This window comes from Olea europaea, chromosome 5 (assembly GCF_002742605.1).
Source record: "Olea europaea var. sylvestris chromosome 5, O_europaea_v1, whole genome shotgun sequence".
NCBI classification, from domain to species: Eukaryota; Viridiplantae; Streptophyta; class Magnoliopsida; order Lamiales; family Oleaceae; genus Olea; species Olea europaea.
In genome coordinates this window covers 3,880,157-3,952,245 of record NC_036241.1, presented here as the reverse complement: position 1 = coordinate 3,952,245, position 72,089 = coordinate 3,880,157, and the positions used below count along the sequence as shown (strand labels likewise).

Genomic DNA, 72,089 nt, shown 5'->3' with positions numbered 1-72,089 from the left:
CTGGTAGAAATTAATACTTTTCTTTGCACAGAGCTGAGTTGTTCATCTTTGTCATTACTATATTGAATCATTCCATCTCAAAATTATGTGCATAACAGATAGCTTACCTCAAATGTTTATTTTTATAACTAATTGATTCACTTCTTTTTTAAATATTAAACTCATATCAACATTAAAAAAGCTAATATCATGTTCAAAATGATCATGCCCATGCAAGGGTGATAGGCTAGTAATTTGATAATTTTGGATAGGGGTGAATGCGGTTCGGTTTGGGTGGATTGTGCTATATTTTCAATTCAAACAATTTTATGCGGTTTGAAATTTTTTCAAACCAAACCAAATCATTTTATCTTTTAAACCAAACCATAATTTGTGGTTTGATTCGATTTTAATCCATGGTTTACCTATCGATATTATAATAATATATTTAATATAAGTTAAATATAAGTTTAAACAAGAACTAATAATGTTAAATGTTAAATTATATTCATATTTACCATGAAACATATGAATAAATTGTTTTCAAAATTGGTTGCTAAAAGATGTTAATAGAGCAAATACATTTTTCTTTCCCTTTTCTAATTTGACATTCATATTGTCATATATCGATTGATAAAGGTAGAGCTACATTCTACTATTATAATTTGATTAAAACTCATTTCGTCTTGTTAGTGAGATATTAAATAAGGATAGAACGGGATATGTTAGATGTACAATAATTAATAGAGTTTCGACTTATTGAAAGTTGATGAATTTCATCCTCTAATTGCTTTATGAAAGTAGAAGGTAGAAGTACTAGTTAGAAAACTTTAACATTTTCACAAAATCAATTCGCTCCGTCGTTCGTTCTTTCCAAATCACAAACAAGTTCATTAATCATCTAGACACACAAGCAGTCATTTTTCTATCCAAACTACAACTCACAAGTGTATAATAAGTTTAAAAAAAAAATAAAAGAAAAAATAATGAAAAAATGGCTTGAATATGAATTTGAAACTTATCGAAAGAGAAGAGAAAAAGAGGCGATTCGGGTATAAATTAGTAGTCTAACAGGCGAAGGCGACTGGTGATTCGTTCAGTAGTGGCAGACAAGCGTCAAATGTTAGGGAAATGAGAGTTTATATTAGAGCTTCTGAAATTTTAGACGTGATTTGCTAACATAGTCTTGTTGAATTATGATTTGGAGTGTTAAAAAAAAAATATATCTATATATATATATATGATTTTGTAATAATTTTAGTTTAGTTTAGATATCGGATGAGAACATGTGATGTGAACTTGTTAAATCATAGGTCCGTAATGATAAACCTATTTTACTTTCTATAATTATTTCAATAGGTTGGTTGTAATTTGTATTGTAAATATTTTTTTTTTTTGAAAAGTAAAAACTATAAAATTTTTAAGTTAATAAAATTAATGTTTTAATAAAAAATTTTGAAAACGGTTTGGTTCGATTTTGGGCGATTTTTGAAAATCAAGACCTAAATCAAACCATTTCGAAACGATTTGATTCAATTTGAGGAAAAAGAAACCACGGGTCTATGTGGATTTGAACCAACAATTTCAACTCAATAATTTCGATTCGATTTGCGATTTAACGATTTTTTTGTGTAGTCCTATTTTGAGATCAAAAGGATACACAGTCAGCGCGTGTATCATAAATTTCCATATAAAAAGGCGTCTCAACTTTTTGCTAAAGAAAATCTATCATATCCACTAACAGGTTATTTTCCCTGTTCCCAAATTATTCTCGCACGCACGAAACGATGTCGTCTTCAGGAGCGGAGATCGCTGGCAAGAAGGTAACTCTCCGGAGCTCCGACGGCGAGGTTTTCGAGGTGGAGGAGGTGGTGGCGCTGGAGTCTCAGACGATCAAGCATATGGTTGAGGACGACTGCGCCGACAACGTTATCCCCCTGCCGAACGTCACCGGCAAGATCTTGTCCAAAATCATTGAGTACTGCAAAAAGCACGTGGACGCTGCCTCCGCCAAAACCGATGACAAGGTTTCCACCAACGATGATGACGTCAAGGCCTTTGACGCTGATTTCGCAAAAGTCGACCAAGCTACCCTCTTCGACCTCATCCTGGTATACATATCATTATGGTTTTTGTTATTTGACTTTTGATGATTATTTTAATTATTTTGTATTTATTTATTGCTGTTGATATTGGCGTTGATGCTATTTTTCTAGGTTATTGTTAGATTTGGCAATAAGTTGTGCGTTTTAGACGTTAATTGTTACATTATATCTGGAGTAGTTGTAATTTTGTTACTATGGCTACAATTGTTCTTGCTAATTATGCAAATAACCTATAATAATTTTATGTTATGCAAATAATTTACTTTGTATTGATGTTATTTTCTGGAATTACTTATAGATTTGATTATAAATTCTGCTTTTTAAGTGTTAATAGTCGCATCATATCTATAATTATTGTCAGTTCGTTACTATTGCTGTTTGTGCAAATAACCTCGAATAATTTTTAGTTACATAATACTTGTACATTTTGTTGTTACTATTGTTCATGCTATTGTTTCTTTTGATTGTTTGATCATTTTGGTTGTAAATTGTGTATTAGGGGTTTGTTAGTCTTGACATTTTAGTATACTGAGCTGGTGTTTCAGGTTTATTAGTTTGGGTTGTTGTACCAATGCTTTTATGAGCATGATAACTGTGCTTGGAATGTTGTTAAAGCAGCTGCTAGTTTATACTGATATTATTATTCTTCTTGTTATGGTTGTGATTTTGTTTATAAATATTACTGTTGTTTGCTTTTGTCTGGTAGAATTGTTTCCCTATTTTTTTATGAACCGTTTTAAGTGGTTCTTTATATGTTAAGAAACTAGGATATTAAATGATGAGGCTCTGAGACCGTGCTTGCACTTTGCAGCTGGTATTTGGAACTATGATAGCGTTATTTAGTACTTTGTTCATTTTGGGTGGGAATATACATATTACGGGGTTCTGGATTTCTCTTACTATAGGAAGAATTAATGATAGATTGTTGATCTAGAATTTAGAAAGGATGATTGTGAATCTGGCTATGATCCTGTGGGTCTGTTTGGTCATTTGTTTTTATTTATTGGGTGTAAATTTTAGAAGCACTGACACGAGTATGAGTGTCCAACGTGATGTGTGTTGGACATGCAGACATGCGATTTTGGAAAAAGATTTGTCACAATACGTTGGTTAAAATTTTAATTTTTTTAACTTTTTAAATTCAATAGTCTAAAGTAATATTTTTTTATACTTATTGCATCACACACATGAGGGCACGCACATATTATAAATAGAAATCAAACTTGATATTAAATTCATACATGTTTCTTAATAACACAAGTTCAAAAGATAAAAACGAAATTAATTACATCATTCATCTTTAGAGACAAATTAGCAACTTCAAGTACACCAATATCTTCAAATGTACCAAATGCATCTCCACCGATATCCCATATTTTAATCTGCCCCCTTATGAATATTGTGCACTCTTCCTCGACGAGAGACGAAGATTGCTATGGGTGGAAGCTAATCTTCCCCTTGGTTTGGAGTTCTTATACCATTTAAAAGAATGCAAAAGGAAAAAGTACTCTAATTTCACTCACGACGAGATCAAGAAGATGGTTGCTTCAATAATTTCAATGTGTAACTTTGAAGCATAGGTGTGCAAATGCCATAAATAACCCACCAAGTCATCGGGGTCCAAACGGTAACAATCATGGGTAGATTCAAAATCACCAAAGTTGTCTTCCATAGTTGAGAATTTATAGTACACTCCTTATTCACCATATTGTGCTCTTCATTTGACAAGTACATCTTGAAGCACTATATTCTTTCTCTTGAAATCTCTACTCTTGATCCTCATTAAGCCATTCCTCACTATAGTATCTGAATAAGAGAGAAAATTGAAGAAATGACAATTCATTTAATAACTAACTAGAAACAATAAACATTATGAAAATGTAAATAAACGATAAATGTATGAATTATATTTAAAAAATTACCTTGAATTTAGAGATTGAGACAAGCAATGAATTGGAGTTCTATTTTTGTTCCAACGACCTACAAGTATCCAATGAACAACATTGTAGAATGATGATAGCTCCTCTTAAACATTTTTCTCATGCCTATAAATCGTTCCTCGCACTTTCTCAATCATTGTATCACAAAATTCGTAAACCAAATGAAGGCAAGCTTTATCCGTATCACAAAATCTAAGCAGGTCTTAAATGAGAGAAATGTACGAAAGAACATAACTTATAGAGTACCATTAAAAATCATCAAGCACTGTCTTTCACAAAACTTGCCTTCGTCTTATCATCTCTTGATAAAATGTTCATTCTTCACTAATAACCAAAGCTTGAACACTATGTTGGATAAGCTTGAATCTTTATAGAATGACAACGGTAGAAGCTAATTGTGTCTTCTCTACGATAAGCAACTTTAATGACACAAATTCATTAAACATTGCTAGTCTCATAGATTGGTTAATGGTAAAAGTTTTTACAATCATACATTATCATGAAGACTAGTAATTTAGTTGCTTTCCTCATTTGTGATCTTATAATTTTCAACGTTCGTTGTGGCACAAATGTTCTTCAAAGCAAGATTTAGTTTGTGTACTGCACATGGTGCCCAAAAATATGAATATATTCCAATTCAACTATTTGCCCGACACCTTTACAATTTATAGAGCATTTAGTGTTATTGGGCCCAACAATTTGAATTGAAAAATTGCATTGGTTTACTTCCTCAGACTCTTCATTTCTTTTCCTCCTCAGTGATCACTGTCTCTTCATTTATTCTTCACTGTCAGCCACATCCGAGCCTTTCTTTCGCACCCGTCTGTGCCCTTCTTCCAGCCATAATTGCATTTCTTCTGGCCATCTGTTTTTCTTACTGTTCTCTTCCAGCAGTCTGCATCCTTCGTCTCCGACACGCTGCAAGGACCTCCGATGCATCGAAGATGTGTCGGAGACTACTGGTGTTCGATATGTAGACGCTGGCAGCATGTTCGTTCTTCCCAGGTTTAAACTATACTAGCAAACTTGTTACTCAAACTGAAATTGTAATTGGAACGCTGTGTATAGTTTTGTACGAAAGGCTGAAATTGTAATTGATTTATATATGTGAGGAAAAAAACCGAAGATTACAAATTTATATTATTTGAATAAACATTTTAGTTTGAGTACTATTAACAATTTTTAGATTTGAAACTAATTTTTTGAATGGTAGTTATCAAGTATGAAGAGCGTACATGTTGATTGTACAGGAATTGGGGTTCGCTATATCATTTTCTTCACCTAGTGCTACATGAATTTCTTGACGTCTTCCCTTTTTGACGTTTGAAGCTGACTTTTGTTATGCAGTATGTTTCTATGAAAATAGCTCAACTGTTTGATTTGAAAGACATGGGCACTAATTCATTTAGCACCCTATTATTATAATTGTATAGAATCATTCTGATTATATGAGCAATATGATGTACAGGATAAGACCTCGATGATAGTTTATACGTCGTTGTTAATTGCAAGCTTGCTTATAATTGAACTATTAATTGCTGCACAGTTTATTTGAACAAATGAAGAATAAAAAAAAAAAAATTCAGTTGCATTCGCGTTAGCTCGTGATCTAGGATTTTGTCAACCTCTGTTCAGTTGTGGCTGAGTTATAAAATTGATATTATCTATCCTTTCTGTTCTAACTTTTCAGGCCGCTAACTATCTGAATATCAAGTCTCTCCTGGATTTGACTTGTCAAACTGTTGCTGACATGATCAAGGGAAAAACGCCCGAGGAGATACGGAAGACATTCAGCATCAAGAACGACTTTACACCTGAAGAGGAAGAGGACGTCCGAAGAGAGAACCAGTGGGCCTTTGAATAGACGATTTCAAAACAGTTTGTGTATTTGTTGGTCTATTAAGTTTCAAGGATTTCATGTGGAGCTAGTTTGTTTCTTTAATGCAAATTTGTGAGGATTGTTTCAATTAACATAGTTTTAAGTTTGTAAACTTTATATCTAAATATTATGCTTTTAAGACTATGTTCGTCTATCTTTTCTAGCAAATCTGGCTTGGCAGCCTCGATGTCGATCGTCCGTGTTAGTATGATGTGACTTTCTCAAGTTACCTTCATTGTCGTCTCGTTCCTTCCTCTGCTCCCTTGCCAATCTGGTCCTAGAATCACAGACTTTGCTGCGTTCGTTGGTTGGGAAAGCAGGAAAAGTTATAATAGATCTCCTATAAAATGTTTTCTTTATGGAGGGGAGTACTAAATTACACAAGATTTAACTCAGAAACATTGAATATTAGGAATGATTTTCTAAACATCAGTAGTTAGCTTATGTTAAATACCAATGATATGGTACATTATTTAATTGACAAATCATTAAAGTAGTGATTAACTTATGTTAAGCATAGGTTTAATGATTCACTAATTAAATGATATGTCATTTAATTGGTGAATCATTATACCGGTGTAAATCATTTTCACATTGAATATTTACCTATATAATTTATTAAATCTTCAAATAAATTACTATTAATGTTCTATTTATATGCACTCTCTCTCACACACATTAATTATATTATGATTTAAATATCTATGTGCACGATGAATGCTTGTATCTATTTTTCATGTTTTGGTATGAAGGAAGAATGAGAATGAGCACAAAACTAGTTACAAGGTCTTGCAAAAGCCACCTCGGCAATATCTGCAAGAAGTTGTTTCTAAATTGAACTACTTCGTTAACTTGCATGAGTTTTCTTCATTGAAGAATTTGCTATATGAAATTAAACTTAGCACTTCTTTGGAAGGTTTTTTTTCTATTTTTTAACCACATATTCTTCAAAAAAATCGTTTTGTTACAAAATCTATTCTCAAGAAATATCTACCAAACATGGATTTATTATCATTTTGTCATTATATTCCATCATTCAAATTAAACTTTTGTCATGTAGATATCTTTTCTCCATCAAACTGTTAGTGGACAAAAGTAAACTTCATTTATATGAATTTTTTTCATCATAAAAGTATTAGCGTGTGTTTGGCCCCCCATTTTTGTCAATTTTTTCTGCCAAAACTAATTTTTCTACAATATTTGACAGGAAACTGCCGTGCACACGCAAGACAGTGTCAGAAATGGACAGAGAGAATATCATCTGTTGAGATTTGAAGACTAATTTGCTTAATGAAAGAATAAAATTTCAAGTGAAGGACAGGAAATGAAAAGAATAAAATTTTGATTGAAGGACAAAAATGAAAAGACGAAAATGCTTAATTTCAAACAAAAGCTTGAAACAATTTCGACCTCAACTTTTGTCAAGGTGGCTATCTCATTTTCTGACGCGGGGCCCACAATTTTTGACAAAAGGTTAGAAATAATGGGGGCTAAACAGGCTGTAGACTAAATTTATTTGTATATCATTTTTATCATTGAAGTATTAATGCAAATAAATATATAAAATGAAAAAGGAAAGTTTCTTATTCTATTTTAATTTTCATATTCTCTATTTATTAATAATGTGTTTTCTACACATTTGGAATTTTATTCAATTATCTAGTGCCCACAGGATAGAAAATTCAATAATTCTATGGGTATTGGAAATACCCACAGAATTGTTGCAAGAATTTAAATATACTAACGTGGCAGAGGACGAGGAAATGCTTGCTTTAACATGTTTTTAAATTTACAAAAAATTGAAGCAAAAAATCGGGCTGTGAGTAAAACCGGTTTGACCTAAAGTATACCCGTCTTCAAAGTGAAACGAACCATTTTCTTTCCCGAGGAAACCAGTGATAATGGCCGGTTGATCCACCTTTATTTCCACTTTGGCCTTTGACCGATTTAAAGAAAAAAAGAAAAAGAAGAAAATCCAATTTAAAGACAATTTTTCAAAAATACCCCTCCATCATTCCTCACTCTCGACAGTCGGCCGTCCACTGGGAAACAAATTTCACCTTGGCTTTCACTTTCATTGATAGTCAGCCGTCCAGACATCCTTTCTTACTCTCGAACTTCTAGTTGCCGGCTATCTTCTATTGTAAAGATTAGTTTTTGTTGAGTTTTAATTAGATTATTGGTTGGAATATTATTTTTGTAGTGTGAAAGGTATTATTTAGGCTAGATTTGAGTATATATGAGGTGTATTGGCCTTTTTTGGTGTGTGGGGAGCTCCAGCTCGTCGAAAATGGTGAAATCTGACGAGATGGAGCTCCCCAATGTTGACAGCTGGTTGCTAATAGTTGGCCGGCTGTCAACAGCCGATTAACAGTCGTGGGCTGAGTGTTAAGTGGCTCACGACTGTTAAATTAGCCGACTGTTACAGTCGTGGGCCGAGTGTTAAGCGGTTCTCGACTGTTAAGTTGCAATCAGCCTAGTTTTTTTTTAATTAATTCAATCATTAAATGTTTGGAATTTTTAATTAAATAAATTTTTTCTTTATCAAATTTAAAGAAATTTGTTATTCTAAAATTCATTATCAAATTAATTTTTAAATTCTAATTTTAACTTTTTATTTTTATTTTAAATTTAAATTTAAATTTTCATTTTAATTATAATTTTAATTTAAAGAATTTTGTTATTTTAAAATTAATTTTTTAATTCTAATTTTAACTTTTATTTTAAATTTAATTTTAATTGTAATTTTAAATTCCATTTTATTTTTTAATTTTAATTATTAATTTTCGATAATATGGTAAAAAATTCATATTATTAATTTAATTTGAATAATTTTTTATTTTCATTTTTATTTTTATTTTTAATTTAATTAGTTAATTATAATTTTAACTTTTAATTATAATTATAATTATTACTTGTTGGTAATAGGGTAAATGAATAATTTTATATTTTCACCTTAATTTTAATTTTTTATTTTAACTATTATTTTAAATTTTAATTATTAATTTTTCGTAATAGGGTAAAAATTTCTTGAATATGCGACTTGCGTATAGTAGTTATGAGTCGGTTCGCTTAATTTTTGGTTATTATGCTTCATTCTATTATTTCTTGTACAATATTCTAATATTATATTTCAATTTTTGCAAGATGAATTATCATCTGGATGCAGAGTTAAGACAGATGTTAGGCAAAGTTACGTGGAACAGTAACTTTGAAAGTTTCACCCAGGTCCTGGAGCTGCTTTACGACCAGCATGTAGAGATTCTGCATCAGCCATTTCTGTGACCTCTAAACCCGTTGAGAGAGTTGCAGTATTAGGGTTAGATGATCGATGCTCTTCTATGTCTGTTGTCGAGTCCAATTGACGACGATACCCTCCACTTTGACCTCGGGGGCAAAGTCGCTAGCTTTTTCATGTTCGAGTTTGCCCCTACTCACTGGATTAAAGATTACGGGCGATGAGACAGCTAGCAGCGGGACTCAGAGAAGAATAGCTGCAGGACACTTATTTCTAGGGATAGGGAGCAGTGGTTCTGCCTCATTGATGGACGCAATTAGGAGGTGTGACGAGATTTTAGAAAGACTAAAGTTAGGTCTGATCTACATCATTGAGAGTGTGATGCGGTGTCACCACAAGAAGACTGAAATCGATCTCTTCCACTTGGAGATCGTCGACGACATAGATCGTTTCAATAACTATCCATGGGACCGTCGATATTTCGAGAGCGCTATACATATCTTCACCAGACGCACTTGAAGCCTAAGGAGCCCGTGCGTAAGTACGACACCTTCGGATTTTCCCTGGCATTGCAGATAAATAATTAACACAATCAATGTTAAAATATTTTTTCTATTGAATTTGTATGTACTAATTTGTGTTGCAGATCTGGGGTATGAGACTGTCCCCATATTGGGAGCCCTCTTTGCATGACGAGGGGAGACACGCTGCCCTCGGATGCACCATTGGCGAGCATCTCGAGCGGAGAGATGTTTCACTAGGAAACAATTATCGGCTCTCCTCGACGACTCTCATGTGAGTATTATAGATTTGTGATTTATATTGTACATAGTTTACAATCTCATTACATGATTGTTAATGATTTGAAATGTCAATATGTTAGTTTGAAGTAATAACTCATTTGACACCGTCAATAGAGGAGGAGGCCCAAGGTCCTATGCGTGAAGTAGCAGTTTTGGATACCCAAGACGACCAGATGTCCGATTCAATCCCCGACCGAGACTAGGTAAGTGAATTATTGATTAATATTTTGTATGAAATAGCAATTATTGAATAAGTTAATAATCTGTAAGTTTGTGCAGGACCACGAGCCAATTGATCGGGCATCACCTCCGCCCAGGGCATAACCTCCACCGCCGGGATCACCTACTCTTCCTTAGGGTCATTATTCTGATGATTTGTACTATTGATTGACTGTATTTATGGTGCAGGAGATCGACACGCTGTGTCGAGAGCTGATGGGAGTTATATTAGGGGGTCGGCGTGCTGCTTCAAGATATGGTGGAGCAAATCCAACATGCCGACAAGGAGTACACGGTGCTTGATTATATGCTTGAGTGGATCATAGAGATGTGGCCACATGTCGAGGGAAGTCATGGGAGGGTTGTATACATATGTACATACCAGTGATTGTGAATCATCACTGCATAGCTTTGGAGATTGTGTTCGCTGAGTCTAGTATATATGTGTAAGACCCCGATCATTCATGTCTGACATAGGTTAGCTCAAGTAAAATCTAGAGTCCATTGCTTTTTTCGTCCCTATGATAGCTAGACGGGTGAGATTGACTGTGAAGGATAGATTAGCCGTCGTGCAGGATACGACGACGGTCAAGCAGACAATATCGTAAGTGGTTCTAAATTTTTTTAAATTTAATATTTAATTTTTCTGCTACACAGTACTGATCTAATTCATTATTGTTCAATTGCAGGGGAAATTGCGACATGTTCGTAATGAAGTATATTGAATTTTTGAGTATCTGTTAAAATTTGGCTGTCCAGCAAAATAGCAATATAAACATACCAAACTTTTACTGATGAATTTTTTCGTACATGCAAATAATTTTTTTCTTGTCAAATGCTTAACTTTTTCACAAATCTATTAAAAAAATTATCTACATTAACATTATATACCTTGAAATAAATTTTATCTATTAAAAAGTACAATAATTTAATGAAAACAAAATTAAATGTACGTATTTTTACTTATCGATCTGATGAGATACATATCAAAGAATTTTCAGCTACCGTGTTTGATAAATTTTCTGATTTTGAGGTTGGAGCAGATGAATGATGAGAGTGTTTTTATTAGTGCAAATCCCAGAACAAGGTTCATTCTCTTACTTCATCTGTAAGATATATTTTCTACCTTCTAAGTTTATTGGCTGTAGATATAGTTTGAATGTTTTGGGATTTGCAAATGAGTTCAATGATTTTTCATGTGTGATTCCTTGGGATTAGGAATGAACGATTCGCAAGGATCATTCTCTTCATTTGTAACATATACTTCCTGCCTTCTAAGTTTCTTCATAGTAGATATTGTTTGAATGTTCTGGATTTGCAAATGAGTTCAATGATTTTTCATGTGTGATTCCTTGGGATTAGGAATGAACGATTCGCAAGGATCATTCTCTTCATTTGTAACATATACTTCCTGCCTTCTAAGTTTCTTCATAGTAGATATTGTTTGAATGTTCTGGATTTGCAAATGAGTTCAATGATTTTTTATGAATGATTCCTCGGGTTTAGGAATGAAGATTCTTGGTAGTAGATATAGTTCGAATGTTCTGGGATTTGCAAATGAGTTGAATGATTTTTCATCTGTGATCCCTTGGATTTAGGAATGAAGATTTCGCTTATGTGACTTAGCTGCTCTTTTCGAATTCTGAAAGGGAAAGATATGATTGGGAATGACGTTGAGATTTAGAATTTTAGAGTTCTACATGTGTTGCCTATAACTTCTGTCATTTTCGAACTTATTAATTAACAAAGGAAAATGCCTGTGATGGAGAACTTCCATGTTTTACCTCCTTATTTTCGAGGTTCGAAGTGAAGTTTTAAGTTTGAGTAGTTATTGTATCGCATTCATAGACTATAACGGTTATTATTTGTTCACTGTCTAGTTTTAAGTTTGAGTAGTTATCCATGACCATGCCATTATCTCTACTTGAACATAAGTTCCAACGTGGAATTTCATAATTCAGTTTCATTCATGAGGGTTTATTTGTTTCTCCAATAATTGTTGATTAGAATGAGAGGAAGGAGTTTCGGAGTTTGTCACGATTGTAGAAGTAGCACTTGCTACTTTGGACTTGCCAAACATAACGTGGACACCCTTCATGTAAACACGGTTTTCGAAAATGTTTTGAGGTGGAACTGGATACTGGAAACAAAGGGCGCTTGTTCTCATTTGTAATAAAAATGAAGATTTAAGTAGAGAATCAAGTACTGGTGAATCCTGAGCCCAACAAAGAATATGAAGACTTGGCAAGAATATTTGATAGTCTAGCTCGAATTACCGAGAAACGAGACGTCGACATATCATTGCACGTAACATGTAGCAATGGAAAAGGAATTTTCGAATGTGATAGGAAAGGAAAGGGATTGACTTGAATGGGAGATGTCAATTTGCATTTGATCTATGCCTCGTCGAAACGTATGAACTTCTTGGTCATAGTAAGCTTTAATGTTCGATCGTTAATTTTGTCAACGTTGTTCGATCATTGGACGTAAGTTTACCATTTTGCGAATCATTGTAATATATTAATGGTTAGGATATATGTTTCTTAGCATGGTTTATCTTCTTGTAGTTAACATCTACATCCATTATTCTTGTTTCCCCGTCTTCTATAATTCTGGTTGTCGTTCGTTGCTACACCACATTGTTTTCTCTCATCTGGAACTCGTTTTCTATTTATAGAAAGTTGAATAAATTGAAGAAAAATCGTATGCACCGTCTTAACAATTTTTGTGCAACTGCTACATGCTTTTTAAACTGGTTTTGATAATTAGCATTTTACGATCCGAGGTTCATATTCCATTTAGTAGAAAATTGTCCATCAGGTAAATTGCTGAGCACATGAAAACTTTGAATGCATTTTTCTGCTAAAAATGATCTTATGTTTCTCTACTTTTCGTTGTTATGCAATCTCAATTAATTCAGGATTCTTGATAGCAGTTTCATTTAAAAGCCATCGATGAATGTAAAGAACCTTATAGACAAAGGGTTACACAGAAATCGCACTTCAGTGTGAGCTATCCAGCGGCTTCAATTATGGTGGTGTCAACTGCACAGGGTCGGACGAGAGCTGCCTTACTGTCCACCCATTCATTTTGTACGACCCACAACTTATGAACATGCCCAAACATGAACTTGAATAAATTCTATTACTGACAATAGGAGGTTCACTAATAAAATATCAGCCAACAACAAACTGTTACAGACACGAATTAAAGAATGTCCTTGCTAATCAAATTACACCTTGTTAATTAAGATCCAACTATGAAAGCAAAAAGATTAAAAATAGAAAACAAAACGGCTCAACCACTCCTATGTGTGGCCAGGAACTTAGAGGTTAGTCTAAGGTGATTACATAGATAAAACATCCTAATTAGTAACAAATGCGAAACAGGTAGAAATGGAGCAGACATTTATCGAAGCTCAGAGAAGATTATGTCTTCATTGCTCCAAGTTTGAACATTTAAGCAACTCCAGCTGTAGCATGGATCGGCCCATTAGACGTGAATCCACGACCCCTGCCACGAATTCCCCTCCCACGGCCTCGTCCTGCTTTTTATATTTAAATTATAGAAGAATGTCAAACAAAATATATGAAGAAAGTACCTCGAACTGGTGGTTCTTGATTGAAGCCTTCATTGTCACGCTGAGCATCCGCCTGTGGACCGTTGTACCCTCCCCTCCCATTACCACGGAAATAGCGTCCTCTGCCTCGTCCCCTACCCCTGGGGTACCCGCGATTCCACCCATAACCTCCATCCTCATATTCAGCAGGTGCAAAACCATTCCCTGTAATGAAATGCAGGCATACATTAGAATATTGAAAACTCATGTCCACAAGGCATGTTCAAATCAGCAATAAATTTTCACATCCACATTGATCAGACATACAACCAACAAGCCTGAAAGAGTGAATATAAATGAACAGGCAGGATCATATCATGGCCTAAGTTGGCCCCCATTATCTCAAAAACTCATTTTCAACCACATTCTCCCATAAAATAATATCACACGTAAATCGAAAAAATTTCCTTTCTTTTTGACAACACATTCTCCAAAGAATCACTATTCTAAAATACATTTTTTTCCAAAATTACATTTTAATGGAGCCCAAACAAGGGCATGGTCGCAAGCTCAATCTGAATTAATTCCAAAAGGAAGGGAAAAGAAACAGTATATTACTGTACAGACCATATGGCTTTCATACAGACGAATTGACCGACCTCCCATGTCATATATGAAACAGAAATGATCACCCAGGAATACAAGGATGCTTGCTGCATCACAAAAGTAGCTACTTAAGGCAATTGCTCACTTCCAGTTGACCAATTGGCTTCAAGCGCAAATTTCTGTGCTTAGCTTGCACAAAAACAACATGCTGACACATAATTTTTCAAAGAAGAATGCGGATAGGTCAGGGTTTAAAAGAAAATAAATGAATTTTTTTTTTCCTCTCCCTCTCTCTCTCTCTCTCTCTCTCTCTCTCTCTCTTATCCATTGCTTCTTGGGGGAAAAAATAATTCTCAAATTTCTATAAATAGGAAACTAAACAAAATTTGGTTTATTCAGCCAACTTATTTCTATCAAAAAGTAAGCCAAATACAAACTATTGAAATAGGTCAATTAAGAAACTGGATCCAAACAACAACTTGAATTCGATGAAATTCTTATTAACTTGGTGCACATAATAAAACTATTTTTGAATTAGCCACATAGGTTGTACTGCTCTTTCAACCTCTCCCTCCCATCCAACCCAAATCTGTCATTTACACGTCCCAAAATTTCTCTCCCACCAAGAATATCTTTTGTCGTCTCCTGCTCCATCTTTCCCAAATCTCCCTCCAGTGGCTTCATCACTCCTCTATTTCACATATTGGAGAAAAAAATAGAGATTTACCGCTGGCACAAATCATCAGATTTTCACCCTGCAGAAGATTCAGATTAGTTCTACTATTCAATTGTGTCTTTATTTCCAATTTTAGCTTTTCATAATTTTTGTTTTCTGATTTGAGAATGTGTCCAAAAATGTGTGGGGTGTTGTATTCGATGACGTGCAGGTTCCCACTACCTTGTCGGGATGAAGAAAGAGGAGGAAATACACATGGTCAAACACATGGAATGAGTATCAGAAACTGACACTACAACAATGGCAGCATGTATGTGATTTGTCTTGTGCAAGTTTTCAGGCATTATATTTTTGTAATTGAGTTTATGCAGTTTTTTCCCCCTTTAATACTTTATCTATATCAGAGACAACTCTGACCAAGTCCGCCTAACAGTCACATTTAGTACTTTAATATTCCACCTCAATACGAAAGCCTAAATTGAATCTGAGATTGAGCTTCAAAATATTGAAGTTCCTATTTGTAAGTTTTTTTCTTAAATTCACCAGCTTCTATATCTTTCAATTTCAATTAAAGGGCTTTATTTCCACTGTTATCTAGCTCAGAATGTTTTCTGAATGCAGTGTCTTTGGTTCTGTTGAAAAAGCCATGGAAGGGGGAGTTACCAAAAAGTTCACAGGTGCGAAGATTCAAATAAATTTCCAGAGTCTTACAGAAATTTGCATACATTCAATTTTCCTGGTTCATAAAATTATCTCTATCTAAGATAATTACATTTTAATTTTTTTATATACTAAACATCTGTGGCTTTCTAGTATATTTTTAATTTGTTCATTCTTTTTAGATATTATTTCAATTATGAAAATATCTTCATGGAATGATAAACTATAAGTTTATATGCCTTGCCTTGACCCAAATCTGGCTATTAAATATTCTACTCCATGCCTTCTTCTTTTTAGAAAGCAACCTCCCACAATAACTCCAACACACCTATATGCAAGACTAGTAATGCATATAGCAGATGCTTCAGCAGAACAATGGTGCTCTAGATCAGAAAGGACACCATCGCATCCAAAAGTGTACTTGTAGCAAGAAAATCAGTGCATAGAATGACAGTAGCATAAAGTTGGTAGCTCAACGGAATGAAAGCAACTTAAAATACCTGGTTAAAGAAAAAGACTGTAAACCAAGAGAAAAAAAGGTTATTAAAATATAAAGAGAAGGATTCTTAGATTCAACTATACAGACCTTAAATGCATCGATCCCTCAGAATCCCAACATAATTAACTAGTTTTCTTTGTAAAACAGTGCATCACAGACTAATTAAGATTGATAACTCATCAAAAGAAATTGGGAGTAAAACCCAACCAGAAACCATACCAGATGTGGCTCTTGACCTCCCCCGTCCTCTGCCACCTCGACCTCTTCTTTGAGTAGCCAGAGATCCATCTACACAATCACAACATATTAGAATGGATAATTTTCTGGGGAATATTAACATAAGAACAAGGATTATAGATATTGACACCACCTCCTTCATACTCAAGCTCTGTCAACACCTTCACCTGATCAGCTGGTATGGGTAGTTGGTACCTACAGTGCATAGCAGCAAATGAGAAGGCAACAAAAATTGCATTTTAAGCTCACTTGCATACCAGATAGTGATTACAAGGAACATTCTTTAAAAAATGATAAAAGGATTATGGTTTTATTTCATTAAACTCAAAGCTTATGCCTCGAGTTACTTAGGCTTACATCTGGATATAGTTAGGATTATTAGAACTGATATTCACCTTATAGTTACTCAAAAACCCAAAAAGCAGTAATAACCAGGGTTATATGTAATCTTTATATCAGATGTGAACATACAAATGGAAGAAAGCCACAACAACTCACCCTAGATTTGTGGTGTCCAACACCTTTTTGGAGAGCTTAATTGTAATCATTGATACTTTTCTAGTGGTTTCCAGCCTGGATCAAAAGCAAACATGTTCACAACAGCCACCACTATGGTCATGCTCAAGTAATCTTGAGATATGAAATAATTCTAATTCAGGATGACACAGTGAAATTGAAATACTCTTACGTCTGGAGGCCTTCCTCTAAGGGTTCCCATGTGTCAGTTATGTCGGTGGATTGGATCGATGTAATTTGGTGAAGACCAACAATTCTCCTCTGAATTACAAAAGGAATGATGCCAATACATTAGCATAAGGAATGAATGGTAAAGTGAAAAAACTAGAACCATTGAAAAAGAAAACCTTAATTAACTCCACAATTGTAACGGATTTATTGATAGCTCTCCCCATTGCCTTGAACACAACTTCATCTGAACCCTTTTCCTACAATTCATTTGTACAAATCATCCCTTAAGATAAAATTAAGACATACAATAAGCCCATGAATTATGTGGGCAAAAAATTATTGTGCTAACAGCCATTCCAAGTCATTAGCATACAATGTTAAAACACATTCACAGACAGGGGGTTGAAAGAGTAATAGAAATATCAAGCAAGAAGTTGAAAAAAATATTAAATACTCAGAAATCATGTAAAGCTACTTCCTGCCTGAGAAAAAATTAATAAGCACAAAAAAAAATCTGACACAAGTTTACAATTAATTAAAGAAAAAAAGCTGAATAACTGCATTCTCTAACAAATTTTTCAATAAACAAGAAACATCAAACATTATCTAAAATGTCTTTGTATTGTCAATAACAGATATATCCCATGACCCTAGAGCTTCTCCATAATACGAATACAAATTTAAGATGTATAGAAAGGTTAGAACACTCTTGAGAATTATACAAACACATTGAAATTTTCAGAGTATTTCACATATTTCCCTTCTAATTGGAAAACAAATATTAAAAACATAACAGTAGTATTTACTATTTATATAGCAGATTCAATTTAGGTCAAGCATAGCACTAAGCCATGGTTCAAAATACTGCTACAGGATTGCACCTTCAAATTTAAGCACAATCATTTTGCTAAATAAGTTTAACCAAGTTCCTCAGTAAACTAAATCCTCAAAATAGCATGTCTATCGCTGATTGTAGAACACATTGGAAAAACTGCAGAGAAATTACTCATACACTGCACTCATATAATGAACCAATTAATTTAAGCATATGATAAATTTCCAAAGACTAACTGAGTAAAAATATTCACACGCATTTTTCTACCAGCAAACACTACGCGCCCATTCAACATTTACTTTCAACGCTCATTAAGAAAAAGGATGAAAATCAAGCACCTTCCCGCATTAAACAGAAAAAAAATTACTGAATTACAGACTTTTTTCAAACACACAAGTTATGCATAAATTATACATCTCTATACCTGAAGCAGAGTCATAGCATAAGTGATATAACTCCGCATCCTTCCCTGGCTTGTAATACGTATCTCATTCTCATCAATTGGAGTTTCCACCTTTGGTTTCTCCACCTTCTGGTACCGATCCATGCTCTGCAAAATAAAAATATTCAGAAAAAGAACACAAACTAAATTCAACACTGAAAGCGATAAACGGGATAATTACTATTTTGATGGTCAAAATAATCAAAACAGTTGAGTACTAGATCCGTAAATAATGTTTGAATATTAATTTACGAAGTGAAATAGGAATTTAACTTGGAGAGTATACGCTGAAAGGATAAGATTATGCTCCTCGAAGTAAAAGCCCTCTTCTCCGGCTTCGTTTCTTCGTTACGCCCTGACCGCGCACTGCGGACTGAGAATCTATTTATATTGCTGGTTTGGGCTGTGCCCTAGCACTATTTAGCCGGTCGAACCGGTTGACTAGTATAAAAGTTAATTTGCACTAGTGGTCCCTCGTCTATTTACTGAATTTCAAGTTGGTCCTGGATTTTTGAAAAAAAGCAACTGAGTCCTAAGTTGACAAGTTGGTGCTTAAAATGATTCCATCAAACTTTCTTACAACTTCACGTGTCCTAACTTGATCAATTAGTGTGAGTTTAAATCAATAATATCAATTTTATTAAATAAAAAACAAAAAAACGTCTTTCGATCTTATTTAGATTAGATGCCACAATTAATTTTGTCCCCACCATTGAGTTTGTCACCGTTGTCACTATCACCACTAGCATGTGCGTTTTCTACACGTTAAATTAATTGTCAAATCAAAAAATTCATGGGTCCAAAAAGCCAATCAATTATATTGAGGATGAAATAACAATTGAATGCTAATTTATTTAACGAAATTGCCTCTAAAACAATATTAATATTTTTATATCCTTGGAATTTCCTCTAAATTACCCAAATTCTAATGCTGACGGCATAATACGTATTCAAGTTTTCATATTCAGCTCACAATCATTATTTGAGAAAAAATTATTTGAACAATGATTTTTAAGAGAATGTTTGGTTAAAAAGTATGTAATTTTTTTTAATTTACTTACAGAATATTTTATTATGTGAATGCGTGGTAAAATATGAGTACGTAATAAGGAAGAGTTTCACTCTTTACTCGATTCTCATTATTTCTAAAATCTCTCTCTCTCCCTAATCGCATATTTTTCAATAAAATAATATTACGTGTGAACTTAAAATTTTTCCTTATTTTTAACTATACATTTTCCATTAATTTACTATATCAAAATACATTCCACAAAAAATTGGGGCTCAAACAGGTCATTAAAATAATGGTTGTCAAATAGGGGATCAGTTAGCTCAACAAAGCATTTTATTATTTTCAAATTTGCCAATAATTTTGATTTCATTCTCAAAAGCTCAAAATCTGGTCTGATTATTTCTTTTCTTTTAGTTTTATTTTCTTCAGTATTATTTATTTTAATTGAGGATAAAAGCATAAATGGCTTTCGAACAAAATTTTGACTTTTTAATTTCTAACAACAAATGTTTAGCCTCTATTTGTTTTTCATTCTTTCCTCATTAAAATAAAAAATATGACCATTATCAATGATATCAAGTCATCAAATTTGAACTTCTATTTCTTGTGTGGGACTCATAACGACTATATTTTTCATTATCATTTTTACAAAAATGAGAAATAAATGCCCTCTTAATAGGACATGGAATGCGATGCTTGTTTGGGAAGACTAATTTGAATTTGCTCATTTTTGTAAGTTGATTTTACATGCAATTCAGAGAGAGATGTTTATCGGGTTAAAAACACTTTCGATCATTAATTTTGACTCACTTCAATGCTTTCTTTAATGGGTCTTGAGTATTTATGGAGTTAGAAACTTGTTTGATCACCAAACTTAAGATTTAATTTCAACTCCATTGTCTATTCATGGAATCATCATGGAGAAGGGATGGTTTTGGACAGAGACTCTACTAGTACAACTATATGCTCGAGCATCGGCCTCGACCATCCTATATTCTGCCAACGACGAGGACGTCATATTTGACATTAAAGACTTGAAAGGGGCCATTACCTCGCATGATGCGATGGTAATATTAACGGTTATTACAAACTTCGAAGTCACAAGGATGGATACTAGTTGAAATGGGAATGCTGCTAACGCACTGACCTTGGAAGTTTTCAGAAAGATGAACCTATCCCAGATTGATTGAGTCCTATGCGTACACCCTTGAGAGGGTATAATCAATCTTCTTGTTACTGTGGGCACCGACCCAAAATGTGTTGAAAATTTACTTAGCATGCACTATGCAATTTAAACAATTTCAATTCTCATGAGGATCTTTTATGTGTCCAAATAAAAATTATGATAAAAATTATATCTTTAGTTAATTTTGCAAAATTCTTGACAATCTTGGTATACGTACAATCAAAATCTGTACACCACGGTTGTCAAAATCTAAATGGACTTAAACATGGCTGCAACTAGAAAGGTTTCATCAAAGTTAATTATTTGTCTTTATTTGTAACCTTTTGCTATTAGCTTTACTTTGTACATATGAATATTTCATCTATGTCGATATTTTTCTTATAAACTCATTTTACAACCTATGAGTTTTGTCACAACAATAGACGGGTCGAGCAAGATCCAAACCTTATTTGCATACAATGAATTCATTTCGGATTTCATGGTCATCTTCCATTTCTTCGAATCCACACTTGAGTTTATTTCTACGTAACTAGTGGTTCATCATCTTTGATTAATAATCAAGAATTCATACCTTCTAGGAGCTCAAATGATCCTATAAAATTTACATGGAGCCGATGTGTCCTCATAGTCTCAATTTCTTGATCAATAGTATAACACCTCGAATTTTAACTATATTTTCATATGGGCTAAATTTAATATTGGTCATTTAGTAGATAAAATAGTCTATGCTCAACCTTGTTGTCACACTAAAATCCAAAAGTTGAAGCAATAAATGTGACCCACTTATTTGTATAAATGATTCATTTTGCTTGTGTACTTTTTAAAATTTATAGAAAATTATTTGGGTCGAATATTTAAGTATTTTAGTAGTTGATAAAAATATATCGATATTATGCTCATTTTGTAGCTTATATTAAATAACGTAAAGAAAAAATAATTTTGGACTAATTATATTTGAGTTATTTTGATAGAAAGAAAAGTATTCTAAATCGTATATCCTACATATATAAAAGAGTGAAACTTCTGCTGAACAGATGTTGCAATTTCCTATCGTCCTTCAATTAATTTTTTTTTCATTACTTCACGCAACCAGCAGTTCAAACCCACTCTACAAACCCATACTTTTAAAATCTGATGCAGAAGGTCATCTGCACAAAATTGCAATGCTTATGATGAATTCCATCACCCACATTTTATACAACCCAAGAAGAATAGTTTCATGTTCACATATCTTCAGGAAACGTATTAAATCAAAATCTCTTTAATTTTTATGTAAGTATACGTTTATTGGATTTTGTTTATAGCAAGTCTGTTGTAAGCTTGCTATTTTTTTTTATTTTTTTCAGTATTTCTCCCTAGACGGAACGGAGCAGTAGCTCCCCTCACTTCTATTTTTATTTTTTAGTAGTGGGCTTTTGTTTTGGGCCCCTTATTTTTTTAATAGATAATATCCAAATACCCATTTTAATCAGATTTGGTTCAGAGGTAGATTTAAGTCGTTTAGGACAAATTCAATTTTCGCCCTATCTCTCTATGTCAGCCGCCATAGATCTAGAGAGTTGTAGTCTTTTTTGTGACCTCATTTCTCTCTCTATTATTTTTGCATTACACTCTCTTATTCTCTCTCTCTCTCTCTCTCTATATATATATATATATATATATATATATATCTTTACTTATATATGAAATTATTGGATGGAATCAAATCTTTTTGTAGGTGCTTCATTTTCAAAATTTTTATTTTTTTTAAATGGAATTTTGTTTACGGGAAGTCGAGAATTGGACTTTTTTTAATGTGAATAAATGGTTAGATTTTTTTCTGTTTAGCATTTTATGTATTATTTATATTTAGTATATTTTAGTGCTAAAAAATTAATCTTTCTTGAGTAATTATCTGGTTTCAAGATAATATTTCTTTTCTTTTCTTTTTATTTTTGCTTTGACTATGAATCAGCGTATTTGAGCGTATATTTCTCAACTTAGAAAGAATAAAATAAAAGTGCAGAACATGATTAAAGTACTTTATCATTGATGGAATGAATCAAGATATTTAGATTGTGAATTGTAGTTAAAAAAAAAATAGAAATATTGATGGGATCTTCTCTAACCTCATTTTCCTGTCTTGTAATTTATGTTCGTAAAATAGGATGATATTTTTGGAAGGTCATTTGTTATTAAGAATGAAAACAACATTGCTTGCTTACTGTTAAATAAAGATCTTGATTCATTCCACCAAAGATGTTTTTCAGTTATAATTCCAAAATTATGATGAGTAGATTAATGTAATAGAATTGTGTATTTGTATTAGTGATTAATGTTAAATTTTTATTTTAGGCTTTTGAATTGTAACGTTGTAATTCTCAAGGGTGTGATTCTATAATTTTCATCGAAATTCTACTTTTTAGGTAAACAATGGCTTGCTTTAACTTGTTATTAAATATATTGTGATATGATTGAGACATTTTGTAATTATTTTTTTGTTTAAGTTTCAAGTTAGCTATAGATTACATAATACACCCTTGGATTTTGTATTTATGTTGATCTTTGGGGGGCCCAATTTATTGTTGTAGGCGTTCAATTTTATATGAATGATAGAGGGTTATCTCATAGATGAAAAATAGGGAGTGGGTTATTGGTTTGATCATTGTTTCCCCTCTATGGAAAGCATCTTCTTGGACTGAATGGCTTTGCAACAAGGTTCAATACACATACCTTTTCATTTGTATATTAAAATTGTATTTTTAAAGGATAATCTTTATTATAAATTGAAATTTGTAGGTGATGTCAAATTTGTTCTATTTCTATTGTATATGTGGTCTGGTGAAGGAATGTTTACTTTGCCATACTTCACAATTTTTTTCTATTTCTATTGTATGTGTGGTCTGATGGTGGAATGTTTACTTTATCATACTTCAGCAAGGTATCTTGTTTTTCTTTTTGGTTGCAATTTTTCCTTGTTAACTCTTTCTATCCAGGTTTCCTTTTCCTTTTGCTTTTCTTTTCTTTTCCCCAGATACATAGCTATTTACTAAATTTGCTTCCAATTGTTTCAAGACGCTCGTGGTTGTGCTGAGATTCTAGAATCACTAAATAGTGGTGGAATGTTTAAACTTCGTATCTTTAATGTTTCTTTTTGCTCTATTTATGCTTATTCATTTGTGTTTTAGCTTTGTTTTCTTGATTTGATTTGTGGGTTATTCTTGTTTGGTGCTTGGACGTAGTAATAAGTCAGTGGTGGTGGGATATTTAAAGTCTACATCCCCTCCTTGATGTGTTTATTTTTTGTTCTATTATTGTGTATTCATTTTATTTGAGTTTTTTTTTTCTTTTAAAAATTTTGTAAGAGTTTATGTGTGTTGATTTAAAGTTCTTATCCAGGTGCGTCTGCTACTAATATATTATGGCAACTGGTCAATTTTGTGATGAATTACACAAGCATTATTTTATAATCACAAGCAACTGCCTATTCAACGGATGCTTGATTTGATTTCCTTTATGGTAAGTATGAGAGTAACATCTCATGCTCTTGTATTGCTTCTTAATATGTGGTAACCAATTGTTTGTTTGTTGATATCGTTAGTTCTTATCTAAATACTTTATTCTTTTTAAAGAAGATGTTCAATATATATATATTTTTTAATTTTTTAAAACTAGTTTCAAAATGTCTTTCACATTTACAAATGAATTTCTCAAAACTCACACACACTTATTTCTAACATTAATTAATCAACTAACGTGCAACGCATGTTCAACTATATATATATATAAAATAAAAACAAACTCTTTACTTCTGGGACGTTACCTTGGAAATTGAAAAGGTATTATTATGAATAAATTAATCAATTTTATTTAATTTTTTTTTATTTCACACTCAACCGTCAACAGTGATCGATGGGAATAAAGAATATTTTCATTTGCCAACTTAATTTGTAAAATTTTACTTTTGTATGCTTTGAATTTTTATGAATGTTTTGGCTGATTGATGAGCATACAAGATGTATTTATATATTATATATGTGCAAAGTTTTCTTTACACATGCAGAACGAAATTCACACACATTAACATACTCACCTGTTAAATAGGAGTATTATTTTATTTTACCAATTACTTCTAGAATTTCACAAGTTGGGCTCTTTCTCTCATACAAACATTCTACCCATTTTTAATTATTGTCTCAAAGAATATTTTCAGAATTTTTGGTATCAATTGAGGTAAGAATTAAGCAAGTGGTAATTTTTTTTTTTTTATTGGATTTTTATAGGTTTTGGCATGAAAAACTCTAAGACCTTTGGGTTGATTTCTATGTTAAATCTTACAAATGGACTATTAGGTCAAATATGTTAAATCCTACGGGATGAAAATTTGGTCAAATATGTAAATCCTACGGGATATAGAAATTCTTATGAAATTCCTTGAGTTATTGAATGTTACGACTAATTTCCTCTAAATCTAAGAAACGTCGATATGCTATGTCATTTTATATTTGTATCATGTTAATAAGAATATGCATGTAATTCTTATTGAGTGTTTTTTTTTTAAATACTCACCCTTACAATAACATTTCAGATTAGAACAGGTCGTGTGGATGCGTGGCAAATTGACCGAGTGATGCGTATATGGTCGCCAAGTAAAGTTTCCCGAAAATATAATTGTTAACTTTTATTTGAATAATATCTTTATGTTAATGCACGTTATTTAATATTTTTAGAGATCCAGTATTCGACATTTTATGTTGAATTTTAAATTAATAGTTTGGAATGGAGTATTTCAAGAATTATATTTAACATGAAAATTTTACTTAAGTTGTTATTTTATCGTTATTGAATTATCGATCATATGTTCAAATTTCAAGACTTAATAAAAGTGATATTTCTGTTTAAATTAGATAAAGAAGATTTTGGTAGCATTCCGAGCCTATTTTTATAAAGGAATAAAATAATGAAGATGAAAAAGATTACAGGACGCTACAAATAGTATGGCCCTCAGCAGGTGTTGAATCAGACTTGAGTTCTTTTACTTCGTCAACTATATTTGTCAAATCTTTAACTCTTTCAAGATCTATTCTACTTCCATTGTCCTCTGCTAGAATAAGCCATTTTTTTAGGGATATGACATGTTTTAAAATGAACACTTTCTTCTCAATGGGATTATGTATTGATATCATTTGTCTATTGAATATTCTACAAACATGCATTTATCGAATTTAGTTTCAAGTTTATCATATTCAGTACACTTTACATAAGTGTCATAGCTCCAAACTTTAATATGAGATGGGATGGTTCTTCTACCTTTCCATAACTCATATGAAATTTGGTCAACTGACTTAGATTGGACGACGCTCTGCAATCAATGTGTCATTTCAAAACGATTTTAGGAGGTTTTCATAGCTTGTTATTAAACCCACTATATCCAATAGTGTGTAATTCATCCTTTCAGATACATCGTAGTATTGTGGTGTACACAAGTGAGAATACATTTTCTTAATTGTTTTTCTTTTTCTAGTTTAAATTAGGGATGAACGGTTTGTGACAAGTTTTCAAACGAAACCACTTAAAGCGGTTTGAAATTTCTCCAAAACAATCCAAACCACTTCAAGTTTTAAACCAAATCAATTCAATCCACTTTTTTCAATCTGATTTGATTTTAAAACAATGATTTTACAAAGGAAAAAAAATAAAATATATCGAGTCAGATAAATAATAAATATTAGTAAAAAATTTCACATTAAAACATAAATAGTACCATTGAAAATATTACAAGCCAAAGTATAATTATAATAATTACAATGCAACAATATGATAGAAATAAGAATATAGTACATAATAATTACAATGCAACAATATGATAGAAATATTTTAACATCTTAATTGATACTAATTGACGCAATATCTACGATTGTAACATACAATTCATTCTCTTCATAAAAATAAGAATATAGTACATAAATTCATTATTTATAATTAAATTATATAAAACAATTAATAAAGGTAAATGAATATAAAGATTAAATAGAATAATATATATGTTTGATAACATTTTATAAAAAGGAATTTCTCCGTAAAAAATTTAAGGAAGTCCGATAAAAACTATAACAAAAAACCACTACAAAAAAAATTCAAATTTGTGACAAAAAAAAAAATATTGTCGCATAAATAGAGAGTTCATTGCAAAAATAATTTAGCGACAACAAGACATCTGTCGCGAGCATTGTTTCGCTATATGAGTCACTAAATGTATTTTGCAATAATTTTGAGTCATTCATCGTATAAACAAACTTGCAACATTATTTTTTTGATGCAGAAAGTACGATATAGCAACAAAATTTTTGTCGCCATAATGTCGTCACAATGTTTACATGTCATGCAAAAATAAAAGGGCAACAAGTCATTTTGTAGCCATAGTTTTTCCAAAAAAGTTCTAGTGAGAAAAATATTTGTTGCAACTAATATTTTAAAGATATAACACTTGTTACCTATTCTATTTTGCAACAAATCATGTTTGTCTTATAATTTGTTTTACTATGAGTTTGATGCGTTTCATAATATCTTTTAAGATAATCAATATTGTAGTACAATTTATTAGATAACATGTTGATAGTTTGATTTATTCTGCAACACAGAGAGCTTGTCACGTCATCATTTGTCCAATGATAAGTAGTTGTTGCTTAATTTATTTTGTAATTATATATATATATATATCACCTATTATATTTTACAACATATAAAATTGTTACGCAAACTATTTTGCAACAATAAATATTCACTTATGCAACAAATTATGTCTATAATTTACCTACAAATACAGAATTTCCAATGAATTGATTTAATGACAATATTTGCAAAATATTATCAACAAAATAAATCAAGTGATAATTTGAATTGCAAATTTAAAATATACCATTTAAACTCAAAAAATAAATAAATATTTTTTAATGTACAAAAACTAACTAATAATGTACTTCAAATTGCAAAACAAATCAATTCCTAAATTTAGAATCCAAAACAACATAAAATAAATTTAAATTACAAGAATAAATCCAAAATTTAAATTTAAAAAGTTATTAATTCCATTTTTAATAAACCCCCCCGGGGGGGGGGGGGGGGGATCAAATTAACCTAACAAAATTACATATCATTTTGGGGCATTCATTATGAACTCTCTTTAGACTTTTAAATTGGTACTTATCTAGAATAGAAAATAGATGATATACTAGTATTTAAAAAGGTCTACTGAGTTGTATATTGGAAGGCACAAAGCAAACTAATATATACTAAATGCAAACATCTCAAAGTTCCTAAAGAAAGCAAGCGTTTCTAGGCCGCAAATCATAAGTAAACATTTGAATCCTATAGTCGACTAAAAACATCCTATAAAGATTACAAAGCATCAAAGTCAGTGTTCTTAAATTATCAAATATATGTGAAAAACAAAAAGTTATGAGAAATGTATATCAATTAAGAAGTCTAAAACAAACAGCCATTCAACAAAAGACTTAGTTGATACTATCAAATAAGAACTCCAATCATCTCAAATACAATGAATGATCTGTCCAAAGTCTCCTTTTCTTTTCAGAAAACAAAAACATCTCATACAAACCATTTTACGCGTGATAACGATGCAATAACCTTCAATTTATCATCTCAGAACTTATTAATTAAATTTATTGTATCTATAATTTCACCTGAAGTTTAAAAGTATCACTGTGAAATAGAAACTCTTCCGTCTCATACAGAACTCATTCAACATGGAAAGATCATTAAATTTGAACATTGACTTTGCATGCACATGCAAGGATCATATTTAAAGGAAATGTGATAATTGACTTGTTTTTTTCCTACATAAAGGTAGGCATTCAGAGGAACTCTTTCCATATAGGAGAAGGAAATGAAGCTTGGCACAATATCAAGAATGAAAGTTCTATAGAGAAATTTCCCTGGATAGATTAGCATTTAGAATTGCATCTTTGTAAATATTTTCTTAGTTTTAATTATAAAAAAAAATGTTTGACAGAAACGTAATATTCTTATTCTGATCTTACTTGTGATTTCAAAGGAACTCATTCACATCTTTCTTTTGTTTTGAACGAAAGACTTTAGTGATGCAATCATATATTATTAAGGAAGAAGGGCATAAAATTTGTCAATCATAATCTAATTCAATATATCGAGTATATCAATTATATTTGCAATTGTTGACAAAATTTTCCACCAAGAATATTCTGGCTTCTTGCTTCCTTTACCTTTTTGGCTAAGATCTTTATTATTTCACGCGCATTTTGATATATTACGACAACTTTTTATTTTCTCTTATACGTTATGGTCGTTATTTTTCATCACTGTCTTTGCAAAAAAGCTAAACAAATACTCTTGTAAAATCTAACAACAATGTGTATTGCATGTTGCCTTATAATTCTAGTCTACGATAATACTGGTGCCCACAACAAAGGGTGAACGTTGTGAAAGACCAATCACAACAATTTTTATCCGTTACAAAAAGCAGTTTTTCTTGTAGTAATTTTTTTCTCCATCTATACATTTTTAGCAACTAATATTTATTGTCGCAAAAAGTAGACCCTATTGTATCACAAACACTTTCTCGCAAAAAATAAAAGTTTGTCATCATATCTTTCCCACCGAAAAATATTTTGGCGCTTTGCTTTTTTCATGATTTTTGCGACAATCTTTTTTTATTTGTCGCCTTCTTTGACATATTAAGACAATTTTTTATGTCACCTTACATTTTTGTTTACTTATTTTTTTTTCCACCACAATATTTGTGATAAACTTTAAAAACATATCACACTAGATCACTTATTATGACAATTTTTTTGTCTGTCGCAAAATATATTGTCGCTAAATCACATTTTTGTTGTAGTGAACACAGCTATCAATAAAATATAGTAAACAATTACAAAAAATAAGAATATTTAGATAAACTAACTTAAAAATTTAGTCGAACTTCTAGAAAATCATTAACAGAAGGAAAAAATGTGTACGTTTAAATTAAAATCTAGAATTAATTGTTTATTCAACTGTAATGGCCAGTTGATGAATATGATACAGTAACATATGTTCAATACTTCACACAATTTGAGGGTTTTGCATTTACAATTATGACAAACGATGGATTTTTGGTTATGCTTAAATAATTAACTGGGATGGATAATGTCTATTTAGGTATTTAGTTTTATTGGATTATCTCCAATTTGGACATATCTTTTTAATTAGGAGGTGTTTAATTTTAAATGAGTTGGATAAAATTTGAATTAACTTATTTTGAAATTTTTTGTTAGTAGTTTGAAAAGATTGAAATCTAAACCAAATCAATTCAAAGCTATTTGGTTCGATTCAAAATCAAAATGTTGACAAATCTACATGGACCCAAACCAACATTTTCACAAAAATCAGTTTCGATTCTGTTCTACGGTTTGGCAATTTTGTTGATAAGCCATAGCTTGAATCCTTTGAACTTTTTAAGAGTTTTATGCTTGAATTTCATTGAGTATACATGACCTTTTTGAAATAGTAATCAGTAAATTAAATGTGACAAAATAAGAGAAACCTCATATAATAGTAATTGACATAGATCCACATACATCACTATGTGCTAGGCCCAATCATTATGAAGGTCTTTCTCCTTTCAAGTAAAAAAGAAAATTTGATCATGTTACCTAACATGTATGATTCGCATTTATCAAATGATTCAAAATCAATTGATCCCAAATACCCATCTCTGATTTGGAAATGCATTTATGTAAACAAGTTTGTAATGCTAGATATAGGTAATATTTTGTTATCACTTTTATGCCATTTGATTTCTACACTCATTATATTGTATGCAGTTTCTTCATTTTCCATAACTATTTAAGATCTTATCAAGATTAAAGGAATAACATTTGTCCTTAACATTAATTGAAAAACAATTCATGTCCAACTATGACATTAAATTAATGTTCTTGGTAATGGTGTGAACAAAATAACATTTCTCTAGTTCTAATACTAAGCTTAAAGGTGACAAGAAGTATGCTTATACAGTCAATGCAACAACCCTTGCTCATTTCCAAGGTGCAGGTCAACTTCTTTTTTCTATAGTGATCTATTTCTATTTAGTTTAAGCATATTTACACCAATATGAGATCCTTATCTAATAGCTAATATCCAAGAAACTAATGAAGTAGATGTAGTAACCTCAATAATAAAGATGCCTAAGGTGAAAGCTTCAAAAGACTTTTTTTCCTTTCAAGCTTGTAAGGTAAGTGATGCAAACCCGGATAGCAACGAACACTATCAAACCTACATGAGAGTAACACCAATCCCAAGAACGCCAATTTGATTCGAAGTTTACGGATTTAATTCCCAAAAGATGAATTAGGCAACCAATGATATATTAAATCGAAGACCTCCTAATTACACAATTTAAGAACCTCACCCAAGATTGCGAACGCCACAAGAAATCCCAACTGGATCCCTTGATAAGTTCAAAGTCTCGAAGAACAAAAGTTTGGAAGCAAATCGCCTCTTTGAATTAATTCTCAAATCAAAGTCTATTCAATAATGAAAGATAGAAGATAATTTATACTACCCCAGGAAACAAGGAAACCACGAAATTCTAGAGTCCTAAAATAATGAAACTTGCCAAAAATAGGAAATTGAATCAAATTAAAATTCTCGTAAAAATTGGAAATTCGCTTCTTCAGTTTTGCCCATGCGACCGCATGGTAGAACTTGGTGCGGTCGCATGGTTGAAAATGTTGCTGCCTCTCGAGTTTTGGTAGCCACCTGTACGACCGCATGCCTGCGACACGGTGCGGTCGCATGGAGTTATGGTTTGGTTTCTTCTTCGGCTGCTTGAATCACGTTGTTTCATAGACTCTCGGACTTCCACCCCAACACGAAAGTTGTTACTTAGCTCATGGACTTCAACATAGTATGCTCCGTGCCTCGATCCATCAATTGTGCCACCCATATTAGCTTCCCAAAGACCCGAACTTGGTTTAGGTTTCTTCCAATCAAACTCCAATGCTTTGGTTCATTTTGGCGAAACCCGTATCACATCAGTAAGTCATGTAGTTCCTCTTCAAAAGACCTTTCATTCCAGAATGGTAACAACGGTTATTAGATTTAATATTGTCTTTCTTCACTTTGACTATCTTAGCCATCTTGAATGCTTTCCTAAAGCCTCCTTTAGACTTCCTTTTATTGTCATTAGAGGAATCAGTACAAATTGGTTTATTATACTCTTGAATACGAAACAAAAGATACTGATCCGTAGACAGCACTATGGATGGAGTACTGCTCACTGCACGGCTAAGGGAACTCCTGGGAGAAATACAATCAGTAGGGGCTAATTCAAACCCCTCCAGTAAAATATCCATAGTATAAGAATTAATTAAGAAAGGCCTAGCACTTAGTCCTTTCTTGTTGGAATAACCTCAGTTGTGGGAATGGTCAAGACTTGTCCACTACTAATTTAAATGTTGTGTTTAATTATCTTAAGCACATTTGGTAACTTAATGAATGTACACTCGAGCATATTCATATTACAATTCATAATTAGTTTTGAAAAGCTTTCCAATAAATATCGTATAACCAAGTCAATACTTAGTTCATAGTATATGACTCAATCGGATTTGAGACAACTTTTTAATATAGCCAATCATCTTCTGTACATAAGGATTGACCGAAGATTCTTTTGCCATTTTTCACTGGTACAGTTGTTTGGAACTTTTATATTTTTCCACATAATTGTTCATCATATAATTTCTTGAGATGCAAAGTCATAGTGTTAGCATCCACACCCTCAAGTTGTTCTTGCAACTTAAGTGACATAAGTGTAAGCATCACATATGTTGCAGAACTATCGTCATCACTGCATTTACTATAAGCGGCCAACTCTTCCTCAATCAGGTCCCTAGTGAGTATTTCTGGAAAGGACTACTTGAGGACATGACCAATTTTCTCATGCTAGAGAATATTTCTCAGATTATGATGCCAATCAAGAAAATTTGGCTTGATCAATTTAGTATGTCTTTCAAATTCATATGTTATTCATAATTTAATAAAATGTAAATGACCAAAAATGAAAGAATAATATATAAAATACATCAATCAGTTTAACAATGTCTTTTATTGTATTAAGTATACTTCCACTGTTTAATTCAAATTTACGACCCTCACACATAAATCTATAGAATCCATACATGATTTCCAATGGGCTGGGATGCCATTTGTTATATTAAGACATTAAGTGTACTTAACAAACCTTAATAAAATATTTGGGTAAATACTTTTATTAATTGTCTCCATAAACTATCAGATCCTTAAGATGACAAAGAATTTATCTCATTGAGTGTACTTAATAAAATATTATGTCAAACTTATCATTCAAAAATATCTACGATTTTATAACGTCAAACATATTCATAATAGACTAGCCTCGAGTGTACTCAACAAATTGAGATCGATTGAGGAGTCCAATTTTTTACTATAATGGAAGGCGAGTAAAAAATTGACTTTATATTTTAGGGAGGAATTTTTCTTGCAAATGTCTCAGCATAATAATTATATGTATTTTATCATACATCAACATGCAAAAAAACATATATATAATAGTTTAGACAATTATGAATTAATTCTATATAACCTTCCCGGGCCAATTGAAAACTAGTTAGCCAATTCCTAAGGGATATTGCATTGACATGTGCAATGCACCATCTCTATGAGCTCCTCCATTCTTATATCTCAAGCTGTAATCAGATCGTTTACTAGTTGGCATGTATGTCTAAATGAATTGAACATGCAGGGCCATAATAATAATAATAATAATAATAATAATAATAATAATAATAATAATAATAATAATAATAATAATAATAGCTTGTGAGCCTATAAAATAACAAGAATAAAATTAAATATTCAATAAACCCATATGATCGAGACCATAATCATCCACTAATTAGATATTTATCATATAAATGCATTCCTATATAATATGTAATATTATATATAAACACGTTTCAAAGTTTTTAGCAATTAAGGTCGTGTAATAAAGATAAAATCAGAATAATAAACAATTAATTAATCAATTAATTTAATTAGTGAATTTATTTATTTAAAATTAAAATTTTAATTAAATACCAAATTAGAGTCTAACACTAGTCCCAAAATTATAGGGCAGGATAATTTATTTAAAATCAAATTCTAATTACGTATAGATTAAAATCCAACTCTAATTCCAAAGCTATAGGGCATGCTTAGTTAATTAAAATCAAATTTTAATTAAATATTAAATTAGAGTTCAACTCTTATTTCAATTGAATTAATATTTTAATTTAGGATAAAACTCCTAAGTAAAATAAAATTCAATTTATTGTCAATGTTTAATATCTAATTCAAAATCCAATTTTAATGATAATATAAAAAAATCGTCAATTTTAAATGGGTTATGATTAAAATTCTCTTCAAAAACCTTTTAAAAGTTAAATTTAAAACCTTTTTCAGAATTTATATTCAAAATCCCTTTGAAAATTTGCATTTTGATCACCGATTTAAAATTATAAAGAAGTCCTTCAATTTTAAAAATTGCATGATAGGTTCTTCTTTTTAAAATTGCAAACTGATCCTTATTTCGAAATAGCAGGTAGGGGCCGAAATTTCATAAGAGGCCTTCGTGCCCCAATTCTCACCCAAAACTAGAAAATTTTCTTCTCCATCTCTGTCTCTTGTGAAGTCGACAACTGCATATGGTCTGGTGACTACCATAGGAAGTTGCCACTGTCTAATAGCGATGGCTTCTTGCCGCCACATATCATCACAAAGCATTGCCGAATAACAGTAGCACTTCATGCAGTTGCTCAACAGCGACGCTTTGCACTACAACTTGCAACAGTGATTGCTGAGACTATAAGTGCCGCTGCAACAGACAGCGCTCCAGCGGTTATGGTGCACTATCGCTTCCTGTTGGTGATGGCTGCTACCTCCAGTCGTCATCGTCACTTGCTATTTTCAAATATGCTTTATGACCCAAAAATTTATTTTCTTTTCAAAAACAGATTTTTGAAGATGAAAATAATTTTTTTAGAAGATAGAACAAGAAAAACAACAACAACCAACTTTTAATTGTTCCAAGATTCAAAACAATTTCTAAAAACACAAAAATAGGCTCCGATGCCACAATTGTGTTTAGATAGAAATTCGAATAAGAATTATACCTTTACTTGATTCTGTGAAATTCTTTGACAATCTTGGTACAAGTACAATCACGATCTTTACACCATAGCTGTCCAATTGTTCAATTTCCAATGGTCATCCAAACAAGAGAAATGGAATGAGAAAATAAGGGTTTTCTCACTTTTCAAACCCTAAATCTTATTAATAGAAGTTCTAGTGAGCTTGGCCCCTCCATTAAACTTGACCCAATCCAATGTTTAATTAATCTAACTCTTTAAACTTGGTCCATAAATTAATCAATCTAATTAATTAACTTGGATTCATTAACGGGCAATCCAATTACTTAATCATACAAATGAAAATTTAACTACTTGAATCTTAAAGATCGAAAAAAATGGTCACATATAGATTACATTATTTTCCCTAACTAATAATTTAGCTACTCATACTAGTGAAAAAAAATCCCCCAAAGAATAGAGTTCATCATTAAGTGAAAATCTTGCTAAAGTAAATAATCGAATCGTGCTCCTTCAACCACCATATTTTCCTTGCATTCTTAGAGTGGGACTTCTTGAGGCTTGCTTACTCAAAATAATCGTCTTCACCAAACCCCTATTTTTATTACAATAGATACAAAACATCCATGTTTTAGCACTTAGGGCAACGGCTCCTGGTGTAACTGCAAGCACTACCTCTACAAGAGACCGTCGACCCCCAGGAGCGCTCTACCTCTATGCGAGACCGTCGACCCCTCGGGTACTTTACCTCAACACAAGACCATCGATTGACATGGAATTACCTATAGGGTTATCTCAATACTTAGCCATTAAATCTCTGATGAATTGACAAGGTTACATGACGATTACCATGGGCACAACCTCCGGGCGGGAATTCAGACCCCCCAACTCAGAATGTGGGGTAATGGATAGGCCAACGTCGGGACACGTGACACCATAACTACCAGGCTCTCACTTGGCTTCCAACGTCTATAAATACCCCTGAGGGCGACATATGTATGGTTGATTGCATATTTTTCAGCCATCTGAATTTCGTCTTTATTTCTCCTAACACGTATACTGATTCTTACAGCGGAGGTAAAATGGGAGAGAAAGTCCCGTCCTCACTTTTCAGGTTACACATGTCCGTCAGAGTAGCAGGAACCCCAAAGACCACCAGGTAAATCAGGAGGTATTATTCCACCACCATTTCATTGGTGCCATCTGTGGGAAATTTTTTCCACTGAACACAAAAGCTATGTCAAGAAGACGAACAAGAAGTGATACGCACTTAAGGGCAGTAATGGTGGAGATCGAATCAGAATCAGTCGCTAAAGGCCCCGACCTGCCACCACTGACCTTTTTGAAGAATCAAACGCAGAGAGCCACCCTCCCACTGTCGCATTCGGTAGAGGCCGCACTACCACCCCATGAGGCGCACATAGAAACACCACCTGTCATCCAATCGGGGACTGCTGGCTCGAGGGCTCTAGGGATGACGGTCGTGCAACCCGCGCCATCCATGGTAGATTTGGAGCGGAGGATGAAGAGATCATGATGCAGAAGATAGATGATGCATTATCCAGGAGAAAGGACAAACATAGCCAGATGGTCCCTCTACCCAAGGGATTCAAGCAGCCTATGATAGAAGCTTACGACGGGGTCATAGATCTGCTTGACTACCTTTGGACCTTTGTTGATTTAATGAGGCTTTATGCAGCACCTGATGCAGTGATGTGCCATTCTTTCTCCCCGACCCTCAGGAGGAAAGTAAGAGACTAGGTGGCAACATTAGCCCCCCAGTCTATGCGAACGTTTGATGAACTTTCCAAGAGCTTTGTGGCCTACTTCCTCAGTAGCAAAAGAAAGAGAAAGACGGCCATTGGACTAATGCATGTCGTCTAAGAGAAGGATGAGTCTTTTTAATAATACCTAGCCAGATTTAGCCGCGTAACTCTTGGAATAGAGGACCTTCAAATGTTAGCAATGGTGACCACATTGATGAACGGAACTTGGAATCAGGCCTTTAAGATGTCACTTTCCAAGAATTTCCCAGAGTTAATGCATGACCTGTTGAAAGAAGGATACAAATATATTGATGCTGAGAAAGCGGAGAAGGTCACCAAAAACCTCAGAGAGGAATGGGAAACAGAGAGTCACAAGTGAAAGACAAGAGATGAGCTAAGGTCCGCCAACAGAAATAAGCCAAGGAGTGAGCAAATGGGTAAGCAGGCCACCCAATACCGACCTATCAGGCAAAAATGGGAGGAGTCCATGATGTTTACCCCTTTAAATACCCTGTGTACGAAGCTATTGATGGAGATACGAGACATGAAAGAACTTGAATGGCCGAGGCTTGTGGTAACACCAGTCGGCAAGAGAAACCAAGGTAGATATTGTCATTTCCATAAAGATCATAGGCATGATACTGAAGAATATCTACAGCTGAAGGAGGAGATCGAGCGCCTTTTGAGACGGGGGCTCTTGAGAAAATATGTGAAGGATAATCGGGTAAACAAAAAAATGGAGGACCATCCTCCGTCCAGGGCTAGAGTGATAAACATGATTGCAGGGGGATAGCAGGAGGTAGAGATTTAAACTCGACAAGGAAAAGCTAAGCTCGTTCTCTTGGGATCCGTTCCATCCAAAAAAAGCAAGGTTTAGTCAGAACATCACTTTTGGCGATGAAGATTTGGTAGGCGTAGGACACCTCCATGATGATGCTTTGGTAATAATAGGTGATATAGCTAATTTCGATGTCAAGAGGGTGCTGGTTGACGGAGGAAGCGCTGCAAATGTACTTACATAGGATACTTTTTTGGGGTTAAAGATTTTCTATGACAAGTTGAAAATGGTGATAATGGTGATCACCTCCTTATAGGGCTTTGGAGGGACCACGGTAATTTCGAAGGGAACCGTGGAGCTTCCTATCACGCTCGGCAAATATTCGACCATTGTGGTGATTGTGGTAATTAGTTGTCAAAAATCCCATGGCCTATAATGAAATCTACGGTCGGCCACTGCTGAACGCAGTAGGAGCCATCCCTTCAACCTATCACTAGGTCATGAAATTCCCAACCAACTGGGGTCGGGTATGTGTGAGGGAACCAACAAGCATCTAAGAAATGTTATGTCGACAATATATCAGTCAAGGGAGCACCATTGGTCATGATGTTAGAGGTGGAACCTCCAAAAGGATGGATCGAACCACTTGAAATGGTTGAAAAGATTTTCGTATCAGAAGGACGGGAGTTTAGCATTGGGGCCGGTTTGGAATCTAACGAAAAGGGAAAGTTGGTAAGGTGCTTGGAAGACAACCTAGATGTTTTCGTATGGAGCCCAAACAACATTATTGGGATTAACCCAGTAATCGCTCAACATCGTCTCGGTGTCCTACCTGGAGCTAAACCAGTGAAGCATAAGAAAATGAACCTTATCCTCGAAAGCCAGGAAGTAGCAAAAGCGGAAATGGAAAAGCTACTACAAGCTGGTTTCATCCGAGAGGTGCATTACCCTAAGTGGTTGGCTAATATCGTGCTAGTAAAGAAGTCAAGTAGGAAATGGTGCATGTGTATAGATTACACTGGGCTAAATAAAGCATGTCTAAAGGATTTATACCCACTCTCCCGGATAGATCACTTGGCTGACGCCACATCGGGTCATGAAAGGCTCAACTTCTTGGACGCATTTTTCGAGTATCATCAAATCTCTATGGCTGAGTTTGACCAGGAGAAGACGTCAATTATCACAAATTCTGAAATCTATTGTTACATAGCCATGCCGTTTGGCCTAACAAATGCAGGAGCAACCTATCAAAGGATGGTGAATAGAGTCTTCCGAGAGTTGATCGGGAATGTCATAGAAGCCTACGTCAACAACATGGTGGTAAAAAGTATCAAGGTCATCGACCATGTGGCCTGTCTACAGAAAGTATTTGATGTAGCCCGACAGAATAACTTGAACTTCAACCGGAGAAATGTGTTTTTAGAATTGTTGGTGAAAATTTCCTGGGCTTTATGATCACCTAAAGAGGTATTGAGGTGAACCCTAACAAAATATATGCGATACTAGAGATGAAGAGCCCCACTAGTAAGAAGGAGGTCCAACAGTTGACACGGTGTGAGGCGGCCCTTAATCGTTTTATGAGTTGGGTGGCGGATAAGTGCTACCATTCTTTAAAGCCACGGGGGCTCTACAAATTTCGAGTGGACTCAAGAGTGCAAAGAATCATTGGAATCCTTGAAGAGGTCACTACAGCAGTCTCCTATTCTGACTAGCCCATGCCCAGTGGACGTACTGTGTCTCTACCTCGCGGTGTCACCATTGTAGTCAGTGTGATTCTTTTGAAAGAAATCCCAAAGGCACAAAAATCGGTGTACTATGTTAGTCACATCTTCAAAGACATGATTCTTGCAGCCAGGAAGCTAAGACCTTACTTTCAGTCCCATATGGTGCAAATAATGATTGACCAATCCATCAAGCAGATCCTGCATCGACTGGAAACATCAGGGAGGCTGCAGAAATGGGCAATTGAAATAAGTGAATTAGACATTGAATTTAAGCCCAGGATGGCCATCAAAACATAGGCCTGGGTTTGGCAGCTAGGCTAGGGGTGTCTTTAGTAGAGGTATGTAGTGACTCATAGCTAATAGTTGGGCAGGTGTCGAGAGAGTATGAAGCGAAAGATGGCAGCATACCTGATGAAAGTAAGGGATTTGCAAAGAGGGTTCACAAGCTTTAAGATAATAAAAGTCCCATGAAAAGATAATGAGAGGGCAGATGTACTGGCAAAGCTTGGGTTGGCCAACCTAAGAAATTTACCACGGACATTGAACTTGCAAGTCCTACAACAACCCAACATTCAACGTTGGGCTAAGATGAAAAACATTGAGCATAAGGAAAGTTGGATGGATTCATTAATCAAGTATCTTACAGAAGATAAAGTGCCAAAAGACTCCCTTGAGGCGAGGAGGTTGAGAACTTGAGTAGTTTCGTTTACCATCATCGATGGGTAGCTCTACAAGTGAGGCTTCACCATGCCGTATATGAAGTGTATTCGACCTACCGAAGCCAAAGAGGTACTATTTGAGGTACATGCTAGGACTTGCTGTAACTACGAAGGGACAACATCCATTGCTTTCAAAATTCTATGACAAGGTTACTATTGGCCAACTATAAAAGAGGACATCAAAGAGTTGGTACGAAAATGTGACACATGCCAACGTCACGAAAATTTGGTCTATGTTCCAATTGAACAACAAGCATCCATCTTTGGAGTATGCCCATTTTTTCAGTGGAGAATAGACATTTTAGGACCTCTGCCCATGGCCAAGGGGCAGAGAAAGTTTTTGTTGGTTGTCATAGACTATTTCACTAAGTGGGTAGATGTGGAGCCACTAGCGATCATCATGACAGCAAAAATACAACGCTTTGTATGGAAAAATATAATATGCCTATTTGGGATACCTAGGTTGGCGATGACAGATAACGGCAGACAATTTGACAATCATAGCTTCAAGACCTTTTGTGTAAGTTATCACATCAATCATAAACTGACCTCGGTCGCCCACCCTCAATTAAATGGTCAAGCTGAAGTGACAAACTGAGTCATTATCTAGAATTTGAAGACCAGATTGGAAAAGGAGAAAGGGCTTTTGGCAGATGAGCTGCCTAATGTGCTATGGGCGTATTACATGACTCCACGAGAACTGATTGCGGGAGACACTATTCAGACTAACCTTCAAGATGGAAGCAGTAGTTCTAGTTGAGATCCTAAGTGAGACTAGTAGGATGAAAGTCAAGCAGCCTGATAACATAGCGACCAGAGGGGAACTCGACCTGCTTGAGGAGGTAAGAGAGAAGGAAACAATAAAAATGATGGCCTATAAAAGAAGAGCCGCTGAGTACTTCAATTGGAGGGTAAAACTAAGAATCTTCTAGCCATGAAACCTCATGTTAAGGGATGCAGCAGCAGCAGGACACCCCAACAAAGCTCATACTAAACTGGGAAGGCTCGTATGAAGTGATCCGTAGCCTAGTAAAGGAAGTTTATAGCCTGAAAGACATGAAAGGAAGACCACTGAGTAGGCCATGAAGCACAGAACATCTAAAAAAATACTACCAGTAGACTTCAGGGTAGATGCACAGGCTATGCTTTTATAAATACAGTAGAATAGGTTGCATTGTTAATTCTCTCTATGTGACGCCTCATGAAGGCGCCTTTAGTTGCAACTATTTATCTTATTCAATAAAAGAACTTGGTAGTGCGAATGATGAGGGCGCTAAGGGAGCCTTGAAAAGCTAAAAAATTTGCTAAGGCCCTTAATCACTAGACTCCTCTCCCGATGGTCGACATAGCCCACGTGGCTAGGCAGAGAGCCTTGAAAAGCCAAAAAATTGGCTAAAGCCCTTAATCGCTAGACCCCTCTCCTGAAAGTTAACATAGCTCGAGCGGCTAGGTGAAGAGCTGTAAACAGTAAAAAAAATTTGGCTAAGGCCACCAATCATTAGACTCAAGCCTGGCACGCGTGTAATGAGTGCCATTCTCCCATGCTATGAAATGATTGAACGAAGAAAATAATGTGAGAAAAAGCAAGTTAAAAGAACGATGCGTTTAACATTAATAATAGCCAATAACAAAGCATTCATACGAAAACCATATGCGTGCTCTTGTCCACACCCCGAATAAGAAGGAAATGATGCTACAAGTAAAAACAAAAGACAACACAAAAAAGGGAGGAACTAATAAAGGATACTCTTACTAAGCCATGATTTAACTCCAGAGGGAGACACCTCCACTACTGTCCCGTGACGAATGACTAAGTGACCTGGATGGTTGTGCTCCACTCTCATTCTCATTGCACTGTGCAAGGAACTTATCAAAACCTGAGGGGTCAATAAAAGAATGCTTGACCAATATCCACTCCTTGGTTAGTTTGATGGACGCTACCATCGCCTTCCTCCCATATGAATGCAATGCCTTGGCATAATCAGACGATAACTTGTATTGCTCCACGGATGGCTCTAAGTTTCTAGTATACTCAATAGAGGCCTTATACCTCTTGACCGCCTCCTCTGGAGCATGAGCTAAAACATACCGCATATTTCTTTAAGGAAGATATCTTTTTCTTGTAATGATGGGTTTTTTTCTTCCTTTCTTCTGCAAGAGTCTTCAACTCTGAAGTCTGACGACGACTCGATTCAGCAAGCCTAGTCTGAAGGACCACCACCTAAGGGATGAGGAGACAAAGTGGAAGTCGAATGTTAAAACCATGCTCAAATGATAGAACTTGACATAAAAGAAAATGCAAAATTAGAAACGTACCCTCTGGAGATAGACCGCCGCAGCCCTCTCGATATCATCTGCGTTGCATCCTGAAATTGCTTTAGCCAAAGCGGGTGTTACCAAAGACTTAAGTATTCCCATCTCATGATAGCCTCGGGTGGGAGGAAACTCGAAATTAGGAAGTGAATCTTCACACCCCCTGTGTACGGCTGGAATAACCTGGCCTAAGAGCAGGAGCAACCTCGGCAGGCTCATTTGAGGGCTGGGGGTCTCTTTGGCTACCTGAGACCTTCCCCCATGGTAAGCTGTCTTCTTCTTCTTTAAGGAGATGATAGATAGGTCTACATCACTCCTATGCCCATGTTTGGGTGTAGAATTCATTGTCCCCTCCAGATCAAACTCCATCTTTGCACATGTCAAGTAAGATCAATTAATAGCATGAAAATATGAAGCAAAAGATGGGGAACTTAAGAGCTTACCATCAACAGGAGCAAAGCCCTTGTCACTTCCCAGCAAGGTCTTCAACACCTCGTCAAGTTCAAAATCGATATCTGTGAACACACAACCAAACTCATTAGTCCCAAAAAGCAATAAGCGAAAAATATGTGCAAGCAAGAAATAATAAAAACCAACGAAAACAACCTACTAGTAAGACGACTCATCCCCACTATCAACATGTTCCTCATGGTCAGAACTGTTCTTAAGTTAGGTGCGAAAGGGGGTATATTAACCAACTATTAGATTTGAACTTTTAGAAGAGAGTTAATTTCTACTTGACTATTGAAAAGGAGAATTTGGGGACGCCGCCAGTTGGTGTTGAAAGGGAACCGACCTACTGAAGGCTGGGTAAAGAAAAACCAGGATTTCCAGCCATTGTTCAAATTCCTAAACTTAGGAAACAACAAAGGGACCTTAGTGGTAAAAAAGACAAATGCATTGCACTGAACTAGTTCATGCATATCAAAGACACACCTAAAGAGGTCTGTGGAAAGTGGAATTCTCCTCCTAAGGCAAACATATAAGAAGTACAATGCTTTTCTCCAAGCGTTGGGTTTATTTAACTAGGAGTGAGGTGAAATTCATTGAAAATCGACACAAAGAAGGGATGAATGGAGAATCAAAAATCACCATCCATGATATCCTTATACACCGCCACTTTGTAGGGGTTAGACCCAGGGAGTCTTTCTTTGGGACCGGGGCTCTATAGATATAGTCATCGACCTGATCATACCTGGTAAGGCATTTTCTAACTTTAGCGGGAATTGTAGAGACTATAATTTTTTGGAATCTCGAGAGGGACAATTTCACCGGTCGGATCACTTCCAATTTGTAAGTTTTGATTTGGAAGCTTGGTAGAGCCAATGTGTCTCTTAGGAGAGTTCGAAATAAGCATATGAGGTTCGGTTGAATGAGTCCCATTATCAAAATCATAAGGGAATCTATCGGAAAAAGGGGAGTATTCACTAGGTAGCCTATCCAAGAGACCAGAAGGTTGACCAGCCCGGAGGAGGCCAAAAGTCGACCAGCCTTGCGATTGGTCAATCAACCATTCGTGCTGGTTGTTATTTGACCAGCCTTGCTAGCCATTGGCTGGTCGATGGGGATTCATCTCCGTCGATCGACCCTTCCAACGAAGCTTCAGTCGACCCACTATACTCCTCGTCGCTACTTTCATTGGAAGAAGATGTGATAATAGTCTTCTCCATGGAAAAAAAAAAAAAAAGAAAAGAAAAGAAAAGAAAAAGGAGAAGATGAAAGAGGAGGAAAGCAAAATTCAAAATAAAAATCTTGGGATGAAAGAGGAAGATGATACCTTGAAGGAGAGAAAGTCTAGGATGTTGGGAAAAAGTAAAAATGATTCCAAGCCGGAGACCACCCCCTTTATAGGCAAGAAGTCCAAATTTTTTGGGGGGAAATTCCCTCCAAGGTTTGGCCCATTGGTTGGATGTCAAATGTACAGTGAAATAGCTTGCTAAACTTAACTATACTGCTTGACTTATATGAACCACTTATGTACCAAAAAAAGATAAGGGAAATTGCTACCCCTTGTCGACAAACATCGAGAAGGAATAGGGGCTAATGATATAAGTTAGCATAGAGGGCCACCTTCGAAGATGAGCGAGGTAGGTCACTACACGTCGACGCAAGGCCATCGATCCCTCGGCACTCTACCTCTATGCTAGACCGTTGACTCACCGGGGACGCTCTACCTCTACGTGAGACCGTTGACCCCCTAGGGATGCTCTATCTCTATGAGAGACCGTCGACCCCCTGAGTGCTCCATCTCTACGAGAGACCGTTGACCCTCTGGTTGCTCTACATCAATGTGAGACCATCAATAGGGCCATCTCAACACTTAGCTATAAAATTTCTGATGAATTGAAAAAGTTAAATGGTGGTTACTACGGGCACAACCTCCAGGTGGAAAGTTAAGACCCCCCACTCAGAACATGGGGGTAATGGAAAGGCCAACTAGGGGAAACGTGGCTTCACAACCTACCCTGCTCTCACTCGACTTTCAGCATCTATAAATACCCCCGAGGGTGACACATGTATGGATGATTGCATATTTTTCAGCCATTTGAATTCCGTTCTTATTCTCCTAACACATATACTGATTCTCATGTTGGAGGTAAAACGGGGAAGAAAGCCCCGCCCTCACTTTTTAGGCTACACACGCCTGTTGGAGTATTAGGAACGCTAAAGGCCACCAAGTAGATTAGGAGGTATTATTCCACTACCATTTTAAACTCTTAGGAGCTCTTGCTATGTATGTGGTTATTTGGGGGCTTCGTTAATGATGTGTGTGGTCGCTAATGCTAAAATTTAAATATGTAGCCACTTAAATGAAATATAAAATAGCCACACTGGAAAACTCTGTGTATTTAGCCTTGAAAAAGAGCTAAATTTGTAAAAGGAAGAACATATCATACATGCAAATTAAATTGCATCATAAACATTAGAAAATCAAGATCATCATTCTTTGGGGAAATTTGCAAACTAATTATAGTCATAAATATTACACCAGCATTCTAGATTAGAACTTTTCAAATTATACGAGTATCCACGAGGATACCGAAGAACATGGTCATCCCACTTATAACGGATAAATCAAGAACATTATTCAGTAAAACGAGTAAACATTATGAATAATTTCCTTAGTTATTACATCAATTAACCCTTTTTGGTCAAAGAAATTACCAAGTCAATGTATTTTGCCCTAGTTCTGGAAAAATAATCACCAACCAGCTCAGCATATCTTTTAAACAATTCATCCATGATTTCTCTTCCAAAATGGACTTCCAGCATTGATTCAACCACAGCCCTAATTGTTTTAGCCACTTGCAGTCCCCTTGAAAAGTTATTTTTCCCGATTTTATCAGTGTATTTTTGGAAATTATTATTGCTTGGAGCATCCCCATCCCATTCAATCTCGAATGCCTCAAGACAATTAATGGTGAATGAACCTTCTTCTTCTACTACAGATCTTACTTCCTGAATAGATGGAGCATAATAGGGTGCATTGAAAGAATCAATCTTCTCTTCTTCAATAAGACCCTGAAATCACCAATTTTGCGTAAGCATAAGGATTTGCATGCAGGCATATAAACGCACATACTAAAAGTACCATTCATTTGATCAACTTTTTCTATGAAGAATACTTGAAATTGGGTTCACTGTTTGAACTTTAGTAAAATCACTGTATTTCGTATCTCATATCAGCTTGTGAAAAAAAAAAAAAAATTGATGTTAAGGGATTTCTTCGAACAACTAAGGACATGATCAACAATAAAATAAATGAGAATGAGCATCATTTTTTCCCATTTCATATTGAGAAACAAGTGAGCTATTTCTTTGCAAAATTGCCCAGTTTCATATGTGGCAATTCCACTAAGATATCTTCATTAGTTGGGAAATAATCCTCATGAATTGGATTATTTGAGAAACGTATTGAGAGAGAATTTGATTTGATTACACAAATCCGATGTAAGTGATATATAAACACATAATTTTAGTGGATTTTATAAAAAAAAATTAGCGGGTTTGGATAAAATAATAAAATGTGTGATTGAAAACTTGATAAGGTTGTAGATCTATAAAATGTGTGATTAAAATTAATATTGACTTTGACTTCAAAGTTTTATTAATATTTTTTAAAATTTCCCAAATAAATAGTTAATAAAAAGAAAGGAAACATAAATGAGAAAAGTTGTTTTGGGGTTTGGGGAGAAAGGTTGATGGTGGAGTGCATGGGAAGGGACAACATTCCGAATTTTTTTTTCTCTTAAATTTTTTTTGTTTTAATTAAAAATAGATGTAAAATATCTTTTTAATGAAAATCAAAGTTTTTAAGGTCAATTGAATAAAAAAGGTTTACTTGGAATCGATGAACCCCAAAACTTAGGCCCCGTTTGGTACCCATTTTTTAAAATTTTTCTGTCTCTTCTTTTCAACTACACATTCTTTATTAAAATAATATTATACGTAAATCAAAATTTTTTCCTTATTTTTCAACCTTACATTTCTCATCAATTTACTATTCAAAAAATGCATTTTTACATAAAAATATCTTCCAAACACCCTTTTAAAAGTTGGGATCTAGTTGCCAAAATCCGAAGATTGCGAACCAAGTTGCACAACGTCAATAGGTGGGGAAAAAAATTGCACCAATAATTTAGCAAATAATAATTTACCTCTAAGGCCATACTCATGAGAGCTTGTGCTAGGAGTTCCCACTGCATGCAACTCTCTTCTGATGAGGGATCTGAAGAGAGTCTGCCCATGAATGACAACACCATGTGTCCATCAACAACCATTTCTTCCGATCGCGATTTCATGAATAATGAGAAATCTCTCTTAAACTGTGATAAATATGCATCGAGTACGCTTCTTGGACTTGAATTTGATATATAGATCTTTCCTTTGTTCAGAGGTTTGAGTATGTTTGCATACAAAACTCGTGGAACCTGAAGTTAATGATGATGTGTTTTACCTTATTAAGTTGTAAAATTAAGAAAAATGGAAAATGGCATAGTTGGGTGTTCTGCTTATGGATGTTTAATTCACATGAGTATTTCAGCATGGTAACAGAGTCGGTAAAAACTATGCGTTTTAAGTCTCTGTGTCACTGGTCTATGAGAAACTGTGTTAGCCTTGAAGAACAACAAACAGAAGATTAAATATAACTAAATATTTTCATCAATGTAAGTTGATACAAGAACTTTTCGTTGCTATAGATAGTAAAAGAAGCCCAATCAAGGTTCTTTATTTATTTATTTATTTATTTTTAAATCAAGGATTAGGCTCGAAAATTCAACTCAAGCACTATTCGGTTAAGCCTTAGATATTTCTTTACAAAATAGGTACAAGCGATGTGTAGTGGTCCACCAATTAAAGATGGAGACGGGATGTAGGTTTTCGTAGCTAACACAACATAGGAAGGAGAACAAGACAGAAATTATAGGCAATTCTTAATTATTCCTAAAACTTTAATATCTCAATAATTCTTCTATGTTTTATTTTTTACAAGGTCTTATCCTGTTCATGTATGCAAGCCTATCCGTATCTATATGTGTATATGATATATCGACATACAATTCTTAGAATGAAATAATATTAATAATATTAGCTTTCGTAGATATTTTTCTTATTGTGAACAATAAATGAGAGGAAGAAACAAATTGTCAATCGCCATTGTCTTTTTCTTTCCACTCATTATTCTTCTTCCTCGTATTGATTATGGGGACCAAATGGTTTTTCTCCTTGTGTGGTTTTGTTTGATTATAATGTCACATCTAAATTTCATTTTTTTTTTTTTTGGGCACATGTAAACCAGGACAAGTATTGCACAAGAACCATACGAAATTACACTTTTAAATTATGATTCACATGCCTATTCTTCATACAATTTATTTAAATAAATTGTTATTTACTCAAAATAATAACCTAGCTGGGGGGAACGTATCGCTTTATCTATTAAAACTTCTGACAGATGGAGAGCCCAATTCAAGTAACATGAGGCTCCTCTTCATACACGGTTTGTTTTATATAGTTAGGCATACTTTTGAAGTGTTTGACAAACATTAGATCAAATTTGAATTAAAAAAATGTGTCTTGTTAGTGTATGAGATTTTATATGAGATTGTCATATCACGGCATACATAAGTCATGAGTTTTTGTCTCGTCTCTATCAATTTATGAAAGTTGTTCGAGGCAATGAAACTAACCTGCGAAAGCCAATGGAGACTCGAAGAAGAGTGAACAAAATGCAGACTCTTTTTAGGAAACAACCTCCCATAAAAAGAGCCAGGCACACCTGAAATAAAGCACCCTTCCGGTCCAATGTTCTTCTCCATTTTGAGTTGATTGTAGAACTCCGGCAAAGAGATGAATATGTTATTGAAATCATTGCCGGGAAGATCGTTCAATGAAACCCTTAGCTCCGGTAATGGAATTTCCTTTTGATTACTTGTGGCATATATTGTATCTATTAGATCAGAAATTACCATTAGACTGTTAGGTCCAGATGAACATCCCAAATCTGCAATTCCCATACTATCAGGGTAATTCTTTTCCAAACACTTTTGCACTTCTTCCTTGATTATTGAAGTTGCAACTGATATTATCTTCTTCTGCAATTGCATGGAAATGTTTCAAAATACAGTATCAGAAAGCTAAACAACAGAGAGAGGAAGAACTTTTTAAGTTCATCCTCAAATCTAAAAGCTCAGATCGTTATACTTATCTAAAAGTTTAACAAACTTGTTTAAAATTATACACCCTTTTTTTTTTTTTTTTGTAAATGAATATTTCATTTGAGGACTTTTTGATGGTATCACTAATATTGATCAGTTAATAACTTGCAAACTAAGAAATTTTGAAGTTTGACATTTACGTCCGAAAGATAAATTCACAGATATTTATGTTAAAAATGATTTTGTGCATGCAGCCTCACTAGAATCGTAGTAATTATAAATTTAGAATTTTTCTAGTATTAATAACTGAACGTTAGCAAGAAATGGAACCTGCACAACTGAATTCTTGGCATAGCTGGTTTCCCCTTCTCCTTTGTTCATATGAAGAACTTGCACCACTTCCATCTTTCTGCTCTTTTTTCTTGCTTCTGAATTTCCACAGCTAGAATTGATATGAATGCATTAAGAATATATTGCTTCTATTTATAAGTACACACAAGAAGAAATGGGATAATTACAATTTCAGTCACCAAGCTTATATCTAAATGTCATCTAAGTTACCTAACTTGTAGATAAATGTTAGTCACTGGCATTTAAAAGTAATAAATTACCCCGCATCATAGCCCTTTGTTTTGTTTCTCTCGGCTAAGAACCCCTAGGTTGTATGCCAAGCCTACGTAGCTTGAACTATAATGACCACAATACTTAGCTACATTCTTCCTTACGCTTCCTACATTCACTCGGAGCAGAATTGTAACATATGTCACTATGCTATATTCAACCTCGCCAACTAATAAATCTTCCCTCTCAATGGTCACCCGGAAACATTTATTTTAAATGTTTTAAATGGAGAGAATTAGAAATCATAACGCTATTCCACTGCAAATAGTCAATTGTAGAAAGAAATAAAGAGACAAAAGGTTTATAAAAAGTTCACTTTAATATGAGACTATGTAATCTTCCGTCCATGCATTAATTCACTAAGATGAAAAATGTTTTTGACAGAAAATCGCATAACTTATCTACTTTAACCTCTATTTCTCTCTTTTACGATGGTAATATAAAAACTTAATGACAACTCCCTATCATAAGATAAATTAGGACAATCGAAATTTAAAATGTTGTATGAAATATTTTCATTCCAGGCGTGATGTTACTATCTCCACCTCCGCAGCCTCCCACCCCACCACCTCGTGTTCCTGCCTCCAAGTCAAAATCTTGCCTTTTGAATTTTGATTGCATTCTTAAATGTCCTATGAATATTTTCATTCAAGCCATAAAATCTTTCATCCTTTCTGTCATGTTCTAGTCCACAATAATATATAAACTTTTTTTTTTTTTTTCAATTCCAATTTCTCACGTCGATCACATTTAGTTCAATAATTCTGCATATTTTCTTATTTATTAAAATACACAGAGTACACTGATTGGTTGCTGATAAATACCATTTTCTAATGACAGATGAAGAAAATTCGAGAGGACAAAAAGTCTCGGAAAAACTCGTTCGGTGACTTCATTTTTTTAAATAATTCTACATATATATCTATTTCCCCAATCTTCAGACTTCTATTTATAAGTACACACAAGAAGAAATGGGATAATTACAATTTCAGTCACCAAGCTTATATCTAAATGTCATCTAAGTTACCTAACTTGTAGATAAATGTTAGTCACTGGCATTTAAAAGTAATAAATTACCCCGCATCATAGCCCTTTGTTTTGTTTCTCTCGGCTAAGAACCCCTAGGTTGTATGCCAAGCCTACGTAGCTTGAACTATAATGACCACAATACTTAGCTACATTCTTCCTTACGCTTCCTACATTCACTCGGAGCAGAATTGTAACATATGTCACTATGCTATATTCAACCTCGCCAACTAATAAATCTTCCCTCTCAATGGTCACCCGGAAACATTTATTTTAAATGTTTTAAATGGAGAGAATTAGAAATCATAACGCTATTCCACTGCAAATAGTCAATTGTAGAAAGAAATAAAGAGACAAAAGGTTTATAAAAAGTTCACTTTAATATGAGACTATGTAATCTTCCGTCCATGCATTAATTCACTAAGATGAAAAATGTTTTTGACAGAAAATCGCATAACTTATCTACTTTAAACTCTATTTCTCTCTTTTACGATGGTAATATAAAAGCTTAATGACAACTCCCTATCATAAGATAAATTAGGACAATCGAAATTTAAAATGTTGTATGAAATATTTTCATTCCAGGCTTTCTTTCCATCAAACAACTCAGGTTTTTCAGAATACTTAGGAACAGATATCTCTACAGCAGACATGGCAACTAATTATAAAATAGTTTTGACAGAAAATCGCATAACTTATCTACTTTAAACTCTATTTCTCTCTTTTACGATGGTAATATAAAAGCTTAATGACAACTCCCTATCATAAGATAAATTAGGACAATCGAAATTTAAAATGTTGTATGAAATATTTTCATTCCAGGCTTGATGTTACTATCTCCACCTCCGCAGCCTCCCACCCCACCACCTCGTGTTCCTGCCTCCAAGTCAAAATCTTGCCTTTTGAATTTTGATTGCATTCTTAAATGTCCTATGAATATTTTCATTCAAGCCATAAAATCTTTCATCCTTTCTGTCATGTTCTAGTCCACAATAATATATAAACTTTTTTTTTTTTTTTTTCAATTCCAATTTCTCACGTTGATCACATTATAGGTAGGATGGTGGTAACAGTCTTCACCATGTTAATGCAGAATTTTAATGACTGAGTAGTGGGTGTTTTAATGGCAGTTAGTCGGTTGTTACAAAAACAAACAGTCTTTTTTTTTTTTTTTTCAATTCCAATTTCTCACGTTGATCACATTTAGTTCAATAATTCTGCATTCTTATTTATTAAAATACACAGAGTACATTGATTGGTTGCTGATAAATACCATTTTCTAATGACAGATGAAGAAAATTCGAGGGACAAAAAGTCTCGGAAAATCTCATTCAGTGACTGCATTTTTTAAATAATTCTACATATATATCTATTTCCCCAATCTTCTGTTGTTGTGTTGAAATAGATAACAGAAACACTGTATTTTTTTTTTAAATGCCTGGTTAACAATTTGCGAGAAAATGAAATTCGAGTACTTTGTTAATGACCATATATAAATAACCCACAAGACATGTGTCGACATGCATTTCTAAATTGTGGTGCAAAATTAATTTTAAATATTTTTAGTTTAAGGTGGATAGTATTGCAAAGTCAACTAAATCTGTCAAATAATTCAAACGCATGTTCTATGCAGTACTTTTATTATCCTTTATTTGTTGTTGTATATAATTTGTTTGGTCTATGATCCATTTATTATAAAATTGATTTGTTTATTTTTATTTAGAAATTAAAATATACTAAGAGTTGGAAATTCATTTAAAACGTGACTACAATGATACAGTGAGATGGCATCAATTCAAAATCCACATGCTCAATCACAATGTTTTCAACTTGCTTGTTCAAGATTAATAAGTTTTGATATCATATCAAGAATAGTACAAGGAAACATGTTTGATAAAAGTTAGCTAATAAAAGTTATTGTTGAACAATTAAAAATTTTAGACTTGGAGCATTAGGAAGAGGATGAATAAAATTGCCATCATGAGCTTCAAATCATGGCTAAAATATCTGTTAAATATATTACTGGTGTCATCATTTCTTGTTCGTCTGCGAAATTGATAAAAATTGTGAGTTCTAATGCGATTTAACCTGAATATTTGGTAAGGAATGAATGAACCGACTCCTTTTCAAATAATGCCGCCATTGCCTATGGCATCAGCATTGGCTTCGGTCAATCTCCTTCGAGTTTAATTAAACGAGCCAGCAAGAAGGATAACGTCATGAAAATGTAGAAGTCTATTTAGTTAGGTGATTGACAATGGATACCCAAATAGAAAAAATAAAGCTCTTCAAAATAGTTCAATTTATAAAAACTAATATAGTGTATGTGTGAAAATTGATTGCTCATGAATTAAAGAGAATTAGCTGCCTTATGATTCTGCAGTTTTAAAAGTAACAAAAGTTGAGCTTGAAACTCATTCATTGAATTTATTTTCATCATATACATATGGTTACATATTTAGTTATTATTTACTTGTTTTATGTGGAGCTATGAAAATAGCAGATAAAATGAAAAATAAAAAAAAACCAAGCTACATGTACACTGAGTTTTACATTAAGTTTGGGATTCTTTTGAGGTAGCATTTTTTTAGACGTTGATCTTCACTACACTTCAACTAATTAATGTCACAGATTTTTGACAATATTTGGAGAGTCAAACTTGATGTACACCAAGTGTGTGCAACTAGTCTAATAAAAAAAATATAGTTTACATGAAGGTTTTAAAACGCAAAATATATTACAAAATGATAGATTCATAGAATACTTCTAAAGTTCAACTTCGCCGAGTTAATGTACTTGATCAAACATTTTTTAACACAAATTCTGCTCGTTTTGTAGATTTCAAACTTAATTGTTCATTTCTTGCTGCTTGAATACCATACTTAACTTTACATCACTCTTGGTATAGACTCAATTAGCAGGTAATTATTTGCTTGCTAATTTGCTATAGATAAGTTTTTTTATTCTACTAAATTTTTTGAAGTTTTGTTGAATTTTTTTTTATTGGACAATTTTTCCTTGTCAAATACATTGCTTTAACTTTTCAAAAAGAAAATTTGCACACTTTGGCCAAAAGAGTACGATGGATGGTTTGAGTGGAAGTTGTGAATGAATGCTTTTGCATTCTTGTTGATGAAGCACAAGATACATCTATATAAGAGCAAATGGCTATTATCTTTAGATTGTGAACAGTTATGGTAGTTTGACAGAATGTTTCTTCACAAGCTCTTATTTAAATTGTGAATGAAGTTCTCCTTTTCTGAAACTTCAAAATCTTCTTGTTGCTCTATATAAATTTCTTCAAATAAGTCACCATGAAGAAATGTTGTCTTAACATCCATCTGTTCAAGTTTTAGATTTAAATTGGCTACTAATCCAACTATAGCACGAATTGAGGCCATTTTTAGAACAGGCGAAAAAACTTCATTAAAATCAATTCCCTTTTTCTGTAGAAATCCTTTGATTATTAGATGGGCTTTATGTTTCATCACATTTCTGTTGCCATCTTTCATGAGCTTGAAAATCCATTTATTCTCCAGCGTCTTCTTTCCCTTCTAAAGCTCAACCAACTTATATGTCTAATTCTTCTACAGTGACTCCAACTCATTCTGCGTTGCTTGTATCTACTTGTGTGTCTACATGAGATTGTGCTTCCTGGAAGCATTCTAGCTCTTCATTAGTACGCAAAATGTACTCAAAATCTAAATATCTTGTTGATGGAATTGGTCTTCATTCTGATCTTTGTACTTGTACATTGCTGGTTTCAAGAGGTGCACCATCATCTGGTTGATGTAATGGGCTGACAACTTTTGTTGGAGAGAGTTGTGACTCCCCTGATCATTATCCTCTTCTTTGGCCTCCTGCTCTACTTCTGACATTTTATTATGCACGTCGTCATTATCTATGTTAAATTGTTATGGTGCTAGATTTAGAAAAATATCCTGGGCACTGAATTTAGGATTGGAGACATTGTACACTTTTCAATATCTTCTACTGACTGATTTTCATGAAACATTATGTTCCTACTTCTAATGACCTCCTTTGTCTTCGGGTCCCATAATTTATGTCCAAATTCCTCATCTCTATAGCCTATAAAAATGCATGGAGTATTCCTTACATCAAGCCTTTGTCTTACCCTTTTGGATATAAGTGGCTAAACAACCAATACTTTTAGGTGAGAGTAGGGGGGAATCTTATAAGCTTAACCACAAAATCGATGGAGTTAAATGAGTGCGTGCTAATTGCATCTTCATTGAATGTCATTGATTTGTTTGGCTCAGATATGCCTAATTTTTGGTTTCGTACTTGCTCTTCTTCTTTAGTTGTTAACTCCTTGAGTTGATTGACGATGCAATCCCCCATAACCATCTTATTTGGCTCATCCATAGTTATTTAGGATTCAATTCTTCTATATTTTTTACATGGAGAGGACATGTTTCACGAGCATGTCTCTATCATCATATTCTACATGTGGATCATCCTGAAAATTATCTTGACTCTATTAAATTTTACATGGGGAAATAATCTCGTTAGCAACTCACGCTTATCAAGTTTAGCAAGTAGTTTATATTCCATTTTATTAAATTATTTCATTAAAAATACATCTCCTACAATCATATGATCACTGTCATCAAAGATGGGATCAATCAATGCATATTGTTGTCAGTCTCTTGCTTCATTTCTTTCACTGCCAATGAAACAAAGAAAAAAGTGAATTGGCTAAAATAAAAATAAAAAGAAATCCAATAATATTTAGAAATAAATTAAATCAAGACTAAATATAAATAGTTTTCAACAACAGCCCCCGAAACTTGTTAGTTTTTTTTGTTGTTGTTGTAAGTGAATGATATCATAGCAAGTTATATAATGAATCAATGCGTTTGAATGATCATTCAAATTAATACTATTATTTAATTCCTAACTTATTATTTTTAACTTTGAGTTGAAGAAATACGAGTAATAGTCTTTAATTAATTACTTAAATTATCTAATTATACTAAATTTTATTTAAAAGTACACAACTAAATCAAATTAGGATTTTAAAATATGAATGTGAATGTTATAACTTACAAGTTCATTTAGTAATTACCTTTAATTCACAATTAAGATTCATTACTTATTGTAGTATTTGGTTTAATCTTCTAAACTAATTAATTTACCCCCTCAAGTTTGAATTAATAATATTTAACTAAGTCAATTAACCATATCTCTTTGAAAAGTCAAATAAGCTTTTATTAATGCGTTCACTTTCTAAGAATCCATTTAACGACCACGATAACCATAAAAACTTATCTCTATACTTTTATCCAAATTACCAAATTTAACTATATGGTCATAATCTATAACTTGCCTCTCGATTTTTTAGCAAAATTATTGGGCTAGTGGCCAATTATTACAAACCACTAAAACCCATACATAATATCAAAAAATCAGAGAGAGATAAGAGTTAGAACAAGAAGGATTAGTTAGTACCACCCCCGTACCACATGAAAATTAAACTACTAGAATCTTGACATTGAAAAAAAAATCATACATAGATTATATAATTTGCCCTAAATAATGAATTAAGTATTCATAATAGTGAAAAAAATAAAATAAAATCATCACTTGGTTTGAAGATCTTGATATAAGGAAAAAAATCGAAGTCGCACAAAAAAATCTTCTTCTCCAAACCCCAAATTTTTGCTCAATGGATACAAAACACTTGAGATTTAGCACTTGTCATAGTGGCTTCATGATTTGGGGATAGTGATTTAGTAACGGTGTGTGGAAAAGTGATTTTGTTACGGATTCTGTTAGGATTCGTGAAAATTCTGAAAAACTTAGATTTTTAGTCTTTGATATTGAATTTCTACGTGTTTTTCTATCTACAATAGTGTGTCCCATAAATGGAAGTCTAAAATAACTATAAAAAAGAATCCCATGCTGTAAATTGTAAGTTTGTTAGTGAATTACAGTTGTACCCCTACAGCCCTAGAAATTATTATCGTTGTATCCCAAATTTTTTTCTATACATATAAGGCTTTGATTCTTAATAAAATATATACAAAACTATTCTCTTCTAATTTTTCTTCTCTTTTCTATCTTTTCAAAAAATATTATCAGTACGAAAGTTTAATTTTTCAAAGTTTAGTGAAGATTTATGATGAACTGTCAAAATATTTGCTTGATTGATAGTGTAACTGTACATACTATTTCTCAAGATAAAAAATAATTTTTAGACTTAGCATTAGCAGAAAAAAATGTTAATACGATATTAGGTGCATCGAATCTCGTTAAAGGCTCTGAAATAGCTTATATTATTTTATCAAACAATACGAAATTATATATTGATGATAAACTTTATTCTAGAAAATTCATAAGAAATTTACTTAACTTTAAATATATCTGATGCAATGGATATCACATTGAGAGGATACAAGAAAATAAGGTTGAATATCTTCGTATAACTTCTTTTGTATTTAGCTAGAGTAGATAAAAGAAAAACTTTATGCACTCCCATCTGGTATGCATTATACATTAATAAAAATTGTTGAATCAAATATTGTTACAAACCAGAAGTTCGTAAACCCAAAAAGTTTTATTTGTCATGGTTGACTTGAACATCCATGAGCTATAATAATGCATAGAATAACAAACAATTCACATGGACATCTTTTAAGGGGCTAGAAGATTCTTTTACCTAATGATTATCTATGTGTAGCTTATTCACAAGGCAAATTAGTCATTAGACATTCGACTACATAGGTCAATATTGAATTTTCAATTTTATTGAAAATAATTTATGGAGATATATGCAGGCCAATACACCCACCATGTGGACCATTTCATTATTGTATGTCAATTAGGATTCTTATCGAATATTTAGTTGCACATGTCCATACACAAAATGATTTAACGAAGTCATTTATTAAACGTCTATAACTTATTTTTAGACTTACAAATAAAACTTCCAGCTTCTACTTGGTGTCATGCCGTATTACATGTTGTGTAATATGTTCATATTAGACCAGCTGTTTATTATTAATATTCACCTCTACAATTGGCATTTCTATTTATCATCTACAAGTTTTTGGTTGTATTTTTCAAGTCCCTATTTCACTCCACAATGTACTAAAATAGGTCCCATACGAAAACTTGGATTTATGTGGATTTTGATTCACCGTCTACTATTAGGTATCTTGGACTTTTAACGGATGACTTATTTTCTACATGTTTTGAAGATTATCATTTTGATACAATAAATTTTTTCAACTTTTTGAGGAGAAAAATTACATTATGAAAAATAAGGTAAAGTTTATTAGAATAAAATGACTATATCTCACTTTGATCCTGCAATAATCAACTTGAGGAAAAAAGTTGAAAAAAAAAATATTCATTTGCAAAAAGTTGTAAATCAACTACCTAATGTATTTATTGATATGAGAAAAGTGACAAAAGTTATATATTCCAGTACAAAACATTTTCATTGAAAATTGATGTCTCTGTAAAATAATTTGCTGTAGCAAATGAATCTCAAATATGGCAGAAGCGTGGTTTATCAGTTGGTTCAAAAGATTTTGTATCTCGAAAAAGAAAAGTACAAGAGAAAAATCAACAAGTAACGTTATAAAAGATTGATAAATCAAATATTGAAAATATGATTATTGAAGAACCACAAGTATCTTAAAATAATGAGATTTCAATAAGTTATATGTTATTACATAAATTATGAGAATGGAATAACGTTTTTATAGACAGTATTTTTATTTTTAACGTGGTTCTTGATATTATGTAAAATGAAGATCTCGAACCATAGTCTGCTAAAGATTATCAAAATAAAAATGATTGGCCAAATTGGAAAGAGTTAATGAAAGAAAAATGAAAAGAATGAAATTGTAAGAAACAAAGCTTGACTTGTAGCTTAAGGTTTCTCACAAGGATCTGAAACTGATTATCAGAAAACATATTCTTCTTTAATGGACACTATCACTTTTTGATTCTTAATTAGTTTCACTTTGTCACAAAAGCTTGATATGTGCCTTTTAGATGTAGTAATTGTCTATTTGTATGGATCACTTAATAGTGACATATATATGATAGTCCCCGAAGAACTTAAAGTGCCTAGAACAAATAATACATGCTTGAAAACCATGTTCTCAATTAAGTTGCAAAGATCATTATAAAAATGTGGTATAATTTCTTTAGCGAATATTTTTTGAAGGATGGTTATAAAAATGACGATATCTACCCATGTGTTTCATAAAGAAAACAAATATTGGATTTAGAATTATGACAGTTTATGTTGATGATTTAAATGTAATTGATATTCTTGAAGAGCTCAATAAGACTGTAGATTATTTAAAATAAGAATTTGAGATAAAAGAATTAGGAAAAATTAAATTTTCTTAACATTTCTCATAAGGATTATTTGTTCATCAATCTATATATAGAAAAAGTTTTAAAACATTTTTATATAGATCATGCACATCCATTGGCTGTATCACATTGGTTGTCAACTGGAAATTTGGCTGCCCAAACGGTAGATACACTATGCTGAATTGACTTTGAATTACTTGAGAAGTCAAGAAATCTCCCAAAATCTCATTTCATTCGTCCATTGCCTCTCATTCATTAACTTGAATAATGTGATTGTTTAGTTCGTTTGCCATTTGTACTTATGCTTCTCGGTGATCTCTTTGTAGTCGATGAAGGTGTGCTCGATTCAATTCTCCTCCAGTTAATCGTGGCATGCAAATCTAAGAAATAAAATCAGTACGAGCATTGAGATTCAAACAATTTAAATAACTGAAACACAAATAAAGGATAATAACCTAAAATAAAAATAAAAACAAAATTATACTAGCAAAATAAAAATTGAAATTCGAATTAGTGACTCGAGAAATAAAATTAAACTAAACTCAATCCTCGGCAACGGCACCGAAAGCTTGTTCGCGAAATTATTTCTTTCGATTTAAAACTATCGCAAGTGTACGGTTTGTTAGCAAGTAATAAAGTGAATTAAATGAGTCCGAATATCGTCCAACAGAGATTGATTAGTTCAATTTTACCTATCGTCACCTTAACCGAAACTAAATTACTAAAGTGAATGTGAACCTAATTAAAACCCTAATTTTGGAAAGAAAACCTAATTATGCAATTTTTATGATTGAATTAAATTAAATATGCAAAATAATATTTTTAACACTCTAAAATGAAATCAAATGTTGAGAACACATGTTTTTTGTAATCAATAGAAATTAAACACACTAGAATCACGATTTTTTATACAATTATCACTTTAAAACTCTAATTTCATAATGTGACAACACACTTCAATTGTGACAAATCAATGTTCCTAAGTCTATCCAATACTCTCTCTCGATATGTATCGAACTTATTTCTACATACCACCGACTTATATTTCTATTACAAGTGCATATGTAAAAATGCATGCAGTTTTATGAACACTTAAAGATTCACGTAGGGCATAGCAATATATTTCTATCCCTTATCAGATCCTACGATGATTTATATTAGATCGAACATATTCCAATTCTCTCAAATACAAGAATAAATCACCCAAACTCACACAATTACGGGCTCTTAATTACGGAAACAATAATTGCATATAAATCATTCAAAACAATAGAAATATGTCTTAATGTCAAATTGCAAAATTAGAAAATTAAAGATCAAATTATATGGTACATCGATCTCTTAGCACATAAAAATCTAGCCTAGCATTATTGAAATAAAAGAATACATCATATTTTGGATAAAAGACACCACCGGATTATGAAATCTTGAGAAATCTTGAAACTCTTAGTGTAAATCTTCGTTCTTGCGCTCAAAATCCTCTTCAAGAAGTGTTTTTTTGCCTCCAATACGTCCTGCCTCTTTCTGGACATCTTTTGGTATTTATATTGCGTGAAAATTAGGTTACCAAAATAATTTCAGTCGTATAAGAAAACTACAGAATCGACCCCAGAACTTCTATGCAACCGCATAGTATATTTCTATGCGGTCACATAGAGTAAAAAAATTTGAGAAAAAATTCTCGGGGGGCCTCTGTGCGACCGCATAGAGGGTAGCACTATGCAGTCGCATAATGCTTCCAACTATGCAAAATGTCTATTTTGGTCCTTCAACTTTCATTTTTCTTCATTTTAGTCCCTTTGCAATTCCTTCTTCTTCTAATCATCTTGTATCGCTTTCGAGTTCATACTTAGTATATTTGCATTCCAGGTTTGCCTTTGAGTTCAAATTTTGAATATTTGCATCCTTAGTCCTTAAACTATCACTTTGCTCCATTTTAGTCATTTTTTTCGGCTCTTTTCTTTTGAATTCCACTATTTTCATAAAAACACCTACATTGCATGAATTCAACGATATTAAGTCACAATTCAAACATTTTGCTCGTAATTAAGTCATGTTTGTGATCTAAATAAGTGTACAAAAACACACTTATCAACCGACATAGCTTTTTCTATAAATCCCATTGCTAGTTAGAGCTCTACACCAACTCAAAGACATTGGAATGGTATTAAACATATGTTTTGTTACCTAAATGGTACTATATATTTGGAATTATTATATTCTCAAAAGTCGGGATCTGCTTTAATAGGATATGCAAATACATCTCTTTGATCCACATAAGTTAAATTACAAATAAGGTACGTGTTTACACATGGAGGAATAACTATATCATGAAAATCTGTGAAATAATATTTGATGGCGACATTCTCAAATCATTTTGAGGAGCATGCCCTATCATATCCAAGCATCATGCGGATTAATTTTAACAAAAGACACTCTAACAATCTTGTACGAAGACAATGCTACTTGTATTGCACAATTCAATGGAAGTTATATCAAAGGTGACAGGACGTAACATATTTCTCTAAAATTCTTACATATACATGAGTTTTAGAAGAATGGTCCATCAATGTCTAACAAATTCACTCAAGTAAAAATGTGACCATCTTACAAAAGTATTGCTGATATTTACATTAAAGAAATTGGTTTATGAGATTAAAATAAATCGACTTAAAGATTTTCAGTGATCAATATCAGGAAGAGTAGTTGTACTCTTTTTTCCTTTGCTTAAGCTTTATCTCACTGAGTTTTTTCTAGCAAGGTTTTAATGAGTCTAACATTTATTTTTAATATTCCAAAATAATATACTATTTTTCCTTCGTTTATTTTTTTGTTCCTTTGGACTTTTATCAAACAAAATCGACTCAAAAATTTTCAGTAATCAACATCAGGGAGAGTAGTTGTACTTTTTCTCTGTCGTTTAGGCTTTATCCCACTTAGTTTTTATAGCAAGGTTTTAATGAGGCAGCATTTATTTTTAATATTCCAAAATAATTGTACTCTTTTTCTTTCGTTTATTTTTTTGTTCCTTTTAATTTTTATCAAATAATGTTTTAATGAGACATATTTTGTAATGTGCTGTTCAAGGAGGAATGTTGTATATCTAAATTTTATTAGTGAATGACAAAATTGTACCCCTGCAACCTTAAAAATTATCAACATTGTATCCCTTATTCTTTCCCATAAATATATGGCTTTGGATCTTATTAAAACATACAAATCTTTTGACTTTTATTTTCTCTTCTCTTTTCTTTCTTTTCATAACATCCTAAAATATGTACCTTGTATAATTTGAGCATAATAAGGAAAACAACGAAGTTCACATGTCTTTCAGTTTTGTGCACTTTGGTCCTCTACATTAATTTCTTGTCCATCCTAAGTCCATTTATTTGCATTACGGATCTTCAACTTCAATACTTCATTATTTTGTTCCCAAATTCTCAATTTTGTATAACTTTAAACCGAATTTATCCAAACTTATTCAATCCAAGTTTTTCCCAAATTAATCATAAATAATTATCGAAATAATATAAGTACTCCCAAAGTCCCTTTTTGACGACCAAGATAACTGTAACACTTATAAGTGCTCATCTCACAGATAGACAAAAATTGTAAAACAACTTTTACTATAATCTCCATGCCCTTGGCTGAAAACAAAAACTCTATTCCAACCTTTACCGTACTCTAGGGTTTATCGTTCATTCTTGCAAAAGTGGTTTTTTCCCCTTCGATCGACTAACCAACAAAAGTAAACCAAGATATTTGTCATGTTCATCGAATTACGCAACCCTTTTAATGAAACTCTATTAGTTTGTCCCATTTTAGAATTCAAGAAAATAACGAACTTATCAAAGTTGATGTGTCCTGAAGCCTACCTCCTGAATATGCAAAACTTGTTGTGGAAGAGAAATTAAAATTCTTGAAAGAAGAATGTTGGAAAAATTCTAAATTTTATGAGAATTTAATTATAATGAATTGGTTAGTACAAAATAATGCTAAAACCCTTCTCATAAAGGCAAAGAAATAACTAAACTCCTAATCCTAATGGTGTAAGGAAACAATATCATAAAAGAAAAGAAAACTAAAATTCAAAGAGAAGTAGAATTAAAAAACCAAAAAGAAATAAACAGAAAGAAAAATTACTAATTAATCAAGAAAGAAAATCTTACGACAATAAATAATTCATATCCTCTTGGACAGGATTGTCGTATCTTCCCCACTTGAAAAAATTCGCACTTGAGTTTGATTAAGAAAGAGAAAATTAATCATTTTGAAGGAAAATACTTCGAAATTTGTATCCTCACATTGTGGGAAGTCGAACCTAGTTTGGACTTGAGAAAAATATATAGCCACATATTGTTGCGTTTAGAGTCCTTTGCATCGACTAATATTCAGAGCAATCAAAGTACTCAATTTTTTTGTCGACATCATATTCGAAACTGATAATCATTACCCTTAGTACAAACCGCATTTGACCGGATCTTAGGCCTCATTATACATTCCGTTAGACATCCTGATATCTAATATTGTATTGCAACATCAAAATTGTTATTAAGTTTAGAATGGTTTTACTAACACCTAACACCAAATATTGTTGAAAAATTAAATTTATATTTTATTTAAAAATTTATTAGCAAGCAACCGAGTCGAAAAAACTTAACTGGAACTGGTAAAATATTTTCTTTAAAAATTTCTATTCTTTCAAAAACAAAAATAAGTTCACTCTTAGGACAAGAAAAGATGATGATATTTAGCCACAAAGGCTAGGAGAAGACACTACAAAGGTGTACTATGAAGGAACCACTAGTTACACAACGTAAACAAGCGTTTTGAACACTTCTAGAGGTTGGTAGCTGGGATTTCTTTATTTTTCTCACAAAACCACACAAAACATCACAAGAAAGTGGCAAGGGTTATAGCGACATATATACTCTAGGTATAGGCTTTAAGTTTGACCATTAAAAAGGTAAATATGCTAAGATTGAAGTCATCCAAGAGGGAACACAATTAGGCCAGGTATAGCTTATGGACTTGGTTGTTGGATTTATTTCATTCATTGGCCTATACCTATAAAATAATATTAAGGGAAAAATTCTTAGTTAAGGTGTATTCTTTACACCATTTCAAAAGCCAGGTAAGAAGTTTGAAAATTCAAAATTCAAGTTTGTATTTAATTAATTAAAATTATTTATTAAATAAATATATTAAAATCACAGTTAAACAATTAATGGTCACAAATTTTACAGATTTATTTATCCGTTACATATCATCAAATTAATTGGCCATGGATTATTTCGAAGTCATAAATCGAAAATTTTATAGGTCACAAATTTTTTTAGTCACAGATTATCAAATTTTAAGGTCACGGACGAAATCGTTGAGGTCACAGATTGTCAAATTTTAAGGTCACGAACCAAATCATTGAGTTCACAGATTATTGTTTTAGTAATAGATCGTCAAATTTTAAGGTCTCAGACCAAACTTTATGGTTACCCCTTCCACCGATCCCATCCAGCACCAATCTCGATCACAAACCACCACCATCCAATCGTCGATTGCACTATACCACCCAACACCGCACCTGATTCAATTCCACCACAGCACAAAAAAAAAAAACCACTATCGTTGTCTGAACCACACCATCACCGCCGCCAGATCCACCACCAACACCGTCGTCGCCAACAATACGGAGATCACCACACTGCACAACACCACAACCACCATCCAGCAAAAAACTCCAAACCCAACACCCCCCACCAACTCCACCTCGTCGTCTCCGCCAAATTTACTAGTCCACCACCATCCCCGTTCGCCGCCATCACCAAGCCACACAACAACCACCACAACACACCACAAAACCACCACCAAACACATCACCCAGGGGCCATGACATAACAAAGATCCCCAAACCACAAAACACACCACCCACGTGTTTATCGACAAAACTACAGATCCGCGTGCGAGGCGTCAACGTTGGAGTTGCACGAAGCGCCGGTTGTGCCTTCAATCGACATTTTGGCAATTGGCAGCACAACGCTTATACCCCGATGCTACTAGATGAGAATCATAGCAACCTCCACCGACAACCGCCACCACCACACCCCGACGCCGCAAGCTGAAAACTACAGCAGCCTCTACCGAACAACACCACCACAAGCTGCCAGCTGAAACCATAGCCTCCACCGACCACCACCATAAGTAGCCTCCACCACTACCACACTCGACCCGCCACTACGGAGACCGCACCGAAGAGGGGTGGTGACTGGCGATTGGATGGAATAAAGCTAGCTAGAGAGAGAGAGAGAGAGAGAGAGAGAAGCGAGAGAACAAAAGGGATGAAAATACTAGGGTTTGTGAATTAAATTTCAATATTTAATATTTGATTATTATATCAGTACCTGATATTTAAGTTATGAATCTTGGTCCCTGATGTTTGAATTGTGATGTTCAAAAACCTGGAATTATGTAATTTTCCCTAATACTAACCCACGTTAACATTATAACCCGAGATTTATTGAATATCAAAAACCCAATAATTTGTTGAAGGAAAAACACATTATAACATGCATCATAAACATTAGAAAATCAAGATTATCATTCTTTGGGGAAAGTTGCAAACTAATTATAGTCATAAATATTACATCAACATTCTAGATTAGAGAAAGCATAATCAATTAAAACGAGGAACTTTTCGAATCATATGAGTATCGAGAAGATACCGAAGAACATGTTCATGCCACTTATCAGTAGAACTAGTAAAATTATGCATAATTTCCTTAGTGATTACTTCAATTAACCCTTTTTGGTCAATGAAATTACCAAGTCAATGTATTTTGCACTAGTTCTAGAAAAGTAATCACCAACCTCCTGAGCATATCTTTTAAACAATTCATCCATGATTTCTCTTCCAAAATGGACTTCCAGCACTGATTCAATCACTGCCCTAATTGTTTTAGCCGCTTGCTGACCCTTTGATAAATTATATCAATGTATTTTTAGAAATTATTTTTGCTAGGAGCACCCCCATCCCAGTCCAACTCAAAGGCCTCAAGACAATTAATGGTGAATGAAACTTCTTCTACGACTGATCTCACTTCCTGAGCAGATGGAGCATAATAGGGTGCATTGAAAGAATCAGTCTTCTCTTCAACAAGAACCTGAAATCACCAATTTTGTGCAAGCATAAGGACTTGCATGCATGCATACAAACGCACATACTAAAAGGAATGTTGAATAAACGACCTTCAATGGTGGATTTTCTTGGCTCAAATCAAACTTACCAATCTATACATCAACCAATCAATCAAATCTCCAACCCACAGCCTCAATCCATTTATGGTTGCATTCCCCTTTTTCTCACCCACAAAGGGACAATGATATGATGGTGTTTGCAAGCCACAAATGCCAAGAGAAGATAAGAAGATGCAAGAACTTAAAGAAGATTGCAAGAGGTAGCTAAAGTCTCTCTTCTCACCCAATAGGGCAAAGCACACGGCTCTTGCAAGATAAATGAGATATATATACTTTTAGGTATATTACCAATTGGGCCAAGACACAAGGAAGCCCTCCTATAAGTGGATTTGGACCAAGGCAACATTAAACTCAATTAAGTTGCAACTAATAGCCCATATTGTTTTCGGGTCGAGTATATAAGTTGACTGGTTGATAAATATTTCACTCATCGGCCTCGGCCTACGAAATATTATCTGACACTGTTTAATATTGTTGCCTGGGATTTTTGGGTATAAAAAAACCCAACAAGGACCATTCATTTGATCAACTTTTTCTATGAGGAATAGGTGAAGTAGAATCAACTTAAATTTGTGTTCACCGTTTGAAATTTAGTAAAAACACAGTATTTCGTATCTCATATTAGCTTTATGTTAAAAAAAAAAAAAATTTGATGTTAAGGGATTTCTTTGAACAAATAAGGACATGATCAACAAAAAAATAAATGAGAATGAGCATCTCATTTTCTCATTTCTTCTTGAGAAACAAGTGAGCTATTTCTTTCCAAAATTGCCCTGTTTCATATGTGGCAATTCCACTAAAATATCTTCATTAGTTGGGAAATAATCCTTACGAATTGGATTCTTTGAGATATGTATTGCGAGAGAATTTGATTTGATTACACAATCCGATGTAAGCGATATATACACACATAATTTTAGGGAGTTTGATAAAAAAAAAATTAGCAGGTTCGGATAAAATAATAAAATGTGTGATTGAAAGTTTGATAAAGTTGTAGATCTATAAAATGTGATTAAAATTAATTATTAATTTTGAGGTCAATCTTTTAATAAAATTTTAAATTTTCCTGAATAAATAGTTAGTAAAAAGAAAAGAAACATAAATGAGAAAAGTTGTTTTGGGGTTGGGGGAGAAAGGGTGATGGTGGAGTCATGTGAAGGGACAACGTTCCGAATTTCTTTCTCTTAATTTTTTTAATTAAAAATAGATGTAAAATATCTTTTTAATGAAAATCAAAGTTTTTAAGGTCAATTGAAAGAAAATGGTTTACTTGAAATCGATGAACTCTAAAACTTAAAAGTTGGGATCTAGTTGCCAAAATCTGAAGATTGCGAACCAAGTTGCACCATGTCAATAGATGGGATAAAAGAAGTGCACCAATAATTTAGCAAATAATAATTTACCTCTCAGAGCATACTCATGAGAGCTTGTGATAGGCGTTCCCATCGCATGCAACTTTCTTCTGATGAGGGATCTGCAGAGAGTCTGCCCATGAATGACAACACCATGTGTCCATCAACAACCATTTCTTCTGTCCGCGATTTCAGAAATAATGAGAAATCTCTCTTAAACTGTGATAGATATGCATCTAGTACGCTTCTTGGACTTGTTTTTGATATATAGATATTTCCTTTGTTCAGAGGTTTGAGTATGTTTGAATCCAAAACTCGTGGAACCTGAAGTTAATGATTACTTGTTTTACCTTATCAAGTTGTAAAATTAAGAAAAATGAAAATGGCATACTTGGGTGTTCTGCTTATTTAATTCACTTGAGTAATTCAGCATGGTAGCACAGTCAATAAAAATTATCTGTTTTAAGTCTTTGTGTTACTTGTCTATGAGAAACTATGTACATGTTAGTCTTGAAGAAAAACAAATAGAAGATTAAATATGACTAAATACATTCAATGATGCAAGTTGATACAAGGACTTTTCTTTGCTATAGATAGTAAAAGAAGCCCAATCAATATTCTTTATTTTATTTTATTTTTAAATCAAGGGTTAGGCTCAAAAACTCAACTCGAGCACTAGCAAGAAACGGAAACTGCACAATTGAATCCTTGGCATAGCTGGTTTCCCCTTCTCCTTTGTTCATATGAAGAACTTGCACCACTTCCATCTTTCTGCTCTTTCTTTCTTACTTCTGAATTTCCACAGGTATCTAGAATTGATATGAATGCATTAAGAATATGTTGCTTCTGTTTATAAATACACAGAAGAAGAAATGGGGAAATTATATTTTTAGTCACCAAGCTTATATCTAAATGTCATCTAAGTTACCTACCTTGTAGATAAATGTTAGTAACTGGCATTTAAAAGTAATAAATTACCCTGCATCATAGTCTTTTGTTTTGTTTCTCTCGGCTAAGAAACCCGTAGGTTGTATGCCAAGCGTACGTAGCTTGAACTATAATGACTACAATACTTAGCTACATTCTTCCTTGTGCTTTCTACATTCACTCAGGAATGGAATTGTAACATATGTCACTATGCTATGTTCAACATCGCTAACTAATAAATCTTCCCTCTCAATGGTTCCCTGGAATCATTTATTTTAAACATTTCAATTGGTGAGAATTAGAAATCATAATGCTATTCCACTGAAAACAATCAATTGTAGAAAGAAACAAAGAGATAAAAGATTTATAAAAAGTTCACTTTAATATGAGACTATGTACTCCTCCGTCCATGCATTAATTCACTAAGATGAAAAATGTTTATAAGAGAAAATCGCATAACTTATCTACTTTAACCTCTATTTCTCCCTTTTACGATGGTAACAAAAAGTCTAATGACAACTCCCTATTTATAAGATAACTTAGGACAAAATCGAAATTTACACCCCCCAACCGCCTCATTTTCCTGCCTCCCGGTCAACTTCATGCCTTTTGAATGTTGGTTGCATTCTTATTTACACTGGTTAAATGTTCTATGAAGTATTTTTAATCCAAGCATGATATTACTGTCTCCACCTCCGCAGTCTCCACCCTGATAAGTCCAGCCGCATTTTTTCAGTTTCTTCAAGTTGAAGATATTGAAATTCAACCACAACTATTTACTTAATAAAGAAGTCTCTTAACATGCCAGAAAACTTATCAAAACCAGCCTTCACATGCATGAAGGCAACCACCATTGTTGACTTCCATTTATCATTTAATTGGCGAAATTTTGGCCACAAATTGAGGCAGTTCTTGCAGCCAAAAATTTTCTATAAATATATGCTACCACAAAGAAAAGGATGTCCCATGAGAAGAAGAAAAAATAGAGTGTGGAGAAGAGAGAAAAAAAGAGAGATTAGGGAGTTTTGAGAGTTTCTTTTTTTAAAAGAGTTGGTAATACTCTACTGTAAATTCTATTCAAGATAGAAATCGAATTGTTTTTCCCCCTTTATCTTCTTTTTTCGTGATTAGAGGATCACAACAAGTGGTATTAGAGCAAGGTTTATCAATTGACCCTAATAGTTTTTTGATATAGCTTCAATTTTGATAAAGTATTTGTAAGCCAAGATGTCAATGGAGGAATCTTCATCGGGAGCTATGATCAAGCTTATCGCCACCAATTATACACTGTGGAGGTCTCGGCTGGAAGACATCCTCAGTTGTAAGGATTTGTATGATCGCCTAGAAACCAAAGGCATATACCTTGATCCTACCAAGGAGATAGAGTGGAAGAAGCTAAATAGGAAATCTATCGATCAAATTCGACAATAGATTAACCATAGTGTCTTTCATCTTATGGCAAAGGAGATAGATGTATATGCCCTCTAGAAGATTCTGGAGGACATGTACCAAGCTAAGACCGCTCGGAACAAAGCCCTGTTGATGAGACATTTGGTAAAGATGAAATTAAAAAGTGGAAATTCAGTTGCTGAGCACACTAGTGAATTTTAGAGCTTGGTAAACCAATTGTCATCTATGGAGATGTCGCTCGGGGATGAAATGCAAGCCTTATTACTTTTAAGTTCTTTTCCTGATAGTTGGGAGACACTAGTATTATCTCAACAACTCAGCCCCTAATGGCAAACTTACCATGTCTATGGTCAAGGATGCCTTATTTAATGAAGAGGCCAGGAAAAAGGATGTCGACACAGACCAGTCACATGCCCTTGTCACAGAGAACCGAAGAAGATAGTAAGGAGGTGTTCGAGGCAGGGGGAGAGGTAGAAGCAAAAGTAGAAATAGATCCATAGATGGAAGGAAGCCTACTTGCAAGTGCAAATATTGTAGTATGGAGGGCCACTTGAAGAAGTGCTATCAAAAATTGCTATGAGAGCAAGGCCAGAACAATTCGTGACTAAAGAATAAGGAATGAGAGCTATTTCTAGGAAGGCAGCTATCTGCTCCATCCATAAGGAGACATGTCTTCATGTCTCAAACCAAGATATTGAGTGGGTAATAGACACATTAGCATCCTCCAAGCAAAGATTTCTTCACAACATACAAAGCCGACGACTTTGGTTTAGTGAAGATGGAAAATACTAGTTCTTCTAAGATCGTAGAAATTGGTGATGTTTAGATACAAATGAACCTCCGGGTGTAAAATAACCCTAAACGATGTTCACATGTTCCTGATCTTCGGCTATATCTACTTTCGGGGATAGCCCTTGATAAACATGGCTACGTCAATCATTTTAGCAATGACACATGAAAACGATGAAAGGTTCTATGATGTCGCTCGAGGACATATATGTAGCACTTTACACAAGACTCATGTGAAAATGCATATGAATAGCCTAAACATAGTAGACATGAAGCATCTCAAAATTTGTGGCACCAGAGACTTGGTCACATGAGTAAGAAAGGATTGTCCACTTTGACAAAGAATGAGCTAATTACGGTTGCCAAGGAAGCTGTGCTTGATCCTTGCAGTCATTGTCTATTTGGTAAGCAATACAGAATCTCCTTCAATTTCTCTTTGATAAGACGATTAGAGTTGCTCAATATGGTACACTATGATGTTTGTGGTCCCTTAGAGATTGAATCACTAGGCGGCAACAAATATTTTTTAACATTCATTGATGATGCTTGTCGAAAGGTATGGGTATATTTCTTGAAGACGAAGGACCAAGTATTGGATTAATTTAAATTGTTTCATGCCATGGTAAAGCGTGAAACAGGAAAGAAGCTGAAGTCTCTCTACACAGATAATGGAGGTGAGTATACTTCTAAAGAGTTCAATGCCTATTGCAGAAGACACGACATTCGACATGAGAAGACAGTCCTATATAGCCCACAGCATAATGGAGTAGCCGAGAGGATAAATCGGACGATCATGGAAAAAATTAGAAGTATGATAAATATAGCTAAACTGCCAATGCTATTTTGGGGAGAAGTTGTTCAAACCGCTTGCTACCTGATCAACAGAACACCATCAGTACTATTGAATTTTGAAATTCTAGAGAAAGTATGGTTGGTAAATATCCCTTTTACTCTCACCTGAGAGTATTTGGTTGTTTGGCCTTTGCACATGTATCTAAGATGAAAAAGCAATAGTTCGACCCAACCAACACCTAGAGGGGGATGAATAGGTGTTTATGCGGAATTAAAACAATTAATTAACTGATGCAACAAGTCACATCAATTATGCATTGCCTAGATTCATTCACATACTTTATCTATCTAAGTTGAATTATCGGTTGAAAAATAAATAGCAGAAAGCAGTAAAAATATAACAAAATGTTGACGGAGAAAACCCAACTAGGTAAAAACTCCGGGCACAAGCCAGTAGAGATCCACTATAGAAGATATTGACTTACAGTACGTCAGACATTATTGATTCTAACAATATTCTGACCTCCTTACTGTATCAACCATAGCTATCCTGGATTTTGCAGATCTGTGCCAAAATCCCAGCTTTGAATATCTTCTACCTCCTGTGAATCACCAAGCTCTCCAGTTCTTCAAGCAATTTCCTTTCCGGATCTTCAAACAGATGATCTTCTGGAAGTTTATATGGAGATATGAAAAGGTGTTTTGGTTTTGTGAGAGTTGATGTTTTTATTCAAAGAACCATGAGAATCAAATATGAAAAAGATGAATTTATTTTGGTTCTTGATTCTTTGGAAGTTGAGAGGAATTGTTGTTTTAATGTTTGCCAAAGGTGCAATAAGAAAATCGGACGTTTTGT

The 72,089-nt window shown here is 33.7% G+C and overlaps 3 protein-coding genes and 1 pseudogene across 4 annotated transcripts; 1 reads left to right on the top strand and 3 right to left on the bottom strand.

Annotated features, from left to right (window-relative positions):
* Nucleotides 1–1,692: 1,692 nt before the first annotated feature.
* LOC111394439 (SKP1-like protein 1A) lies at nt 1,693–6,057 on the top strand. The gene is made up of 2 exons (XM_023020264.1): nt 1,693–2,090; nt 5,715–6,057. Exons 1-2 carry the CDS (start codon nt 1,767–1,769, stop codon nt 5,886–5,888), a joined length of 498 nt encoding a protein of 165 aa, XP_022876032.1. The 5' UTR covers nt 1,693–1,766; the 3' UTR covers nt 5,889–6,057.
* A 7,227-nt stretch (nt 6,058–13,284) lies between these two features.
* On the bottom strand, nt 13,285–18,744 carry LOC111394438. Of its 2 annotated transcripts, none has more exons than XM_023020263.1 (9): nt 18,651–18,744; nt 18,347–18,472; nt 17,264–17,344; nt 17,089–17,177; nt 16,899–16,973; nt 16,534–16,595; nt 16,383–16,451; nt 13,765–13,947; nt 13,285–13,707 (listed from the first exon to the last, which is right to left on the bottom strand). In XM_023020263.1, the coding sequence occupies exons 2-9, from the start codon at nt 18,467–18,469 to the stop codon at nt 13,622–13,624; spliced, it is 768 nt and encodes a 255-aa protein (XP_022876031.1). In that variant the 5' UTR covers nt 18,470–18,472; nt 18,651–18,744; the 3' UTR covers nt 13,285–13,621. The 2 variants fall into 2 exon arrangements, with proteins under 2 accessions (XP_022876031.1, XP_022876030.1); XM_023020262.1 differs by having other exon boundaries at nt 18,637–18,742.
* A 26,261-nt stretch (nt 18,745–45,005) lies between these two features.
* Nucleotides 45,006–49,125, bottom strand: LOC111394927 (jasmonate O-methyltransferase-like). Its single transcript, XM_023020973.1, has 4 exons — nt 49,038–49,125; nt 48,240–48,644; nt 46,707–46,979; nt 45,006–45,570 (listed from the first exon to the last, which is right to left on the bottom strand). The coding sequence occupies exons 1-4, from the start codon at nt 49,110–49,112 to the stop codon at nt 45,187–45,189; spliced, it is 1,137 nt and encodes a 378-aa protein (XP_022876741.1). The 5' UTR covers nt 49,113–49,125; the 3' UTR covers nt 45,006–45,186.
* Nucleotides 49,126–65,504: 16,379 nt separating this feature from the next.
* On the bottom strand, nt 65,505–68,082 carry LOC111394148 (annotated as a pseudogene).
* Nucleotides 68,083–72,089: the final 4,007 nt, after the last annotated feature.

Bases quoted from the DNA above. Each gene is read 5' to 3' on its own strand.
- LOC111394439 (XM_023020264.1), top strand. From the start codon at position 1,767: ATGTCGTCTTCAGGAGCGGAGATCGCTGGCAAGAAGGTAACTCTCCGG. The intron at 2,091-5,714 runs GTATACATATCA...CTAACTTTTCAG, and splicing joins CCCTCTTCGACCTCATCCTG to GCCGCTAACTATCTGAATAT.
- LOC111394438 (XM_023020263.1), bottom strand. From the start codon at position 18,469: ATGGATCGGTACCAGAAGGTGGAGAAACCAAAGGTGGAAACTCCAATT. The intron at 17,345-18,346 runs GTATAGAGATGT...AATGAATTGTAG, and splicing joins ATGCTATGACTCTGCTTCAG to GAAAAGGGTTCAGATGAAGT. The intron at 17,178-17,263 runs GTTTTCTTTTTC...TTTGTAATTCAG, and splicing joins CAATTGTGGAGTTAATTAAG to AGGAGAATTGTTGGTCTTCA.
- LOC111394927 (XM_023020973.1), bottom strand. From the start codon at position 49,112: ATGGAAGTGGTGCAAGTTCTTCATATGAACAAAGGAGAAGGGGAAACC. The intron at 48,645-49,037 runs GTTCCATTTCTT...ATGCAATTGCAG, and splicing joins CCAAGAATTCAGTTGTGCAG to AAGAAGATAATATCAGTTGC. The intron at 45,571-46,706 runs GTAAATTATTAT...TGGTGATTTCAG, and splicing joins TCATGAGTATGGCCTTAGAG to GGTCTTATTGAAGAAGAGAA.